We start from the raw sequence: 70987 nt of genomic DNA, 5'->3' as shown, positions 1-70987 counted from the left end.
GGGAGTCCCGTCACCCAAGGAGGCCTCTCACAACGCCACCATGTGTCCAGAAGGGTCCGTATGGAGCGCCCCGACAGCGTTTCCGTTCGGTCTCCACAACGTTGCGGCAACCGCTGGCTGCCTTCTGGCGCTACGTGTGGTTCAACCACCCACAGACATCGAGTTCGTGGGGGCGATTGAGCGGGATACGGAGACCCTCTACGAGCTCCTCAACGAGGAGCCTGTATCACTCTCCAGCTCAGATTCCAGTAGGGGGAGCCACCACCCTTCCCGGGAATGCTACATGACGCAGACCCCCGAGGGTCACGTCGAAAGCGCCTCCAGGGAAGAGGCCACCCCTACAAACAATCCTGACAGCAGATTCGAGGAAGAGGGGACAACCCCATCTCACCTGAGGATGGAGCAGCTAAGGGCTCGTCAGCAAGAGATCGATGAGGCTGGGCAAGGGCTCGCACGGGAATACGCGGACATCAATCGCGAGATTGAACGCCGCAAAGAAGGGGGGCACGCGCGCGCCACAGCCCGCACCGTACATCAAAGGATCCTCACCGACGATGGGGCCTTTCCTCACTTTGCCCGAGCCAGCCAGAACATCGTCGCAGCAACCGCCTTGCTGCATGGCCTTCCAGAGGCCGCGACGTCCGAGGATCGACGCGCTTATCGGGAGATTCGCACGTTGCTCGAGCGTGCAGCAGCGCAGCAGGCGGAAAGTTCGTTGTCTCGACGACACGAACCCGACACCAGCCAGCGCGTGCCCTCAGTGCGCCCCACCAAGGACGCATCTGTACACCAAACACCGCCAGCCGGAGGGCAGCCCTCCAGCGTCCCAGTACATCAACGCCTTGGCTGTGGCCGCGACGTACGCAGCATCATCGACGCCCGGAAACGTGCCCATGGCGACGAGGGAGAAGCAGCGCGTCACGGCTATCATCCCCGACGTGGCGGGCGCTACGATAGCAACGAGGACCGAAGCCCGAGCCCCGTCCTGCCAGGCCCTCAGGCCTTTGGCCGGCACATCCTCAACGCTGTGTTCCCCCTAAGGTATCGACCGCCTACGAACATTCCTAAATATTCTGGCGGAACAAATCCCGGGCTTTGGCTTGAAGACTATCGGCTTGCATGTCAGGCCGGTGGTGCGAGTGATGATAATTTTATTATTCGCAATCTCCCGCTGTTCTTGGCCGACTCAGCGCGAGCATGGCTGGAGCACCTACCGTCCAATGCTATTCAGAGTTGGGCGGATCTGACTGAGATCTTCGTGGGTAATTTCCAGGGCACGTACAAACGCCCTGGAAACCCATGGGACCTCAAGAACTGCCGTCAGAAGGCCGATGAAACCCTCTGCGGGTACATCCGGCGCTTCTCCCGATAGTGCAACGAGCTCCCGAACGTCGCCGACGCCGACGTAATAGGAGCCTTTCTGTCCGGAACAACCTGCGAATCCCTGGTCCACAAGCTAGGACGCAGGGGCCCGCGAACCACCAAGGAACTTCTGGACATCGCCACCAGTCACGCCTCTGGAGAGGAGGCGGTCAGAGCCATCTTTGATCGCTCCGACGGAAAGACAAGGCGGGACGAGGACGCCAGCGAAGGTGCCTCCAACCGCCCCGCCAAAGGGAAAAATAAGAAGCAACGGCGCGACAACTCGCTAGTGGCCGCTGCTGACCGCAAAGGTGGCCGGAAGCCCACGGAGGGCACTCCGAACCACTTCGAGAAAATGCTCGAGGGGCCATGCCCAAACCACGCCTTCCCGGCCAAGCACCTATACAAGGAATGCGGCCTTATGCGCAAATACTTGGCCGGGGGCCTGAACAAGGGGGAGCAGGGGAAGGAGCCTATTCCCACCACTGACGACATGGAGGAGAAGGATAACGCCTTCCCAATGCCGATCGGTGCCCTCATGATCTTCGGAGGATCAGCGGCCTACGACTCCAGGCGCCGCCAGAAGGTCGCACGTCGAGAAGTCTATACCGCTGGACCAGTCACGCCAGCTTTTCTCCGGTGGTCGGAATCCACCATAACCTTCGACCGGACCGACCATCCGGATGCCATCCCACACCCGGGAAGGTATCCGCTTGTCGTCGACCCGATCGTCGGTCCAAAGCGGCTCACCAAGGTACTGATGGATGGGGGCAGCGGCCTCAACATCATGTACGCCAAGACGCTCGACGAGATGGGCGTCGACCGAACGCACCTCCGTCCTGTCTGAGCACCTTTCCATGGCGTCGTACCTGGAAGGCAAGCCATGCCACTAGGGCAGATTGACCTGCCCATCACTTTTGGGGATCGATCCAATTACCGGACTGAGACCCTCACCTTCGATGTAGTGGGGTTCCTGGGGACTTTCCACGCCATTCTAGGGCGACCATGTTATGCGAAGTTCATGGCCGTACCCAATTACACATACCTGAAGCTGAAGATGCCGGGCCCCCGTGGGATCATCACCGTCGGCACCTCCTTCCAGCGCGCTTACGAGTGCGAGGTCAAATGCTGCGGACACGCATCCGCGGTCATCGCATCCGAAGAGCTCGCCACTCTCAGGGAGGAGGTCATCGAAGGGACACCTGACGCAAAGAAGTCGTCTGGATCGTTTGAATCGGCAGAGGGCTCCAGGGACGTCCTCTTGGATCCCAGTAGCTCTGAGGGCAAAAAAGTCCGAATCGGGACCGCGCTCTCCTCCGTATAGGAAAGCACGCTCGTCGACTTCCTCCGCGCCAACAAGGACATCTTTGCGTGAAAACCCTCGGATATGCCGAGCATCCCGAGGGAGGTCGCCGAGCATACCCTCCAGATCCTCCCGGGCTCCAAGCCAGTGAAACAACGCCTGCGCCGCTTCGACGAGGAGAAACACAGGGCCATCGGCGAGGAGATAGCCAAACTACTGGCCGCAGGATTCATTAAGGAAGTATACCACCCAGAGTGGTTAGCAAATCCTGTTCTTGTCCGGAAAAAGAGCGGGAAATGGAGAATGTGTGTTGATTATACTGGCCACAACAAAGCGTGTCCAAAGGATCCATTTCCTTTGCCACGAATAGACCAAATAGTCGATTCCACCTCGGGGTGTGAAACCCTCTGTTTCCTAGATGCATACTCAGGCTACCATCAAATCACGACGTACTACCGACCGACAAGACAGAAGCCCGACGACTCGCGCGACGCGCCAAATCCTTCATTCTTGTAGAGGGCGAACTCTACAAACGAAGTCACATCGGAATCCTGCAACTTTGTATCCCTGGCGAACAGGGAAAACTCCTACTGAGCGACATCCACAGTGGGCATGCGGTCACCATGCCGCACCAAGAACCTTGGTTGGGAAGGCATTCCGACAGGGTTTCTATTGGCCCACCACAGTAGCCGATGCCGAGCAAATTGTACGCACCTGCGAAGGGTGCCAATACTACGCTCGGGAAACACACCTCCCGGCCCAGGCTCTCCAGATGATCCCCATCACGTGGCCCTTCGCGGTCTGGGGGCTTGACCTGGTTGGGCCACTTAAAAAGGCGCCCGGGGGCTTTACCCACCTGCTTGTCACCATAGACAAGTTCACAAAATGGATTGAAGCTCGGCCAATATCCACAATCAAATCCGAGCAAGCTGTGCTGTTCTTTCTCGACATCATCCATCACTTTGGAGTACCGAACTCCATCATCACAGACAACGGCACTCAGTTCACAGGTAGGAAATTCGTTCGTTTCTGTGATGAACAACACATCCGAATTGATTGGGCAGCCGTCGCGCACCCCCGGACGAACGGATAGGTCGAGCGCGCAAACGGCATGCTTCTTCAAGGCCTCAAACCCAGAATTTTCAACCGGTTGAACAAGTTCGGCGCGCGTTGGCTCGCTGAGCTCCCGGCTGTGCTCTGGAGCCTAAGGACGACTCCTAGCCGGGCCACTGGCTACACACCCTTCTTCATGATCTATGGTTCTGAGGCCGTTCTCCCGACGGACCTTGACTATGGAGCACCCAGAATCAGAGCATATGATGAACAGGGAGCCGAGGCATCTCACCAAGATGCCATGGACCAGCTGGATGAAGCCCGTGACATCACCCTCCTCCGTTCAGCTAAGTACCAACAAGTGTTACGGCGGTACCACAACTGATGGGTGCGGGGTTGAGCCTTCAACGTCGAAGACCTCGTCCTCCGTCTTGTGCAGAGCAACAAGGATCGCCACAAACTCTCCTCGCCCTAGGAAGGGCCCTACATCGTCGCGGAAATACTTCGCCCAGGCGCCTACTGGTTGAAAACCATCAAAGGCGAGGTCTTCACCAACGCCTGGAACATTGAGCAGCTACGTCGTTTCTATCCTTAAAATAAGCTTACACTTTTCCTTATCAGTTTTTGTCTTAACAGAACCCCGATCCTTAGTGACTTCCGACCCCTACAAATTGCGAGGGGTCAGACCTCACTCGGGGGCTGGCATGTGATCGTAACATATGTCATGTGTAATACAAGTATTACGCTTGTAAAAAATCCCTGTGTTATACTTACAAACATTCTCTAAGTTTTCCATTCGCCTCGTAAACGAGTCTCGAGGGCTAAGATCTTGGGAACCAATTCTGAATACAACTGGTAGGACTGCGAGACACCCACGCCCCAGCGGCTGCAACCTCTTTGCTCACCAGTTCAATCAGAATTAGTTCGCCCATGTTCCTAGCTTCCTATGACTTAGACCATGAGAAGAGTTGGAAAGCGTTAAAATGACTTGCCATAAGCAAAGGATGTAATTTTGTTCATTTTTTGCACAAATTCACCACTTACAAAGCGATGTCATTACAAAAAGGAACAATATACTCTGAGGACTGTTTACTCAGGGGCTTCCCCACAACGTTATTTCATTACAGTCTCGGCTCAGCTCTACCACAAGTACTACTGCGGTCGCCGCGCCACGCTCTCCATCGGCGACATCTTCACTGGATCCTCAAAGGCGCCACCATCTACGACGCCTCCACCGGAGCGTCCGGGGACTACGCCATCGTCGTCAGCCGCGACCCTAGCAGCGACGCCACCGCCATGACGTCTAGAGACTACGCCATCATCCCCAGCCATAACCCTGACAACGGCGTATGGGCAGGAAATGCCTCCCGCCAAGGGAGGAGCACAGCGAACGACGGCACAGTCAACGACGTACGACGCTCACCGACGCCTCCTTTCCTTCGGCAGCAGCGACTCCTCAGCAAGGGCCGCGCGCACCATCTCATCTACGTTGGATAACCTCCGGCTCGACATCACGCACCAGACTCACGAGCAAGTTTGTAAGTTCTCTATCTCTCTCTGGCATTACTCTTCCTCACTCAGGAACCACCACGACGCACGGACGCGTTTGGCGGAAAGGAAGAAGAAGGAGAGATAGCGGCTCGGAGGCAGAAGGGGAGGTGGGATGAGAGCTCCTCTCCCCCTCCCTATTTAAAGAGGAAGCGCTGTAACTAAGGAAAGGCGAAAGGTCGGACGAAAAACCCTCTCCCTTCCCTCTTTTTTAATATGCAATCAATGCTGATTGATATCTGAGGGGATGCGCCAGAAGTGACGGGACAAACCCCGGTCTACGAGGCGTCCCTCTTTGGTCAAACTGAACACTGCCTGGGTATGGCCCGCCACTGACCCGCTCCGGACACGGCGATTAAGGCACCCACATAGGCAGACAACTTTTCGCCTCCCCATGCAGGACCACGGACGACAAGACGACAGGACCTTTTAGATCTCTTGGGTCGGCCGTTTGGCCCAAAAGACACGACGAATGAACAACCAAAGAAAGATAAGCCTCTCAGCTTTCTCACTTTATGCGTTAAAATTCATTCGCAAGATTCCGACCCCGTCAAATAGCAGGGACGCGAACATCACTCGGGGGCTGCCGAGGATGACTACCAGTCTAGGCATCCTCTCCACCCAACCCCTCCGTACGCTTGAAACTAAGGGCGCGACATACAGGCACAAAGCTTTGAGTAAAACTGGACGAACTAGCAAACCCTACGCCCCGATAGCTATGGTGTTTCTATTCACCAGAAAAATCATGCTCAACGTCCCTCGCATCTCTAGTTTCGATGTCTGCCTTCCCAAAGAAGGGATTGGAGGGGTCCGCCTACAGAATCTCCCCCAAAGGAGAAGCTGTCAGGTTGCCCAAGTTAATCGAATAGCTCGGATTGTCACCGAGACACGAAAACAAAGAATAGCAATTCTTACGTAGGTTTTTCCAACCTCGTCACAAACGTCAGGGCCCGAACCCATCTGGTAGGAGCTTTTCCGCCACTTATACCACCAAGGTAACATCACCGCCTTTACTTTCAATTAAATCTTGCATTCAAAATATTTCATATGCAAAAAATTGCATCCCAACGATTCGTGTCGCACCACGAAACGGCTGTCGCCTCATTTCGATATAGGCAACCACAGGCTGAGGTTCGAAGGTCGGCCCGCAAAGGGCTCGAGGCCGCCTCACGCTGAATAGAGCCAGGGAGAGATAACCGAGACGAGCCCCAGTGGCCCTACCCGACCCCGCTCAGAAGCGAACCGGGACGTCTCGACCTTCTCTCGTTCGATTCTAACCTCGAGCCAAACCCACAGAATCTCCATCGAGGAGAGGCCATCGGGCCCCCTGAGCTTATCGAACGACTCAGGCATCTGCCGGGAGGCGGGTTAAGAAGTTGTGGAGTGCCACCAGAGGGCTCTGCCGACCCCATCAGCAAATGATGGACCCGGATTCCGCACGAACGTACCCGTTAGCGAGCTCGTTGAGTGCGGTACTCAAGCCATCGAGGCAAGTGTCGTTCACTCAGCCCCTCCGATTGCGAAAACCGAGGATGGGGTAACACGCAAATAACGGCCGACCCCTATCAGACCCTAACAAGGCTCGGGGGCTCGGGCCAAACAATGCAGGGACAAAGGCCCCACCTTGCCAAGCCCATAGAGTCCCCAGTTGGGATTTCTGTTGGAAGACAGGGCGGGGATTATTGCGATGACATCCATTGTCACCAAAACCACGATTCCGGTCTCCAGTAACAGCTGACCCCAGCAGGTGCGGGGGTCGGACCTTACTCGGGGGCTGTTAAGGTACGGCTACCTCCTCAATCTCCTCGCATTATAATCAGCGGCATAATCAATCTCCTTGCATTATAATCAGCGGCATAATTCAGGGGAACATATTGGTAAGACCGTAAAAAATTCAAATCGCAAAAAATCAAACAAAACGAAATTAAGACGCAAAAGCACGAAAGGCGTCCAGACTCGAAAAGTACCGACACTTGTCCACATATTACATATAAGCTGTTCTCAAAATTATTCGATTAATTACTCCCACAGAGGGAGAACCATTTCTTTCAGACTGTTTGCCCGGTTCTTCACAAGGGGAGCGACCATCTTCTCCATTTCCTCCAGCTCTTCATCCTCGTAGGTGGACGGAAAGCCTTCGCTCATCACCTTCAGGTTTATTTCCTTCTCATAATGGGCGTGGGCGACGGTGAAGGCCTGGGTAATCCCAGCGTGAAAGGCACTCTCCTCAAGTTGGCCCACCCGAGCCGTGATACCTCCGACACGAGCCGTGAGTGGGCTGGTCTCCACCGGCTCCGTCACATTCAGGGCGTTAAGGACCACCCCAACCATAGCTTGTAGAAGATCGTGCTCATCGCTCTCAGCCTGAAGGGCCCTTCGCGTATAAGCAGCCTCTTTCTCCAGCTTGGTGGCGACGTTCTCAGCACTCAACCTTCCTTCCACCGTGTCACCAAGCTCTGCCCAGAGAGAGCGGACCACCTCGACGTCCTCATCCACCTTCTACTAGAGGGCTATGGCCCTACTCTCGGCCTTCCGCCGGAGGTCCCGCTCCATCTCCAGCTCCTTCAGGACTTCGCCGGCCTTCTCATTGGCCGCGGCATTCCTCTGCAGCAGCTCGTCTCGCTCTTTTTGGAGTCTGGCAATCTCCTCTCCATCTAGCTTAGACCTCGCCGACAGGTCCTCAAACATCCCGTGCGCCTCCTCCGCATCCTGACACGCCTGGGCCTCCCGCTCCTGGACGATAGCAAGCTGGGCGGCCATGTTTGCTCGCAGCTGGGCCTCCTCGGAGAGGCGATCCCGCTCCGCCTTCTGCTCACGGAGGAATTGGGATTTTTTCCGGCTACGAGCAACAAGAATCTAAAGAAGAAGAAGACTGATATCAGAAATGCGAGAACACACAAACACACGAAGAAAGAAGAAAGAAAGTCCAGAAAATACCTGAGAGGTAGGGATAACGATCTCACGGAGGGCTCCTCTGGCCTAGTCTAGGGCGTTCAGCATGGTTGAGATCCCGATGTCAAGACCTTCTCGCTCCATACTCTTAGAATGATCATCGAGCGAGAAAAGAGCCGACGTCGGGTCCTGAGCAGCCATCCACTGGAGCGGTGGCTCCCCCCGCGCAGGGGAGCGGCTTCCTCCCGATAAAGGGGCCGGTGGTGGCTCCCTCCTGACCCTATGCGGCACCACTGCCACACTCAAGGACCCTCTGGCTAGACCCTCCTCCGTCTGGACCGCTTCGGGCGCCATGGGCGGATCCACATGGGCGCCTGGCGGCGCGGATTGCACCATGCCCTCGGGTGCCACCACGACCGTGCCCGGCTGATCCTGGCTTAGCGCAGTCACGGTCACCTTCACCGGCGGTATGCGGTCCTCGGCCAGCTGTTCCACGCCCGCCACGGAAGAAACCGCTCGCTCAGTAACCTCCACGGGCGTGGGAGCCACCATGGACGTCGTCGGTTCGGCCAACGCGGCCCCAACGTCGGCACCACTCCTGCCCGAAACAGGGGTGACTCCAGGCGACGCCGTCTGTCCTGCTTGAAGGGCGAGACTCTTCTTAGGCGCCAGCCCCAGGGGGTGACCCGTCCGCAAGAACCTACACAAAGGTAATAACCGTTAAGTCAAAATAAAAATGAAAAAAGGATGAAAACAGAGGAATCAAGAGCTTACGTTGACGTCCTCGGCCGGCGGAAGCGTTGTAGGGACGGATCCCCAGATCCCTGCCCTGACTCGTTCGGACGGGACCGTTTCGTGCCTGCCCCCTGCTCCGGGGCAGGGGGGTTCATCTCGTCGGGCACGGCGCCGGGGTCGCTCCCCTCCATCATCTCGTCGGGCGCGGCACCGAAGCCGTCCCCCTCCATTATCTCGCGGGGCACAGCACCGGAGCTGCTCCCCTCCATCACCTCACAGGGCGCGGCATCAGAGCCGGGCGTGGCTCCGGTGCCACCCTCCTCCACGATCGCCTCAGGGCCGGCGGCAGCAAGCCTGGCGTCCCCCGTCCACCGATCCTCGGCCGGCACGCCGTGCGAAGCGGCGGACTCGCCGGCCTCCACTGACCTCATTGATTCACTTCCCTCTGCGTGAAAAGTGAAGGGCCCCTGCACGGGTGGGTGGCCACTTGTCAGCGTTTCCTCATCCTCCAGGACGCCCCAATCCACGTCGACGGCTACCTCGTCGTCGTCATCGTCATCATCATCATCATCGTCATCCTCACTGCTCACGTCCTCTCCCCGATCCTATGCCTCCTGCTTCAGGCGTTTCGCCTTCTTCATCTCCTCCTTTGCTTTCTTGTCCCGCTCGGCCACGAGTCGATTCACCGCTGCCACAACCTTGTCCTTCGGCAGCGGAGCCGGACTATCCTTGAAGACTAGCCCCCCCGGCTAGCCCCAACATCACAAAAGCAAGTATTAAAAAAGAGATTCAGGAGAAAGAAAAGAGTGCGGGAGAAGAGGGCTTACGAATTTGAAGAACCCAGGCTCCGGCCGCATTGGAGGATGCCCGGGCACCGGATACATGATGTCGAGGACCCTGCCGGCAGAATCCTTCGTCGGCTCCGTCGCCTCCTTGATACGCTACGCCACTTCCGAATAAGGGAGCGCCTCGTCAATGAGCACCGTCCCCTCGAACGATATCCCGGGCATCATCCGATGCAGGGGAAGCACACGCGCCATCAGTGGTGCCACCCTCCTCGCGTGGTAGGCGCCGATAATCCCCGACCCCTTTACACCCCGACCCTTCAGGGCATGGAGGGCGGAGAGAAGGTCGGAGATATGTTTCTTCTCTTTAGACTGGACGCCCCAGCCCCACGACTCCGGAGCATCCACAATAAGACGTCCGGTGTACTTCGGTAGGGTGGCACTCACATCATCCCTAACATAAAACCACTACGAATGCCATCCCTTGTTGGATGTAGCCAGACGTATGTACGGGTAACCCTTCGACCGGGTATGGCGCAGATGAATGCTGGCACACCCCATCAGCGCGTTCACTTCTTTCCCCCTAATCTTCCTCTTCGACAGACTAATGCTAAAGAAATACCACCACAGATCAAAATGGGGATCGATCCCTAGGAAACCCTCGCACAGGGCAACGAACGCCGCCATATGCTAAATCCCATTGGGAGTGAGATGCTGCAGCTCTACCTCATAGTAATCTAATAGCCCCTGAAGGAATCTATGCGCGGGTACCCCGAATCCCCGCTCATGGAAGATGGCAAAGGAGACGATATACCCTTCAGGCAGCACCGGCTCACCCTAGTCGCCAGGGAGTAACCACTCCTGGACGGCAGATAGTGGGCGGAGAAGGCCACGGCGGACGAGGCCCTCCAGACACCGGGAAGTGATGCTTGATCTGCCCCACAACTCCATTGAAGCAGTAGGGGGGAAGGGCAGGCGCGAGCTTAACGGCGGCTGGAACACGAACGCAGGCCGGTCGACGGTGGCGATGCGGGCGCGAGAGGCTGGGAAGATTGGCGGTGGATGTTTCAGAACGCAAAGGAAGGGGAGCGAAATACGGGACCCTGGGGGCAAACCCCACAGTTTTATAGGGGGCGACGGACACGAGAAGGGCAACCGTTCGCCTCGATCTCCGGGCCTGCCGCGCGTGCCACCGCGTCACGTCACGGGACATGCGCCCGCAGTCCCTATCCTCTCATCCCAAAAATCTTGGCGGACGGTTCGCCTTCCCCAAGCGAATCCGGACTCTCTACCCACCGGGGAAGCGCAAGCCACAAAGGCCTGTTCTTTTCTCTTTGGCCCACCTAGGGCCTAGCAACTCGCCGGCCGGCCCAACTAAGAAGGAATCCACGAACAATCCGCCACCAAGGGCAGAAGCACCAGTTAGGACGGCCCCGAATCAGTCCCCAGCGAACAGGATGCCACGACCCACTCGGAAAACACCCAGTTGATGAAAAACTAAGTCCTTCAGCCTTACCCGCGAAGGGGCCGATACAACCCCCCGGGCGACTCTACTCGAGTCACCCGGGGGCTCGGGGGCTACACCCATCGGGTGCGCTCGCGCGCACCCTCCGGCAAATTAGCTTCGATGAAGTCAAAAACACCCTCCAGGCGGTTCTACCCGAATCACCTAGAGTCTCGGGGGCTACTGTCGGGGACCTAATACCAGGGTACCCCAGAAGGTGGAACCGATAACCATCGAATGTGAAAAACTTCTGGACGCATAAAGGCTCCATGTCATCCCTTGTTCGAGTGACAGGAGTTCGGTTCCGCCTCGCCCGACACCTTTGGGACGGGCTCGGTCTCGCCCGAGGGCCGAGGGATAAACTTCGTCTCGCCCGATGCCTTGAGGGCGGGCTCGGTCTCGCCCGAGGGCTGAGGGATGAATTCCGTCTCGCCCAACCCCGGAGGGATAGGGTCAGCCTCACCCGACGCCTTTATGGGATAACCCTGCCTCACCCCAAAAGCTCAAGGCTAATCTCTGTCTCGCCCGACGCCTATAGGGCGGGCTCGGTCTCGCCCGAAGGCAAAGGGATGGATTCCGCCTCGCCCGATCCCAGAGGGATAGGGTTAGTCTCGCCCAAGAGATAGGGATTGGTCTCCGCCTCACCCGACGGCCCAGAACGAGCCTCGCCCTGATCGATATCTATCCCTCATAATGATGGGTACAGGACGAGACAAGACGTTCGGGTCAACCATGGCTCCAACGACCATACCCTGCGCCCTAGCAGGAAAAGGACTGCCAGGGAACGACAGGACTGATGCTTTAGACCCTTCCGGGCACCGTAGAGCCCAAAAGGTATTATAGGTGCATGCATCTCACCCTGTAGAGTTGTAGGCGCCGTCTTCAGCTCTGGGACACGGAACCCAACGAAGATATACGACAACCGCTATGCTCCAAGAATGGATTTGCTATCTCCACGAATGACGGATATTCCGTCACCACGCTGTGGACCCGAGGGAGCGGCGCCCTATTCTCGATCCCTCAGGTCCTCCCAGTCAGAAGGCCTTGGCCACGGCGCTACACCGGACCCCGACCTCGAATTCTCCCAACAAGGAATCATGGGAACCAGAAGGCGTGCGGAGCAAGGCTGGAGGGAGGCTCATAAGTCAAAACCACTGTACTATAGCCCATACCCTACGGGCAGCATTCTGTGATTAATCTGACATCCTACAGAGACATCGACAACATGGTAAGCACTTATCTTTCTTCGCACTCATCAGAATGGAGGACCTGACCAGGTAAACGTGAGCCACATGACTAAGTAGAGTACACATCCTAGAGCCCTCACCCTTATAAAGCCAGCCCTTTCATCTATAAAAGGGGATGCGCTTCCTCCATCAGGGAGGACGGAAAAAAATAGGATCGAACAATAGAACGCACTCACACACACATTCAAGCAGCTACGAAGCTCTTGACCACCTTTCAATCCTTCGATCAGAGACTTGGGACCAGTCCCTCTCTCGCCAGTTTGTATCCCTTACTATAGACCGTTCACGGTGCTAATAACACAAGCAGCAATAAACTGGACGTAGGGACGTTCCGCCCGAACCAGTATAAATCCTATGTCCTTTAGCGCACCATCCGAGCCTAATGCGCATTACTATAAATTTACTTGCCGGTGCTTATACAAAACACCGACAGCGTGCCTCGCCAGCCCAGCCTAGCCCAGCGCCATGCCTGGCCTGCCTCCGCGCTTGCCTGCCCGCTGACGCACCGCGCCGCGTCCCGACCATGGCAGAGCAAGCCCGCCGCATGGCAGCCATGCGCTGTCGACGCCGCCGCGCATCGTAGCCGGCCTGCGCCCGCTCCCACGCGCCTGCCTACTTCTGCTGGAGCCGCTGCGCTCGCCTTCACTCTCCCGCGCTGCCTTTCTTCCCCGCCCGTGATGAGCTCGCTCACTCTCCCCCTCGCCGCGCCACTGCACCCGCTGGTCAAATTTGCCGCCTCTCCTCCACCTCGGCCAGCAATCGTGCGCCCGCAGCTCTGCCTCGCTCTCCGGCACGTGGTGCTCGTGCTTGTGCCGACTGTTGAGCCCAGGTAGCGCCTTCTAGCGCCTCGCCACCATTGGCATGGCGCCGCCATGCTCGGCCGCCGTGGAAGGAACCCTTCCTCCTCTTCTCCACCCTGCCTAGCTACCTGCCCGCATTCGCCAGCTTCTCGCGAACCGCATGCACTCGCTCGCTTGCCCTGGCACGGCCGACAATGGCCGTCGGCCCCGTTGGCCGAGCCACACCGCCGCGACGTCACGGCACCGGCATGGCTTCGCCTCGGCCGAGCTGGGCCAAAGAGGCCATGGGCCGAAGCCCCTGCCGGGCCGCCTCCCCTTCCCTTCGCTCGGGCCATGCAGGCCAAGTGTGGCAGTGGGCTGGCTGATTCCCGCGGGCCGGCCCAGTAGCAATAGGAGGATTCATTTTCAATTTTTCTTTATTATTTGAAAATAGAAATGATTTAGAAAATATTTGGATACTCAAATTTACTCCAAATCTGTTGAAATAAATTTTGCTAGGTTCCTTATCATCAGATCTACTTGAGAAAATTATTGCATGTCATTTTTGGATACTTCTCTGTAGAACTTTATTTAATCATGGATATTGCTGATAACTTAAAAAATATGTAGAAAAATCTATAGGCTTCAGAAAAATATGATTCCAAGTTTCTTGATCTTCTTATGTAATGTACTTCCTACGAAAAATATGTTTCATGCATGTGCTGTGGGAAAATTTTGAGGTGTAGTTCAAGTACCTTTAATGGCTGATTTTTGTTATTTTGCTAGAGAGCAAACTTTGTATAAAGCATGCATGTGATAATTTTTGTACAGTAATTGTATGCTATGAAGAACATAGGAAAAATGCTAACTCCATTGTTTGACACTTTTCACAGTACAAAGTATTTTCATGTTCATAATTATGCCATAGCTTATTATTTTTGTGTAGACTAATCCACTCATTCAAATACCATGAAAATCTGATGGTAGACTACTTAGGGTAGTACTGTGCTATGGTAATTTTCAAAGATTTTTCTAAGGAATAAAAATAGAGGTTGCTATTTAAACCTATTATTAATTAGGGTTTAATTAAGTGTTGTTTTATGTGTGATTAAGAAATTAGTAAAGCTTTGGTATATCTTTGAAGCATTTAATAAGATGTATTGATTTAGCATATTAGTAGTAGAAGAGAATATAGTAGATGACATGTGCTTGTAGTATATTTTCTTGGATTTAGCATATCAGAGCATGGTTTAGCGTGTTACTGTTCACAAGTGTATTTAAAACAAAAAGGCATTTGGAAAACATGATTTTCAAACTATAAAGTGTGCCAGTGATCATATCCTTTATGCCCAGTTAAGGACTTTAGGTGGCTTAATTAAGTACTGACTTGGGGTTCTTGCATTATATTTCTCTTTCGTCGCTCATACGGCGTGCTATTGTATGAGTGCCACTTGTTTCAGTGGTAATGTATGAATCAATTGCCTCTACGCCTCGGTAAGTGTGAGTTGTGAGAGCAGGATCGGATACACTGCCGATCTAGGGTGAATGCTTATATGATGCTGGAGTAATTACATGTTCTACGCATGTTTTATAAAGGTATCTCATGTATGGGTCTTCCGTCTGTTGAGGCGATGCCGTCAATAGGATGATGGTTCGAGTAGTTACTACCGTTGTATACGTATCTGGGGATTCATGTAGAGCGTGTAGATAAAATTTACTGCTTTTCTGCATTCATTAGGAATTGGGCTAAAATGAATCTTCTGCACGTACATAACAACGCTATCATGTAGAACGTGTTAGCTATGTATTTGAGAGATCGTTTGTATGCCACCGAATTCGTCGCTAGACTTATTTATTTCATAAGTTTATGAGAACGTACGACATGTACATACATCATCTTACTTGTGCATTTCATTCATGTCATGCATTCCTCCCCTTATAAATTGATTATCTCATTTTGATAAAAGTTGTATCACCTAAAATATGTTTCCCCGGGGTAATAAAAGAACTTTTGCTACAGATGGCCTGCACGAAGCAGACCGCCCGTAAGTCCACCGGAGGAAGAGCACCTCGACGTCTGTTGGCCCTAAGGGAGCACCGCACCATGGACACCTTCTTGAGCAAGTTTGGCATGCTGACTTTGCTTTGGAGAGTGCTCCATGATGTGGGGTACCCAAAGGGTCAAGAGCCGGTGTACTCCTGGAATGAGAGCCAGTTAGCAGAGGATGGACTCGTAGTGGTAGAGATCATGGTTCTTGCTCTCGGTGATGCTCCAGATTAGGATGGTTGGTACTTGGAGTTTGAGGGTCGCACTCCTGCTGAGGGTGCAGAGGGAGTAGCTTTCCGTGTCATCAGGGATATTATGAGCAGATTTTCTAGTGAGCTTGCAGCAGCTCTAGCTAGCATTTTTCCTAGGGATGATCCTCATGATGCCATTTGGATTCAGCCTTAGGGAAGTGCCTTGGTCAGAGGTCCAGCTAAGGGACAGGCTAGCGACAACCATTCTATGAGTGCTATGTTCGCCGCCATCAGAGCGTATGAGGGTCTCGAGAGTACCTACTGGACTTTAACTGGCTTATGTGGTAAGGATAAGCTCAAGGGGAGAAAGCAGAAGAAGAGACAGGCACATGCTATAGCTAGTTTGCAGGAGCAGTTGGCTGATATGAATTTACAGTGAGACTAGGCAGTTGAGAGAGGTGATAGAGCTATGCAGCGGGTGCATATGTTGACTCAAGCCAATAACAATGCAGACCGCATGATTGGACAGTTGGTTCAGGAAAGGAATGAAGCCTGAGACGAGAGGGACCTTCTACTACAGAGGGTCGATGAGCTAGAGGAATACAACGGCAACCTACACGAGGAGTTTCATGCGCTCTACAATGGGGTTGGCCCATATGCTCCACCAAACGCCGCTGGCATGGACATCGACGACGACAACGAGGACAAGCCTATAGTTTCACCTGGGGGCGATGGTGACGTCTCCGATCCCGACGATGGCCCCGAGGAGTAGGCTAGTTGCCTTGTGCTAGTATCTAGGTCCTGTCGTGATGACCTTTCTTTTGTTGGCATGTAACCTAATGTGTTTTGCTTCGAACTTATGGGACTTGGCATGTGGTTGCAACTTGATTAAGAATGCGATATCTGAACGCATAAAAGTCCAGTGTATGTATGCTGGCAATTTAGTTGTATGGACACGATGTTTGCTATTGAAGTAATTTGATTAAGTGATGTTGTTTTAATTGGGATGCGATCGTTGTGCCTCTGTTTTATTGTATGAATTTATTCTCTTCGGTAAATTTAGTACGGCATAATTTTTCCTTCACTCACAATTATTATAGCTTCACTCAATCATTACTTGTTGCTGAAATATGCAGATGATAAACACTCGCCGAACCACATATGAGGCTGCTGAGACCGGTGCTAACGGTGCGGGGACCGGTGGTGGTGGTGGAAACCACGGCAACAACAATGAACCTCCCCATGAACCGCATTTGCCACCTCCTCCCCCGTTTACCCCCAAGATGTTCCTCGCATAGTTGCTCGGGAGTCAGCGCAACGCGGAACAATCCCAGAAGAACATGGAGGATTTTCTGCGCACCATCGCCAACAACGTTCAACGCGCTAACAATCAGGGTGGTGGCATGGGAGTGAACTAATATAGCAGCTTCAAAGATTTTATGGACACTAGGTCACCAGTATTCAAGGAAGCAACAGAGCCACTCGATGCTGAGGAATGGATCAACACTATGAAAGATAAATTCCGTGTGTTGAGGATGACTGAGGTGTTGAAATGGAGTATGCTGCACTTCAGTTGCAAGGACCAGTGGGAATGTGGTGGAAGCACCATCGCACCACCTTCCCTCCAAATGCTCAGATTTCGTGGAAAGACTTTGCTGAGGCCTTCCGTGGAGTTTATATTCCACCCGGGCTAACCGAGATGAAGTTGGGAGAGTTCTTAGCGTTAAATCAGGGCACCAAGACCATAACGCAATATCTGTATGCCTTCAACAACTTATGTCGCTATGCTCCCAACATGGTTGACACAGATGCTAAGAGGATAGCCAGTTTCAAGAGGGAACTCAATCCAAAAATGATGAAGCATGTTGGTACCAACAACCGCGTCAGATTCAATGACTTCATCAGCAACTGTCTAAAGTAGGAGAAGAATAACAATGCCAGCACCGCAGCCAAGACACACAAGAGAGCCCTTGAAGGTGGTCCGTCCCAAACTAGAGCACCTATGTGAGGTTGTCCTCCATATCGCCCATCGGCACCTGGCGCTAGGTTCAGGCCACCTCAGCAGAGAAGTCAGAATTTCTGTGGACCCCAGAAGCCTTACAAGATGGCAGTACAACCCAACAAGGCAGCCGCAACTGTGGTACAAGGCAGTTCTAAGGGAGCTGTGGGATCTGCCGAGATAGTGAGGGGACCCTGCTATAACTGTGATCAACCCGGCCATTTCTCGAGGTTTTGTCCGTATCCGCCCAAGAAGAAGAAGCAGACTTATAATGCTAGAGTGCATAGTACGACTATGGATGAAATTCCTGAGGGAGAGCCCGTCACTGCTGGTAAGTTTCCTATCAACGAAAACCCTATAGTTGTTCTATTTGATTATGGATTATTGCATTCTTTTATGAGTCAAGTATTTGCACAGAAACATGAACAACTATGCACAAAATTGGGTTATGGTTACCGTATAAGTTCAGCCAGGGGCTGATGTTTTGACCAACCAGATGGTTTGAGGGGCAACACTTGAATTAGGTAGTAAGAAGTTCTGAGTGAACTTGATAGTTATGCCTGGACTAGTTTTGGATGTCATTATAGGGATGAATTGGATAAAGGATTGGGGAGTAGTCATAGATACTAGAAGTCGAGTACTTACCTTTAAGGATCCCTTGGGTGATGGTACTTTCCAAGTACCATTGCCTCGGAGAACAGACCTTATAAGTGTGACATGTGCTACGGTAGTCATTCCTATTCATCAGATTCCGGTAGTGTATAAATTTCCGGATGTATTCCCGGATGAGCTACCTGGTCTTCTGCCGGATAGGGAGATTGAGTTTGGAATTGAGTTAATTCCCAGAACAGCTCTGATTTCAAGGAGACCCTATCAGATGCCTCTAGATGAACTAGCCGAGCTAAAGAAGCAATTAGAAGATTTATCAAAAAAGGGGTTTATTCGGCCAAGCAAGTCTGAATGGGGATGTCCCTCCTTATTTGTGAAGAAGAAGAAAGAGGGCACATTGAGAATGTGCGTAGATTATAGGCCATTCAACGCTGTAACCATAAAGAATAAGTATCCTTTGCCTCATATTGATGTTTTGTTTAACCAGTTGGCCAAGGCCAAGGTGTTCTCAAAAATAGATTTGAGATCCGGTTATCATCAGATCAAGATTAGGCCACAAGATATATCAAAAACTGCATTTTCCACCAGATATGGGTTGTATGAGTATCTTGTCATGTCCTTTGGCTTGACAAATGCTCCTGCATACTTTATGTTTTTGATGAATATAGTTTTCATGCTAGAATTGGATAAGTTTGTGCTGGTGTTCATCGATGACATTTTGGTGTACTCCGAGAACGAGAAGGATCATGAAGAGCATCTGAGAATTGTCTTGACCAGACTTAGGGATCATCAACTGTATGCTAAGTTTAGCAAATGTGAATTCTGGTTGAAGAAACTTCCTTTCCTTGGTCACATTCTGTCAGAAAATGGAGTTTTAGTCGATCCAAGTAAGGTGCAAGAAGTTATGAATTGAAAAGCACTGACCACAGTTCCTGAGATTAGAAGTTTCTTAGGACTAGCCGGTTATTACCGTCACTTTATACCAGACTTTTCAAAGATTGCCAAACCAATGACAAGTCTGCTACAGAAGGATCACAAGTTTGTGTGGACTGAGGAGTGTGAAGCAGCTTTCCACACTTTGCGGAAACTGTTAACCACTACTCCTATTCTAGCACAACCAGATATCGAGAAACCATTTAATGTGTTTTGCGACGCATCGATGACTAGATTGGGCTATGTTCTTATACAAGAAAGAAGAGTCATTGCTTATGCTTCACGTCAATTGAGAAAGCACGAGGTCAACTATCCAACACATGATCTTGAACTTGCTGCAGTGGTGCATGCCCTAAAAATTTAGAGACATTATCTACTTGGTAATGTGTGCAATATTTTCATGGATCACAAGAGTCTTAAGTACATCTTTACCCAACAAGAGCTGAACATGAGACAGCGCAGATGGTTGGAATTGATCAAGGATTACAACTTAAATGTGCAATATCATCCTAGAAAAGCCAATGTAGTGGCAGATACTTTGAGCAGAAAGTCACATTACTTGAATGTGCAGCCATTACTTGAAGATGGGTTCGATCTGATGCATCCTGCTGTGTTACATAGTATTCAAATTAGTTGCTCTTTGGAGAGTAAGATAATAGAAGGATAGAAAACCGACAAGGAAATATTCCACATCAAAGAGAAAATCAAAGAAAAGCCGTCTCAGCACTTTAAAGTGGATGAACAGGGCATGTTGTGGTTTGACGACCGTCTTGTGGTTCCCAAGGATCGAGAGCTTAGGAATAAACTCATGGATGAAGCTCACCTTTCTAAGCTATCTATCCATCCCGGAAGTAGTAAGATGTATCAAGAACTAAGATCTCGTTATTGGTGGACCAAAATAAAGAAAGAAATTACAGCATATGTTGTCAGATGTGACACATGTTGTCGAGCGAAAGCCATTCATATGAAACCTGTCGGTATGTTGCAACCCTTGTCAGTCCCTAGTTGGAAGTGGGACGATATAAGTATGGATTTTATCTTGGATTTGCCCACTACTCAAAAAGGACATGATTCAATTTGGGTAATTGTGGACCGTCTTACCAAGACCGCTCATTTCTTGTCTGTCAAAACAGAATATCGACCACCTCAATATGTTGAGAAGTATATTGCAGAAATTGTGAGGTTGCATGGTATACCAAAGACCATAGTATCTGATAGAGGCTCATAGTTCACGGCTCACTTTTGGGAACATTTACACAAAGGCTTAGGAACTAGTTTGATTCGTAGTACCGCTTATCATCCTCAGACAGATGGTTAGACTGAACGAGTGAATGCTGTTTTGGAGGATATGTTAAGAGCCTGTGTATTGTCTTCTAAGGGATCATGTGAGTCATGGTTACCGTTAGCTGAGTTTTCTTATAATAATAGTTATCAAGAAAGCATCAAGATGGCCCCATTCGAAGCTTTATATGGCAGAAAGTGTAGAACACCATTGAATTGGGTCGAGCCTAGAGATAGAAGGTATTATGGCATTGACTTTGTAGAAGAAGCCAAGAAGAAAGTTCATATTATTTAGCAGAATATGAAGGTGGCTCAATCACGATAGAAAAGTTATGCAGACAGAAGAAGGAGACCCCTTGTGTTTAAAGTTGGTGACTATGTTTATCTAAAGGTCACGCCAATGAAGAAGAAAAGGTTCGGAGTCCGAAGAAAGCTTGCCGCGAGATTCATAGGACCCTACAAGATCTTAGAACAAAGAGGTCCGGTAGCCTACAAGTTAGAGTTACCTGAGACAATGAGTACCGTTTTCCCAGTTTTCTATGTATCACATCTCAAGAAATATTTGCGTGTTCCGGAGGAAAGAATAAAACCTCGAGGTATCCAACTCAAATTAGATTTGGTGTATCGTGAGCAACCAGTCCGTGTGTTAGACACTAAAGAACGTGCTACTCAGAATAGTGTGGTAAAAACATACAAGATACAGTGGGATCATTATGATGAAGGAGATGCAACTTGGGAAACGGGAGAGTATTTACAAAAAGCTTATGAAGATTTTTATAACAAATGGTTCATAACCCAAATTTCGGGACAGGATTTTTATAAGGGGGGAGGGCTATAACACCCCAGTGTTATGCCAGTATTTAGGCACTGCAAATCATGCATATTATGCATCATCAAGCATCCTAATCATACATGCCTAATCATGTAAATAATAACTGAAACACTGCTTCGAAACATATGAAACATGTTGTGTAACCTGAATGTTGAATACACCTGTTTAAGAGTTGTTTTGCCCTGATTTTGCTTGCTAGTTTAGTAGAACTTATTTGGTTATGATTGTAAATCATCTAGAATTGTTTAGCACAATTTTTGGAGCAAGGTTTGTATTCAAATTATTGCCAAATTTTGCTTTAAAAATAATTCCCCAAAAATTAGGGTTTTGAGTTAAAATTAAACTTTGATTTTATAATTCAAAATCTAGATAGAATTGGATTTTGGTCATAAAAGCAAAGTTGTAGAGAATTACATTCTAATCAATTTTCATTTTTGGTATATTTTCAAAAGATGTCATTTTCTTGCTCAAAATAATATTTGAAGGCTAGTATTTAAAAATTTCTTGAAAATATAAATTGAAAAAGGCTTTTTCATTTCGCGGGCCGCCGCCTCGTTTTCGGCCCACGGCCGAAGCTGGCCCGACCTACAGCAGCGAGCCTCCCGTGTCGTGCCGCGTGCCTCGCCAGCCCAGCCCAGCCCAGCGCCGCGCCTGGCCTGCCTCCGCGCTCGCCCGCCCGCTGACGCGCCACGCCTCGTCCCGACCATGGCAGAGCAAGCCCGTCGTGTGGCGGCCATGCGCCGTCGACGCCGCCACGCGTTGCAGCCGGCCTGCGCCCGCTCCCATGCCCCCGCCTACTTCTGCTGGAGCCGCTGCGCTCACCTTCACTCTCCCGCGTTGCCTTTCTTCCCCGCCCGCGACGAGCTCGCTCACTCTCCCCCTCGCCGTGCCACCGCACCCGCCGGTCAAATTTGCCGCCTCTCCTCCACCTCGGGCAGCAATCATGCGCCCGCAGCTCCACCTCGCTCTCCGGCACGTGGTGCTCACGCTTGTGCCGACTGTTGAGCCCAGGTAGTGCCTTCTAGCGCCTCGCCACGGTCGGCCATGGCGCCGCCATGCTCGGCCGCCGTGGAAGGCACCCTTCCTCCTCTTCTCCACCCTGCCTAGCTACCTGCCCACATTCGCTAGCTTCTAGTGAACCGCATGCACTCGCTCGCTTGCCCTAGCACGGCTGGCAATGGCCGCCGGCCCCGTTGGCCGAGCCGCGCCGCCGCGACGTCATGGCGCTGACATGGCTTCGCCTCGGCCGAGCTGGGCCAAAGTGGCCATGGGCTGAAGCCCCTACCGGGCCGCCTCCCCTTCCCTTCGCTCAGGCCGCGCAGGCCAAGTGTGGCAGTGGGCCGGCTGATTCCCGCGGGCCGACCCAGTAGCAATAGGAGGATTCGTTTTCAATTTTTCTTTATTATTTGAAAATAGAAATAGTTTGGAAAATGTTTGGATAGTCAAATTTGCTCCAAATCTATTGAAATAAATTTTGCTAGGTTCCTTATCATCAGATCTACTTGGGAAAATTATTGCATGTCATTTTTGGATACTTCTCTGTAGAACTTTATTTAATCATGGATATTGCTGATAACTTGAAAAATATGTAGAAAAACCTATAGGCTTTAGAAAAATATGATTCCAAGTTTGTTGATCTTCTTATGTAATGTACTTCCTAGGAAAAATATGTTTCATGCATGTGCTGTGGGAAAATTTTGAGGTGTAGTTCAAGTACCTTTAATGGCTGATTTTTGTTATTTTGCTAGAGAGCAAACTTTGTATAAAGCATGCATGTGATAATTTTTGTACAGTAATTGTATGCTATGAAGAATATAGGAAAAATGCTAACTCTATTGTTTGACACTTTTCACAGTACAAAGTATTTTCATGTTCATAATGATGCCATAGCTTGTTATTTTTGTGTAGACTAATCCACTCATTCAAATACCATGAAAATCTGATGGTAGACTACTTAGGGTAGTACTGTGCTATGGTAATTTTCAAAGATTTTTCTAAGGAATAAAAATAGAGGTTGCTATTTAAACCTATTATTAATTAGGGTTTAATTAAGTGTTGTTTTATGTGTGATTAAGAAATTAGTAAAGCTTTGGTAAATCTTTGAAGCATTTAATAAGATGTGTTGATTTAGCATATTAGTAGTAGAAGAGAATACAGTAGATGACATGTGCTTGTAGTATATTTTCTTGGATGATGTTGACTACCTTGCATTCAAGCATATCCCTTGTATTCATCTCATCCGATGCACCGATTGCATAAGCACTTACGCACATTGCATCATACAGGATCGCAAACCGAGAACCCAGTCGTCATACCTGAGGAGCCCGAGGAGCAGCTCGAGGTGCAGCCGCAGGAAGTGCCCGAAGCCGACGAGGAGGACAATGAGGAACTTCCGGAGTGCCCGATCACCGCCCGAGCTCCTTCGAGAGAGGTAAGCCCCAGAGCATTTTCTCCCGGTTTGCAATTATTAATTCAATGCTTTACTTTAATTGATGCATTACGCTCAGGAGTTGTTTGCAACCGTTGCTACATTATACATTGTTTACCTTTGTTATACTATATCCTTGTTACCCTGGTATCCGCAGTCGAGTCAATGCTTAGCTGGCTTAGACTGGTAGAAGTCGCGTGGTTTCCTGTCACCTGCGAGCTATAGGTGGTTACCTAGATCTGCTTGGATGACTATGAAGTCATGGTATAACTAAGTGTTAAATGAAGTTGAGACCGGACGGAGACTTGCAGAGTTTTGGACTGTAGTGCTTTCCGTCTGTGTCGATTAAGGACCGACCGTTGTTGGGCCTCAAGTCATATTGAACGCATGCCTTACATTTAGCTGGCCGGATAAAGTACCTTCCAACCGTGAAGCTGGGAGATTATTCGGGCCGAGTAGATTGCCCGCAGCGCACTGTACCGGAGCAGGTGTGGTAGGACACGGAGGCGAGATGATAAGACCAAAGTGCAGTCGGTCGGCCCCTGGGTACATGTGGTTCCTAGCAAACTCGAGATTCCTGGATAGTTGACTCGGTGATCTATATCTCACTTTAGCGGGTGAGTGAGGTTTGTGTAAGGAATAAATCACCAGCTGATTAGGAATCGATTTGAATCGCCATCGCTCCTGGATAGTGAGCACTTGACTTGAGTTACTTCATCGTAGTAATGTTGATGGAACACTTGGACAGTTATAATGAATATGACATTATGGAAGTTGTTTAATGATCATTGGTTATCATTATCTGTTTAATCACATATTTGCTCTAGTATAGGTGCAAATCTAGTCGACAGGTTAATAACAATTAACTTGACAATAATGCTTTTGAAAAGGGTCTTGAAATGCTAAAAATGCTTCTTTTTGCAAATGAGTCAGCTACCCTACTATAAAGCCCTTCATAATCCTTGGTGTTACTTATTTTCGGTTATGTCGGGTAAGTCTAGCTGAGTACCTTCTCGTACTCAGGGTTTTATTCCCACTTGTTGCAGATGGGCAGATGTATTATGGCTACTGTATCAACTGCCTTTATCCTGCGATGGGTGATGCTTAGGACCATGGGCATGGTCATTCCTTACGTCTCGTCTGATGCTTTTTGTTGGAGATGATCATTCGCTGGCACTATATTTGAACTCCGTGTGAGTGTGTGTGGTTTGAACAAATAGCTTCCGCTACTTTTATTCGAACTTGTTTTATAATAACTATGTTTAAACTCTGATGTATCTGAGATGCAACTTTTTATGTAATATGTGATGGTGACCGCTAATCTTATTACGATCTTGGCTGGAATGGAAATTAGTTTGAAATCCTTCGTGATTTCATGGACTACCGGGTTATACGGGCTTAAGTTTGCTAAATCGTCTGCTCTGGCGGATGATTTTCTTACTTAATTTCGTATAATTGGTCGGTTCTGTTACACTCGTACACAGGCACATAGCTGCAAACCGGCCCTACCACATTGCTAAATATGGGGTGTCAGGCACTAGTTAACGGGCATGTTCGGCAGGACTGAAAATACTGTTCCGACTGATTGTTGTGAGAGAAAAATACTATTCTAGCAAGACGTAAACAGTGCCCCGCTGAGTGGCCCAACCAGCCCCAGACAGCCGAATAAACCAGCCGAACACACCTGTCTGCTCACACATGCGAATCTGTTACGTGTTGGGCTATCGCATAGATGGCCTCCTTGATCAACTTAAGGTCCCGTCTGCTTTAAAAAAACTTAAAATTAGCACCTGCTCTACTACTAATTTTAGCAACTCTCAAAGATCAAACTTGAGATGCTTGACTCTTAATAAAATTTAAAATGACTTGTAATTTAGAACGAATCGAGTATTAATGTATGTTATAGGATGCTAAAGTTAGCAAGATCCAAATAGATCGTAGTACCTAGTACTCCTTTTCATCACGAAATACGAGATACCTGAGCAATTGTAGGATCAAATAATAGTCGCTAAAAAACTAACTCACTCCTCACTAGTTAGTTTGGTTGTCAAGTTGTTTAATTTCGTAATAACACATAGTTTTTAATTAAAACACATTCATACTTGTTATTGATTTCAGCTATCAATTATAGAAGTAATTTTGTTCAAGATGGACCTAAAAGTCATACATGGATGTGGTTTAAAAAAGCAAACAGGCATAGTTAATGTTGAACGATCAAAATACCTTATTTTTTTAAACATTTGATACTTTGTATTTCGACCGGGAGCGAGGGAGTATTTATTTTTGTCTTTATTTACCGATAATCATCCTTTAAAAGTTGGCCAACCATAAAACTCGCACCCATGATCACGCATACACAATGAAAGACATGCTCAAAAGACGAATATCTAGTCCATTCCTCCCCTCTGGGTTTCAGCTGGTCCATCGTCGTCGGGCTGTTCTCCGCCTGACGCTAAACCTCAACCATGCTTGTACGATGGTGTTGTCAAATGCCAACGTCTCATCCACTTCAATCGGTGTCATTTCCACTGCCAAATTGTTCAACCTTTGCATCCGTTGTTGCATTGCATCCAGGAAAGTTCAAAGCAGGGGCAAACAAAAGTTAGGCACGGAGAGAAAAAGAAAACACACACGCACACGCACACGCACACGCACACGCACACGCACACCGTTCCGCGCGCGCAAGATCGAGTCCATACACGGTGTACTACTAGTCTACTACTATCCCAGACACCAACAGGCAACAGCTGCGAACCATGCATCCAGTGAATCCGTGATCGATCCGTCTGCTGGATCCAGGCAACCAGTGATAGCTTATCACTTTTGGCTGGTTCTGCTCCTTGAGTTGTCCTTTTCCAGCTCGATGTCAGTCTAAAGCGCACTGTCACACGACTCCGAGGCCTGTCCGTAGCGCGTGCGCGCGAGCTCTAAGGACAGTTCCGATGGTACATTAATAATAGTTTCTATCCTCATTAAATGATTTAGGGCACTTCCAATGAAAGAAACTAGTAGTTTCTATAACATAGGATACCGCACCAAAAAAGTACTCCTTTCCAACCCATGGTTTCTATGAGTAATAACTATTTTATCTTTCTCTCTCCTAACTCTATCTTTTCCTCCAATGGGAGTGCGACACGAGCTCTTTAGAAACTGGTGGTTTCTCCCCAATGGCGATTTCATGGTTTCTTAGTGCATTGGGTCAAGAGTAGACCTGGTTTCTTCATGAAGAAACCATTTCTATGATTTTTGCTCTCTTTTTTCATTAATTACGTTGCCACATCAGCGTTTTGCCTACGTGGCAAGTCATTTAATGATGATAGAAACCATCATCAATGCACCATTGGGACTGCCCTTACTACATAGGTAAAACGTTGATGTGACAACGTAATTAATGAAGAAAGAGAGCAAAAATCATAGAAATTGTTTCTTCATGAAGAAACCAGGTCTACTCTTGACCCAATGCACTAAGAAACCATGAAATCGCCATTGGGGAGAAACCACCAGTTTTTAGAGAGCTCGTGTCGCACTTCCATTGGAGGAAAAGATAGAGTTGGGAGAGAGAAAGAGAAAATAGTTATTACTCATAGAAACCATGGGTTGGAAAGGAGTACTTTTTTGGTGTGGTATCCTATGTTATAGAAACTACTAGTTTCTTTCATTGGGACTGCCCTAAGGCCCCCGTGTGTTTGGTTTTCTGGACTAAATTTTAGTCCATGTCACATCGGACGTTCGGATATTATTTAGGAGAACTAAATATGAGTTAATTATAAAACTAATTACACAAATGGAGACTAATTTACGAGACGAATTTATTAAGCCTAATTAATCCGCCATTAGCTCATATTTGCTGTAGCATCACATTGTCAAATCATGGACTAATTAGGCTTAAAAAATTCGTCTCGCAAATTAGCCACAATCTATGCAATTAGTTATTTTTTTTGTCTATATTTAATACTTCATGTATGTGTCCAAACATTCAATGGGACAGGGACTAAAATTTTCCTGTAGAAACCAAACACCCCCTTAGATCTAAATTTTTTTAAATTTTAGCTATTGTAATACTTTTATTTTTATTTAACAATTAATATCTAATTATAAATTAATTAGATTTAAAAGTATCGTGTCGTGATTTCTCGCCCAAGCGTCGCACGGCTCATCCCAAGACGACCAACCGATGGGTCACCTCACCTGCTGCTTGGACTTTGCACGAGATTCCTTGTACCACCACGATGGCTACGGGCTTTTAGTTGGAGGAATTTAGATTTTGGGGTTACTATAGCATGTTCGTTTTTATTTGCTAAATAGTGTTTAAATATAGACTAATTAGGCTCAAAACGTTCGTCTCGCAATTTCTCACCAAACTGTGCAATTAGTTTTTCTTTTCGTCTACATTTAATGCTTCATGCACGGACCGTAAACATTCAATGTGACAGGTACTATAGCAACTTTTTGGAAGTTAGGGTAAAACTAAACCAGGCCTACGTTGTAGTGTGGGTACCTCCGCTTAGGCTGTGTCCGGTTCACGAAATAAAGCCCTTGTTTAGTTGGCCAGAGTTGGCGCGCGCCGGATTCCTGTAGCGGACTGTTGTGTACTGTAGCGTTTCGTTTGTATTTGGTAATAATTGTTCAATCGTTGACTAATTAGGCTTAAAACGTTCGTCTCGTAAAGTACAACCAAACTGTGCAATTAGTTTTTGATTTCATTAAAATTTAATACTCCATCCATGTACCGCAAGTTTAATGTGACGGAGAATCTTCTTTTTACATAGTATCAAAACTGGGAGTTAGGGGTGAACTAAACACCCCCAAAAGTTTTTGAACGTCACATCGAAATATTTTGAAAATATTAAAAAGAGTTTTTGATACTAATAAAAAAAACTAATTAGATAGCTCGTCTGAAAACTGCGAGACAAATTTATTAAGCCTAATTAATTCTTCATTAGCGCATATTAGTTAGTGTAGCACTTATGCCTAATCATGGACTAATTAATCTTAAAACATTCGTCTCGTGATTTTTAACTAAATTGTGTAATTATTTTTTTCATCTATATTTAATACTCCTTACGTGTACAGTAAAATTCGATGCGATAGTTTATGATGAAAATTTTTTGTTAACTAAACCAGGCCTTACTTGCCCGGCCGGAGTTGGCAGTGAAAGGTTTCGCTTTGGGCTCTACGGCGACGACGCTTCTTTACTCTGGTACGTACTCGTACTCGCTCTCACTGTGGTACAACGTGCCCCCACAGCTGCCTGCCCTAGGCCCTAGCCTAGTCACCTAGTCTCTGTACCGTGGCAGCGACGTCGATATCGACCGGTGTGCAGATATGAGCTGTGCCGCGCAAACAGGCATTCAAGAATATCTGCTCCCTCTGTTAAAAGAAAACGTAATCGTGAATTTCAAATCTTTTATAAGAAAAAATGTAATTATAGACATAAGAATAACTTTTCTAATGAGACTCGTCTATTAAAATATCACTACTTTATCTATCTATAAGAAAAATATTCTAAAATATAATAATTATTTTTTATTTTCTATCTACAGGAAGAATGATGATAAGGATAAATATGTAATTTTACAACCTTATCTCGGAAAGCGAGATTTACCTCTGGGACGGAGGTAGCTAGGGAGGTAGTAGCTAGCTAGCGCCTGCTGCGCCGTGTGCCCGTGTATTATAGTGAAATCATGGAGTAACATGCATGCGTGCGTGCGCCTGATGAGTCCGAACTTGCACGTACGTGCGTTGTTCCGTGCCATGAATGAACTTGTTGTGTAATAATAAAATACAACAATTTCTTAATCCGGCAGCACCGTTCTTCCAAGTTTGTAGGTACATCCGAGTGTTTCTGGAATAGATGCCGTATGGCTGTCGGTGTACACGTCACAATATTCATTTCGATCGACACAGGAAACCAAACTTCGCATGAACTACTCGCCGTCATATATACCGGTAGAGCTAGCGAGCAACGAGGCCACCGATCTCCAGTACCAGAGTATATCGACGAGGACAAAACATCTGAATCCTTCTGACGTTCGATTTGCGGATCAATCCAACGACCCAACCAAAAAGTGGTTGTGGCTATCATCGGCGCAATGCTGATAAGGCGAAAACCACCAACTTTTTGTTCGTCACGTCTAAAAGCGGCAGCGCTCAGCGTGTTGGGTCATCATGGACGTATTATCATGGTTGATGGACGTATGGTCAGGTATACAGATAAAGGCATAAAGCAGCGTGAAAACTGGAAGCAACCCCTGCGTGAAACTCCACTGATCCATCAATATCACGCCGATTCGCATATATACGCCTTGGGACCTCACACAGGTCACACAAGGACCAACCAGTACTTTGACATGTACATGGATGCCCATTATTACTATTACTGTACCATCTTAGTCTGAAGACGACGTCACGAGGATGGAGAGCGGCACAAGCGCACAATGCAACGTGGTAAACCAGACGGGACAACTGCGCTCGCGTGCGTCGGCGCCGGCCGGTCAATTAGGTAGCCATGACCACTCAGTCGCGGTCGCGTATGCATCGTCACACCAAAGAGGACATCCACAGGGACGTACGCCCTTAATTAATTTTCTTGTCTGGAATCGTTTGCTACGACTAGGCTAGGGGATGCATCTACATCATCATCACCTTATTTTCACGTGTTTAGCACTTTATTAGCTGCTAGTGCTTCAGTACTGTTGTTCCAACTACTCACGAGGTCAATTTAGGAATGAAAAGTATTTTGTGGACAAATTTACAGCCCTGATAAGCATGCCAGTCATGAGCTTGGATAAAAATGAACGCCCTAGATGATTTCCAAAAGGTTTTTAACCTTGCCATACACCATGCTCTGCCCCGGCTCTGGTACAGTGTATTTCCACACTCCATTGCGGTCTTCCCTAGCCACTCCGACCACAGTGTCTCCGATGCCAACCCGTTGAGCCGGGCATCCTTCACACCACGTCCGTTGATGCTTGCCACCTCATCATCTCGGTCGTCGATCGACAGCCGTTGGAGCCAGCCGTCGCCGGCCTGGCTATCTACGGAGTACATCCAGAAGGCACCATTTTTCTCAAATCCAGAAGAAGATCGCGGGCGATACAGCAAGAGGGTGAGGAGTGCGCACCTAAATCCCTAGCTCGCGTGGCAAGGATTTCGCTAAATTAGTAGCACGATTAAAAAGAAGAAGAAAAATAAATCACTCTATGCAAGCCACCAAGGATTGCAAGGGCTCGGTCGGCAGCGACGAGCCCCCGCCGGGTCACGGGTCACAAGATCTCCGTCTTTCTGGGGGAAATGGGGCCACGAAAACAGCTGGTACGCCCCATGCACGGTGCCACATATGTCGGCGGGCTCGCTTTACCCGCAGGCCGTAGGAGAAAACGAACACCGCCACCAACACTTCGCTCCCTCACTGCCCCCCTCCGGGTCCGGGCTCCGGCTCCCGGCGTCCATAAATAAGCGGCCGTGCGCCCCCCCAAGGACCAAACCCCCGCACCTCTCCTATCCGCTCCCCATTCGCCGTCTGCTGCTGCATTGCCGCCGGTGGTGGAGAGGAACCGAGAGGAAGAGGAGATCGGTCATCGTTGGCCACGCGCGGGCGCCACCACTGCGCTGCACGCAGGGAGCGCTCATCGCCGGCCGCGGCCACTTCTACCGGGAGTTTGTCCGGTAAATGACTGGAGGCCTTGCCGGCGTCGTCGAGGTACAGGTGCTGGCTCCGGTCTCGTTCCTGACGTGCCTATCGTCCCCGTCGCCGGAGAAGTTGCTGCGTGGTCGCACCGGAGGGTTTATCAAGGAAGGTACGCGTGCACGTACATATGCTTATATATTAATTAATAATCTATCCGAGTTAGAGTATTAATCGCATCTCACAGTTGCCATCAAGTTATCTGTCCGTCCTAGGAACGAAAGTATAGTAAACTGATTTTGTAAGAGTTCGCTTCTGAAACATGCATGCGCAAGGAACTCATCATCAGTCACAGCCGCGCTACTACCTGAAGTGATTTTGTTGGCGTGCATGGTAAAAGAAACATTTGTTGCTCTGTGCACAACGTACGACATCATTGTTGTCGAGCCTAGCTATGCCTATATCACTATATGGGCGTGCATGGTTTACACGATGCTTTGGCCGGACGGACAGGTAGCTGCTTCGTTTCTGGAGTAGTGTCTCATATTGATACGTGCAGACCAGATCATGACAAAAAGAGCCAGCTGACGGCGGCACATGATGACCGTCTCTGCTTGTTTCTACGCTAGTGCACTTCGGGAGCAGAAAAAAAGACATCTTCTGCATGCTCAGCTTTTTTATCATTAGGTTAATTAATAGTTGTGGATCTAAATTAGGAAGCGTTATGCTTTTGTAACCTACTGTTACTTCATCCCTAACATGAGATATTATTGTATATATCTCAATCACAGGGTAAATCTTGCTGGCTCAAGGCTTCGTTAGGGAAAGACTGCATAAATTCCTGAAGGAGCCGCAGGGAATAAATTAAGCAACAAAAAGGTATCCTGTTAGTACTGGTATGTACGTATTTCAGAACTCAGTTACAACTAGAACATTTTAATCGGAACAGTTGCTGAGTTTCCACACCATGTATGCAGGACTGTTGTGTAACAGTTTCCTAAATGAAATAGTTCATTCAATACAGTACATAGTACAGCAACTAAAAAGACAGGCAGACAGCTGCATCTCATCTCATATGAACCCTGAGCATTTAGATAGGATAAGACTGACAAGGAGGTTGTCAAGAACCAAAAAAGTAACATTGGAATTTCTGGTGACCAAAGAGGTGTTTAGATCCAGCTACTAAAATTTAGGAGGTGTGTTGAGAGGATATTATATAGGGTGTTCGGATACTAATAAAAAACAAATTACATAATCCGTCAGTACTCCACGAGACGATTTTTTAAGCCTAATTAATCTGTCATTAGCACATGTTTACTGTAGCAAAACATTGTCAAATCATGGACTAATTAGTTTCAAAAGATTCGTCTCGCAAATTAGTCGCAAACTATGTAATTAGTTTCGTAATTAGTCTATATTTAATACTCCATACATGTGTCTAAACATTCGATAAGACAATCAAACACCCTTAAATGTTGGTTTATTTTCTGAATAATTGATGAAGCAGTCTGCAGAACTGTGTAGGTTCAGAAAACTCACTGAACAAGCTGATGGATCCTACCACTGTTGATTCGAAATGGACGTCTCCCATCACTGAAGATGGGTCCATGGACAGACGAGGAAACCCAGCTGTCAAGACAACCACTGGAAGATGGAGATCTGCCATACTGCTGTTAGGTAAAAGCTGCTTTAAAAAATAAAAAAAGGAAAGAAATGTTGTGAACATCTCACATGATGCCTGATCAGTAATGACTCCCTCTGTACATGATCGCATAGTTACTCGATTCTGATTTTGTAAAGAACTCCAGAATGGAACAGTTAATTCAACATTTCAACTGTGTAATTTATCACTGCACCCTTTTTCGTTTGCAAGCATATTCCCATGTATTGCCTGAGTTGAATGCAGTTCAGAGTCCAAACTGGACCTTCAACAAGAACCCCTTCTTCGGCTGAATAGCAACTCCAGAGTGAGGAGGGTTACTCCATCACTAATTCACTGGAAAAGCATCCTAGTACTCTTCAGGTTTTTCCACTATGTTTTGCCCTCTCATCAATTCACTCTGGCATGATCCATATAAACTCTGTTTTACATAACATACGAAACCTGACTAAGCTCAGACAGATGTCACAACATTGGTTGCGGGTCCAAAACCGCGGATCAGATATATTGAGGGCTGAAACTAAGTGGATCACGTCTCTGTTACTGATGCAGCTAACTATGGACTCGCGACGTGCGCCTTCTTCGGCGTCGGCGTGAACCTGGTGGTGTTCCTGCGACGGGTGCTCCACCAGGGCAACGCCGAGGCGGCCAACAACATCAGCAAGTGGACAGGGACCGTCTACATCGTCTCCCTCATCGGCGCCTTCCTCAGCGACTCCTACTGGGGCCGATACGTCACATGCGCCATCTTTCAGATCATCTACGTGACGGCGATCATCTTCAGACACTGCACTGACCAACCATCAGTCTCCTGTTTCTGTGATCGATCCTTTTTCTGTCGGTGCGCTGTTCTGAACTTGCCTGTGTCTGTTCTTGGTCAGGGCCTGGTGATCCTGTCGCTTGCCTCATGGTTCTTGTTGGTGAAGCCCTCCGGCTGCGGCGGCGTCAAGGCGCACTGCGACAAGCCGTCGGCGCCCGGAGTCGCGCTGTTCTACCTGTCCACCTCCATGGTCGCGTTCGGCAACGGAGGGTACCAGCCTTCCATCGCGACGTTCTTGCCGGCCCTCGAGCGACGCCCGACCCTTTGCCGTTGTTAGGGTTGGGGGCTCGATAGCGAAATAAATGTGCATAAAGTAAGGGTGACACGCTGGCACTAGAATTACCTCGATGACATGAGTGATGGGTTCAGTGAGTGCTTACCCGATATGTTCGGACAGAATCTAGGTCCGTCGTTCGTGACAGAGTCGGCATAACCCTCGTGGGGTATCCTGCTGCTCCCTACCCATCGCTTGGCAGCGGCTAAGCCGTCCAGTCGATTTGTATGACCCGCTGGGACAGAACTTACCTATGGAGACAGAGGATGAGAACATCCCGCGCAAGAATTTAGTTAGGCAGATAAGCCAGGCGGTGAACTTGTAATAAATAGACAAGCTCTTGAATTCCGTTATAGCCTAACAAATTTTTAGCCCTTCTCCCCTTTCCGTATAAAAATGTTAGCGTGTTCCGACCCTTTCCGTCGTCAATGCCGTAAAGCTCGGGGTGTGGGGAGCAAACTCTGATCACGCTGGTGAGCAAAGGCGCCGTAGCTGCCGAGGCATAGGTTTCTTGCAGTTTGACCAGTTTTACTCAGCGTTTGTTTCCGTAAACCTTGCTTCTAGGTTTTAACGTGAGAGAAGGTCGGGAGTAAAGAATGTCTACCGGATGGGTACGCTCTTATTAGCCTCCGAGTGAGGCCCGATCCCCCACCGTTGCTGGGGTCGGGTGTCACTAAAGGTTGGGGAGTTCTATAGCGAAACTGATAAGAGAAAGTGTGTGTTTATTAAGGGTAGAAGCGATGTAGCTTCTCGATATTCTAGGCATTGGCAAAGACCTTGCAGTCAATGGTCTTAAGCTTTTAGGCGCCTGGTCGGAGTACCTTCGCGATGACGTATGGTCCCTCCCACAACGGAGAAAGCTTGTGGCGGTCCTTGCTGCTCTGGACGAGACGGAGGACCAGGTCTCCGACGTTGAAGGCCCGCACTCATAGGCTGTGGTACCGGTGCAATGCTTGCTGGTACTTGGCCGAACAAAGGAGGGTGATGTCGCGCGCTTCATCCAGCTGGTCCATGGTGTCCTCGAGGGATGCCTCGGCTCCCTGCTTGTCGTACACCCTAACCCTTGGCGCTCCATAGTCGAGGTCGGTTGGGAGGACAGCCTTAGAATCGTAGACCATGAAAATGGTGTGTAGCCGGTGGCCCGGCTGGGGTCGTCCTCAGGCTCTAGAGCACCGCAAGAAGCTCGACGACCCATCGTCCGCCAAACTTGTTCAACCGGTTAAAGATTCTAGGATTGAGGTCCGGTAGGACCATGCCATTTGCGCACTCGACCTGCCCGTTCGTGCAGGGGTGCGCTACGGCTGCCGAGTCGACGCGGATGTGATATTCATCGCAGAACTAGAGAAACTTCTTTTCGGTAAACTACGTGCTATTGTCTGTAATAATGGAGTTCGGTACTCCAAAGTGATGGACGATATCAAAGAAGAACAACATGGCTTGCTTGAATTTGATCGCGGAGATCGGTCGGGCCTCTATCCACTTTGTAAATTTATCTACGATGACAAGCATGTGGGTGTAGCCCCCGGGCACCCTTTTGAGGGGTTCGACTAGATTGAGCCCCTAGACCATGAACGACCATGTGATGGGGATCATCTAGAGTGCTTGGGCCGACAGGTGGGTCTACCGAGCGTAGTACTGACATCCTTCGCGGGTGCGCATAATCTGTTCAGCGTCGGCCACTGGGTCGGCCAGTAGAAGCCTTGATGGAATGTGTTTCCGATGAGGGTTCTCGGTGTGGCATGGTGACCACAGACCCCACCGTGGATGTCGCTCAGTAGCCGCTTCCCCTGTTCAGCAGGGATGCAGCACTATAGGATCTCGGTGTAGCTTCGCTTGTAGAGTTCACCTCAACAAGGACGGAGGACTTGGCGTGATGCGCGAGTCATCGAGCCTCTATCTTGTTCGTCGATAGTGCCTCATGGAGGAGGTAGTTGAGGTAAGGTACCTTCTAGTCGATCAGAGGGTCGGGCTCTGTCGCTGGATCCTCGTCGAGCTCCATGACTTCTAGGTCAGATGGAGCTGATGGTTGGTCAGCCCCCGAGCCCAGGGCGGGCGGTCTATCACTGGCTTGTTCTAGCTCCTCATAGTTGATCGGGGGTCTATGCTGATCGCTGGCGAAGATGCCTATCGACACCGGCTCTCGGCCGAATGTCGCTTTTTGCCAGCGTGTCGCCTGCCTCGTTGAGACGCCTCAGGATGTGATTGAGCTATAGGTTGTCGAACTTGTTCTTTAGCTGGCGGACTTCTCGGTAGTATGTAGCCATCTTGGAGTAGTGGTAGCTCGATTCCTTCATGACTTGGTCGATGGCCAGCTGGGAGTTGTCCTGGACATCAAGGCGTTGGATATCGAGCTCAATGGCGATACGCAGGCCATTGACGAGCGTCTCATATTCAGCCACATTGTTGGAGGAGGAGAAATTGATACGAACCATGTACCTCATGCGTACCTCAAGGGGTGAAATGAAGATCAGCCCTGTGCTGGCACCTTTCTTCATCTGCGATCTGTCGAAGTACATCATCCAGTACTCTTGGTCGACGACCGCTGGTGACATTTGGACCTAGGTTCACTCTGCAATGAAATTAGCCAACACTTAGGACTTGATGGCCGTCCAGGAGACATACACAATGCCTTGACCCATCAGCTCTAGTGCCCACTTCGCGATTCTTCCTGTGGCATCCTGGTTTTGGATGACCTCGTTGAGGGGGAAAGACGTCACGCCCGTCACCGGATGTGATTCGAAGTTGTGGCGCAGCTTCATCTTGGCGATGAGAACAGCGTACATGAGCTTCTAGATTAGGGGATAGCGGGTCTTGGATTTGGATAGGACCTCGCTAATGAAGTACACTGGGTGTTGTACTTTGAGGGCGTGACCCTCTTCTTCTCGCTCCACCACTAAAGCGACGCTGACCACCTGCATGGTGGCCGCAATGTAGAGCATAAGCGGTTCTCTGTCGGCCGGAGGAACTAGGATCGGGGCCTTAATCAGAAGCTGCTTGACCGCGTCAAGTGCCTCCTGGGCCTTGGACATCCATTTAAAGTGGTCGGCCTTCTTCTGAAGTCGATAAAGGGGGAGACCTCATTCGTCGAGGCACGAGATGACGCGACTGAGCACGGCGAGGCACCCTATAACTCGTTGTACCCCTTTTATGTTCTAAATCAGGCCTATCCTTGTGATGGCTGAGATCTTCTCTGGGCTGGCTTTGATGCCACGCTCGGAGATGATGAAACCAAGTAGCATACCCCTCGGGACCCCAAAAACACATTTCTTAGGGTTGAGCTTAATGCCATTTGCTCAGAGTTTTGCGAAGGTCTGCTTAAGGTCGGCTATGACCTGGTCAGCCTATTTGGACTTGACCACGATGTCATCCACATAGACCTCAATGGTCCACCCGATGAGGTCCCCGAAACATTTGAGCATACATTGCTGGTACGTAGCCCCAACATTCTTCAGACCAAATGGCATTGTGATGTAGCAGAACGATCCGAATGAGGTTATGAAAGATGCCGTGAGCTGGTCAGACTCTTTCATCGTGATTCAATGGTACCTGGAGTACGCATCAAGAAAACAAAGGGTTTCACACCCTGAGGTAGAGTCGACTACTTGGTCTATGCGCGGCAAAGAAAATGGATCCTTTGGGAACACTTTGTTGAGACCCATGTAGGCAACACACATCCTCCATTTTCCACTCTTCTTTCATGCAAGAACAGGATTGGATAACCACTTGGGGTGGTACACTTCCTTGATGAATCCGGACACTAAAAGCTTTATGATCTCCTCGTCGATGGCCCTGCGTTTTCCCTCGTTGAAGCGATGTAGGTGTTGCTTCACCGGCTTAGAGCCTAGCTGGATCTTCAAGGCATGCTCGGCGACTTTCCTCAGAATGCCCGATATGTTTGAGGGTTTCCACGCAAAGATGTCTTTATTGGCGTAGAGGAAGCTGCTGCGCGCGCTTTCCTATTTGGAGGAAAGCGTGGTGCCAACGTGCACCACTTGGGCCTCAGGGCTGCTGAGGTCTATGAGGACCTCCTTGGCGCCCTCCACTAGCTCGAAAGACCCGGTCGACTGCTTGGGGTCAGGCGCTTCTTCGGTGACCTCCTTCCTGATGGTCACAAGCTCTTTGGAGGTGACGATTGCTGCGGCGTGATCGCAGCACTCGACCTCACACTCATAGACACGCTAAAAGGAGGTGCTGATGGTGATGACCCTACCTAGGCCCAGCATCTTTAGCTTCAGATAGGTGTAGTTAGGGACGGCCATGAACTTCGCATAGCATGGTCATCCTAGGATGGTGGGGTAGGTTCCGTAGAACCCAACCACTTTGAAGGTGAGAGTCTCCGTCCTATAGTTAGATGGACCCCCAAAGGTGATGGGCAGATTGATCTGCCCAAGTGTCACGGCCTGCTTTTCAGGCACGATGCCGTGGAAAGGCGCATTGGTTGGTCAGATGCGTGCTCGGTCGATGCCCATAGCGTCGAGTGTCTCGACATACATGATATTGAGGCCGCTGCCTCCATCCATCAGTACCTTGGTGAGCCGCTTCGTGCCGATGATTGGGTCAACCATGAGCGGATACCTCCCCGGTTGTGGGACACTCTCTGGATGGTTGGTCCGATCGAAGGTTATGGCAGACTCCGGCCATCGGAGAAAGGTAGGCGCGGCCGCTTCGGCCGTGTAGACCTCACGGCGCGTGAGCTTCTAACGGTGCTTGGAGTCATAGGCTATCGACCCTCCGAAGATCATGAGGCAGTCATCTAGCATTGGAAAGCCGCCGTCCTTCCCCTCGGCGTCATCTATGGTCGGGTCGAGGTCCTTCCCGTGCTCTAGTTTGTTGGAGCCTCCGAACAAGAACTGCTTCATGAGGCCATAGTCCTTATACAGATGCTTGACAGGAAGGCATGGTTCGGGCATGGCCCCTCAATTAGCTTCTCAAAGTGGTTCGGGGTGCCCTCCATGGGCTTCTAGCCTCCCCTATGATCGGCGGTGGCCACGAGCTGGCCCTCACGCCGCTGCTTGTTTTTTTTCTTGATGGGACGGTTGGAGGCACCTTTGTCAGTGTCCTCGTCCCATTTTGCCTTGCCTTTTAGATGGTCGAAGATTGCTCCGACCGCCTCCTCACCCGAGGCGTGGCTGGTGGCGATGTTGAGGAGCTCCTTGGTGGTTCATGGGCCCTTGTATCTTAGCTTGTGAACCAGGGACTTGTAGGTGGTCCTAGATAGGAAAGCTCCTATAACGTCGACACGACAACGTTAGGCAGCTCGTTGCACTGTCGAGAGAAGCGTCGGATGTACCCACAAAGGGTTTCTCTAGCCTTCTGTTGGTAGTTCTTGAGGTCTCATGGGTTCCAGGGCGCTTGTACGTGCCCTGGAAGTTCTCCACGAAGATCTATTTTAGGTCCGCCCAACTTTGGATTCTGTTGGTCGGAAGGTGTTCCAACCATGTTCGCGCCGAATCGGCCAGAAACAATGAAAGGTTGTGGATAATGAAATCGCCATTATCCGCTCCACCGGCTTGGCAGGCAAGTCGATAATCCTCGGGCCATAGTCCGAGGTTTGTTTCCCTAGAGTATTTCGGGATGTTGGTTGGTGGTCGGTATCTTGGCGAGAAGACGGCGTTGAGAATGTGTCGTCCGAAGGCCTGAGGCCCCGATAGGCTAGAGCTCGGGCTTCGGTCCTCACCACTGTCGTATCATCTGCCACGACAAGGGTGATAGCTACAGCTAGCTCCATCTCTCGGGTCATTGCGGGTATGTCTACGGGCGCCGAGGGTGTCACACGCGTCACGGGTGCGACCGAGACGCTCATGCACTAGAACCGCGGTGCACTGCCTACCACCTTGTGGTGCCTAGTGGACTGACACGTCCTTGTTGGGTCGCCCTAAGGGCGTACGCTGGATGACGTCGAGCTCGCGTTGCTAAGACAGCGAGCTCTCAGCCTGCTGCGCCGCCGCACGCTCTAGCAGCGTGCGAATCTCACGGTGGGCCCAATTATCTTTGGCCATCGCAGGCCCTGGAAAGCCCACGAAGCAAGGCCATCGCAACAGCGATGTTTTGGCTCGCTCGGGCTAAGTGTGGGAGGGCTTCATCGTCCGCGATGATCCTTCGGTTGATGTCATGGGCCATGGCGCACGCGCGCCCACCATCTCCATGGCGCTCGATCTCCCGATCGAGCTCCACGCGTTCCTACTCGAGCTGGAGTCATGCTTCCTTAAGCTCTAGGTGCCAAGCCTTTAACTGCTCCACCCGTAGGTGTGGTTGGGCCCCTGTCTCCCCTTCTATCTTGTCGTCAAGGTCGTTCATCGGGGTAGCCTCCTCTTCATGGATGCTTTCGACGTGTCCCTCGGGGGTACCTGCCATGAAACACTCATAAGAGGGGTGATGACTCCCCCTGCTGGAGTCAGAGCTGGAGGGTGACTCCGGTCTCTTGCGAGGAGGTCGTGGAAAGACTCCGCGATATATTCGGTCATCCCCATGAACTCATCGTTCACGGGGGTTGAAGGCGCTCATTGCGCCATAGGGTGGCCAACGGTCTCTACGGCGTTGCGAAGACTAGATGGGAGCACTGTCGGGGCGCTCTAGAGGAGGTATGCCAGAGAGAGCGGCTTCCCTCTAGCAAGTTGTGCCATGACATTGGTGAACGAGGAGGTGAGGTGGCATAGGTCTTCCCAGGATGGTCGAAGTTGAGGAGCTGGTTGCTTTCGGGGGCGCGGGCCTCTGGTACGTGTAGCTACAGCCCTCAAATGCCTCAGCAATTGCATCAAGGCCGGTGTAGGGGAGAGGTCGGACGGCGGCGGGAGCCGTCGCCAACTCTCCCTCTGTCGTGACGATGAAGTCCAGGTCCCTGAAGCGCACGTGCGCGTCCGGGACCCAGCTGAGGTTGCGATTAGCCATCCAAGGCCTGGTGTGGATATCGAGACGTGCAAAAGACCCCTACCTGACACGCCAACTGTCGGTGTTTCGAGTAAACACCAATGAGTAAATTTCTAATATTACGCGTCTAGCTTGGATGGTGTGCTAAGAGGACACGAGATTTATACTGGTTCGGGTGGAATATCCCTACGTCCAGTTCGTTGCTGCTGCTCGTGTTATTAGCACCGAAAAGTTCATAATAGGGGTTACAAATGGGCGAGAGATGGATAGATCCCAAGTCTCTGGTGGAAAGAACGACTGGGTACCGAGAGCTCGGTCGCTACTCGACTATGTGTTTGAGGTTTGATGCTAGTGGTTTTTGATCTGATGCCCCTTAGTGGGGTGCCATGCTTTCCTTTTTATAGGCCAAGGGAAAGCACGGGCTACAGCAGGAGAAAAGAGGAGAACGAGAGAGAGAGAGAGAGAGAGAGTCCTTCAGGGTCGACGAGCCTTTCTTTTCCTTTGCGTGGGACCTACTAACACGACAGATGGTGACAGGGACAGCTCCACGTCGGACGCCTATCCGCCTATGATGCCATGCCCTAGCGTTGTCAGTGGGTCGTGACATCCCACTCCGCCCCGATGGGCGGCGCGGCGAACCAACGTGCTGATTAGCGGCCGTATAGGGAGTAGGCAGCATAGTGACCACACGTCCGTCACTGTGGGCGATGTGAGTTTCCTGGAATGACATGTCGCGGGGACAACGTGACCGCTCACTGCACGAAGCCAGAAGTTTGACCTTAGGTTGTACTTTCTGGCCAGTAGTGGTTGGCGGTGGCGTGAGCTTCCGTTAGGAGCCGTGCCCGAGGGATCGGGCGAGGCGGAGCCAGCCCTCAGACGTCGGGCGAGGCGGAGCCAGTCCTCGGACGTCGGGCGAGGCAGAGCCTGCCCTTAGACGTCGAACGAGGCAAAGCCCGCCCTCAGACGTCGGGCAAGACGGAGCCCGCGACCTCGGTGTCGGGGGAGGCGAAGCCCGTCCCCAGAGGTCGGGCGAGGCGGATCTCACGACCTTAGGGTTGGGCAAGGCGGAGCCCGCCCTTAGAGGTCGGGCGAGGCGGATTCCGCGGCCTCGGTGTCGGGCGAGGCGGAGCCCGCCCTTGGAGGTAGGACGAGACGGAGCCCGCGGCCTCGGTGTCGGGCAAGGCGGATCGCACGACCTTAGGGTCGGGCGAGGCGGAGCCTGTGGCCTCGATGTCGGTTGGAGCTGTAGTCGCACTTTTGACTGCCTGGATGGATTAACGTATGACGACCATTAGCTCCTCCTCTTCGGATGCCCTAGTATTGGTCCCCGACAGTATCTGAGAGTTAATTGGTGATCGTAACTGTCCAATCGAAATAAGTAAAAAAAAACCATCCAATCAAAATAAATGAACGACTCGGTTGTTCGAAAGTACCGTACCAAAGCCCTTTAAATATAGATATAGATGTAAATAGATAGACAGATAGAGATAGAGAGATAGAAAGTATTCGCGGTGAGACAATCATATCTATTTACATTTGTTACATCTTGCATGATGAAAAGCCCGTTCTTAAAGTTTTTTTTTGAACGCAATCTCTTCCTTAAAGTTTACTCGTTGGGTACGTGTTTTTTTTTTAACTCGGTACGTGTTACACTACACACCCATCACACCGTACAAGATCACAGCCTGGAAGGCCGGCAGGGGTAGCACAGACGCTCTTGCTATATATTGCGCCATACCCATAGTACTTGGAAATGGCATGGTAACCGCATCTGCCATTTGCCTGTTTGTTTCGCTCTGTCGCAGTCCAATCCGTAAGTAATCCAAATCAGTGCCAACTTCCTAGGTTTTTTTTTTTTTTGTACATGACAGTTTTTGGACCGAATGATATGTAGCCATAATATTTGTTCTTCATCCACACTTGACACTTGCTTTATATTGCTGCAACATATAAGCAGCAAAATGCGTGCCGGTAGCAGGAGCAGGAGCAGGATGATCGAGAAGGAACGGGAGAAGCAGGAGCATCTTGCCCGTGCCGTCGGCAATGCGGCAATAATGCAGCGCTCACCGGTGGAGAAGCCTCCTTTCACCCTGGGTCAGATCAAGAAGGCCATCCCGCCACACTGCTTCGAGCGCTCGGTGCTCAAGTCCTTCTCCTACGTGGTCCAGGACCTCGCCATCGCCGCGGCGCTCCTGTACTTGGCGCTGGTCACCATCCCGGCGGCCCCAAGCCCGCTCCACTACGCCGCCTGGCCGCTCTACTGGATCGCACAAGGCTGCGTGTGCACCGGCCTGTGGGTCATCGGGCACGAGTGTGGCCACAATGCCTTCTCGGACTACCCGCTCCTCGACGACATCGTCGGCCTGGTGCTGCACTCGTCACTGATGGTCCCGTACTTCTCGTGGAAGTACAGCCACCGGCGCCACCACTCCAACATTGGCTCCCTGGAGCGCGACGAGGTGTTCGTGCCTAAGAAGAAGGAAGCGCTGCCGTGGTACACGCCGTACGTGTGCAACAACCCCGCCGGCCGTCTGCTGCAGATCGTCGTGCAGCTAACCCTCGGGTGGCCACTGTACCTGGCCACCAACGCGTCGGGACGCCCGTACCCGCGCTTCGCTTGCCACTACGACCCCTACGGCCCGATCTACAACGACCGGGAGCGTCTCCAGATCTTCATCTCGGACGCCGGCGTCGTGGCCGTGTCGTTCGGGCTGTACAAGCTGGCGGCGACGTTCGGGTTCTGGTGGGTGGTGCGCGTCTACGCCGTGCCGCTGCTGATCGTGAACGCGTGGCTGGTGCTCGTCACCTTCCTCCAGCACACCCACCCGGCTCTCCCGCGCTACGACTCGAGCGAGTGGGACTGGCTGCGCGGCGCGCTGGCCACCATGGACCGCGACTACGGCGTCCTCAACCGTGTGTTCCACAACATCACAGACACACACGTCGTGCACCATCTCCTCTCTACCGTGCCGCACTACCACGCCATGGAGGCTACCAAGGCGATCAAGCCCATCCTCGGCGAGTACTACCAGTTCGACCCCACTCCCATCGCCAAGGCGACCTGGCGCGAAGCCAGGGAGTGCATCTACGTCGAGCCCAAGGACGGCAGGGGCATCTTCTGGTACAACAAGTTCTAGCCGCTTGATGCGGAACTCAGGACTGAGGTGATCGCCCATAATTTCACCGGAGGATTGGGAGAAGAAATCAGGAAGAGAAGGCGGTAAAGAAGTCCTACCGAGTGTCCATCCACCTATATATGGTTATAGTCATCACTCATCAGTCTTTAGACAGCTGGAAGAAAGCATCTGGGCACAGCAAAGTCTAACTGCAGTGCCATTGCTAGAGCTGCCATCAATTACAAGTAGGCAAATAAATTTGTCAACGTAGTGTGTTTGTGCCCGTGGCTGTGAGGTTTGGGCAGTTCCGAGTTGTTTTTCTTGTCTGCGTTTTAGGGCCTCTTTGCTTGCTGCCCTTCCAGGTAGAGGGCGGCATGCATCCTGTCCCCAGGCGTTCAGAATCTGATGCTTGGGAGCAGCTGTGGATGATTACCGAGTGCCTGGAGCTAAAGGAAACAGGCCCTTAGTCAGTCGCTCAGGCTTACCGACGGCGGTCGTTTGTGTGGTTGCTTGGTCTAGCTGTCATCGCCGATGCCCACGCCCGCGTGTGTCTAATGCGTCTATCATCGCTGCGTGGGCATCAATTGCCGTCTCTCCGTCCTTTCCGTGTGTTGATGTAAAACCATATCCTGGTGTCTTTGATGGAATAACTACGGATAGGAATGGGTCGGGTGACTGAGAGTTGATCCGACTCGTAAGGCCAATAGTTTATAGGACTCAAACAAAGTTTAAAATGGATTCATGGGCTAAGGCCAAAAATCTATTGATCCTACGAGTAAGATGTGTTGCCATATCTTGTAAGCACGTCTACGGTTGGAAATACATCGAGGAATATCATATTTTGAAAGTGAAAAAAAGATAAAATGAAAATGGTGAAAACTTACGTTTTGATGAAGATGGAGGCCATTGTTTTCTGAAATGTAAAATGGTGAAAAAGTGCTGGATAGCAATGTCCATACAACACATCCGAATCCTGCTTTTGGAGTCAAACTCAGCAAAGAATTTGGTGCTGAATATTCTATCTCTAAAGCAAGGAACAATGATGAAAGTCATAGGTCTTCTCTGGGCATGGTGGGATGCACGCAAGAAAACAAATGCGGAAGAACCTTTGTGGTCGACAGAGAAGGTGGTGCATTGAGCCATGTCTATAAATGTTATTGTTTCTATGCAGGGGCAAGAGAAAAGAGATAAATCTGTGCTACAGAACGTACGTTGGTCTCTGCCTAACTCTGATTTTGTGAAGATTAATTTTGATGGGGCTTTTCTCCATAACAAGAAAAGTGGAGCTTGGGGCTTTGTAGTGAGGGACCAGGGAGGATCGGTGGTTCTGGCGGGTGCAGGGAATTTGAACAAAGTTCATGATGCTCTGTGTGCAGAAGCTCATGCCTGCTTGATAGCAATCACCGCGGCAGTAGATCAAGGAATGATGCAAATTCAACTTGAATTGGACTCCTTTGTACTGGTGAAGGCCCTCAAATCTTCTGATTACGATCTCTCAGCTGGAGGTATTCTATTTAGAGAAGCTAAATTTCTTCTAGACACACAATTTATTTCTTTCGATGTGAATTATGTACCACGTTCCTGTAATAGTTGTGCACTTGAGTTAGCTCGTTATGGTTTGTCGAGGGACTCGGATCAATCCTTCTTATGGGTTGATCCCCTCCCAAAGTTTGTAATTACTTTAGCGGATCGTGATCTTCAAGAGCCCCCTATGTCGTAATAAAGTTGTGAGCCTTTGATTTCAAAATAATAATAATAATAAAGATCTCTGCCGGCTATATTGACACTTGCAACCGATCTATATAATAGTTGACTTATCTATAATCCATTTGTCTCTCCTTTCAAAATTGTCTAAACCGACTATAAACTTATAGGTCGTTTCTCCTCTTTCTCTTCTCTTCTCCACCTCAACATAAAACCTACGTACGACCTTTTGTTGTATTTGCTCTTATGATGAAACGAGCCTTTAGAAATGCCCTAATAACCATCTTAACCAAATAGATAAGTATTGAATTTAATTTACGGTAATGCTACCTGTCGTGCGTCCGATGGACCGCACAAAGTCGGACGTCTTTTTCACTCCCGACGCTTGCTCCCGCCTTACCCCTTCCGTGCTCCTCATCCCCTGCCGCAGCTAGCACACCAACGCCCGATGTCCTCCCCACCCTGGTGTCCTCACCAGGGGCCCCCTATGCCCGCTCATCCGGTGGCCCTCTCCCCCACCCCGGCGAGATCCATGGAGCACGAACGAGATCCACTCGCCTCCAGCAAGATCCATGGAGGTGGCGCGATAGTATTGCAGGTGAGTGGGCGGCTCTCCCCTACCTCGGTGACACCCTCTCTCACCTTGACGACTGACCTCCCCCCACTCTGACGGCCATGGCGCTCCCCGCCCCCATCCCCACCATCGCCGCCGAGCGAAGCCCGGTGTCGTTGGCACCGGTGGTGGTGGTGCTCGCGCACGCCGCTGGTGCTGAGTGGTGTTCGCGCGTAGCTGCTCGTCGTCGACTGGAATCGACCGGACTAGGTCTCTCTCCCCCTATGTTGCAAATGTACATTTCAGTTGTTTCAGATGTTTCAGAGGTATGTTGCAATTGTTTGTTATGGATGTTGCAAAAGTAGATTAGGGGATGTTGCATATATTACAAGTATTTCAGAGACATATTGTAAACGTTTGTTCAAATTATTTTATCTGTTTCCATACGTGAGTTGCAAGCCAAGCGGGACACGAGCCGTCCCCCACATTCATGCACAGCACAGTAGCAGACGTGGGCGCACAGTAACATGTGTAGCAGCAGCAGGCAAGCGCGCGCAGGTGTAGCAGCATGCGTAGCAATGTAGCAAAGCAGCAGTAGGGAGGTGCACAGCAGCGGTAGGGTGTAGGGAGGGGCGCAGCCGTAGCTGGCACGGGCGATAGGCGCAACAGGCAGCAGCATGCGCAGCAGGCTGGTAGGAGCGGGTGTTCGGACGGCAGCCTTCGGACGTTCGAGCCACGCCCTTTAATTGGGTGCATAATCACACTAAGGCAACCTGGACAATCTTAAGTTCCCCCGCATCCTACACTTAATTGCCAAAACATCCGAGTACAGTGACCAATTCATACAAAGCGCAACGTTTTCTATAGCGAGTCAAACACAGAATCAGAAACCCAGAAATAATCATCGCTGGTTGAGCGTTGACACACCGCTATTAAGCCTGGGCAAAATACCTGATACCTATTACCCGTACCCGAATTATCCGAACCCGGACCCGAATTACCCGAACCCGAGTTACCCGATCCCAAATTCGGATAGCGATTTTGATTACCCGAAATTAGTTTGGGTAATTCGGGTAATATCCCCCGGTACCCAAACTACCCGAACTACCCAAAGATTTGTTTTTGTCTTGTATTTATCATGTGTTGTTAGCTGAACCATTTAACTTATCACTTTATTAGAATATAATTCTCTCTATTTGAATGAGTGACTGTAATATATTATTCTCTACAAATTGCTATTGAAATTCTATACAAATTGCTGCTGAAATTATGTATAGATCGCTACTAAAATTTAGTGTAGTTTGTTGTTTTCTGTAAATTTGGGTATATCGGGTAATACCCGAACCCGAATTATCGGGTACCCGAATTTGCGGGTAGTGTTTTTTCGGGGCAAATATCGGGTAGCAATTTTCATTACCCGAATTTTGAATTACCCGAATTACCCAACCCGAAAAAATTGGGTAACCCGAACGCCCAGGCTTAACCGCTATACATGGAACATGCACGCAGTTGGAACTTCCTACCGCTGCGTAAAAAACATTTTTTTTAGCAACGGGACGAATTTTTTTAGGGGCGGCTGGTGATAGAGCCGCCCCTACAAATGGTTGTCAAATGAGCCGCCCTTACAAATGAATTTGTAGGGGCGGTCGGTGTTATCAGCCGCCCCTACAAATGACCCGATTTGTAGAGGCGGCTAGATATCCAGCCGCTCCTACAAATTGATTTGTAGGGACGGCTCAATATCCAGCCGCCTCTATAAATTGATTTGTAGGGGCGGCTCAATATCCAGCCGCCTCTACAAATGGACGCCGAATATTAAAAAGTAAGCACTAAAATTTAAATTTTGTAAACGACCTCGGATGAAGAAACAATCAAAATAAAAGTTGTAGATCTCAAAAAGTTGTGAAACTTTGTAGTTGACAACTTTTTTGGTTGAGATCATTTACTACTTGAAAAGGCTGTTTAAAATTATTGTTCCCGTTTTGTCCTCTAATTCGGAGCAAATTCTTAAAACTGGTCTAGTTTTCGCATACGAATTCTGATTTCGACGTTCCATATATTAAAATTGATCAGAAATTTTTTTGGATCCGTCCATCCCCGTCTTTGCCGGGATTTGAAAAATTTAGATTGGTCAAAAAGTGGTCACAAGATCCTCTTTTCGTGGTCACAAGGTTTTTATCGATTTTGAGCAAGTTTTCTGAAAATTACACAGGCCACGTCTTTCACTTGTTTCAGCTCATATTTTCTGTAGTTACTTCTTTTGTGCTCCTAAGTAAAGGAAAAATATCAAAAAAATAAAATAAAAAAGTCAAAATTTCCCAAAAAAAACGACGATAAAAAAAATAGAAAAAAAGAGAGGGGGCAAAAGAGGAACAATATTTAAAGGAGCACATAGAGAAGGCCAAACGTTATTTTGGAACACTAATTGAGTTCAGATGAAAAAATCATGAACATAGAAGTTGCAGAACTTATCAAGATCTATAAGTTTTATTTTGGTCATTTCTTCATCCGATAAAGTGGTAATAACATTGTTTACAAAATTTACATATCTCTCTTATAGTTTCATAAACAATAAGAGGGATATGTAATATTTGTGAACAATATTACTACCACTATGTCGGATGAATAAATGATCAAAATAAAAGTTGTAGATCTCGAATAGTTATGTTTGAATTTCTAAAATTTGAAATTTAAATTTTGTAAACGACCTTGGATGGAGAAACAACTAAAATAAAAGTTGTAGATCTTGATAAGTTAAGAAACTTTATAGTTGACAACTTTTTGATTTGAAATCATCTTGTCAAGAAAAACTACGTTTGAATTTTCAAAAATTTGAAATTTGAATTTTTTAAATGACCTTGGATGGATAAACAGTAAAAATGAAAGTTATAGATCTTGAAAAGTTATGAAACTTTGTACTTGGTAACTTTCTCATTTGAAACCATCTTGTCGTAGAAAACTACGTTCGAATTTCTATTATTTGAAATTCAAATTTTATAAGTGACCTCGGATGGAGAAACTACCAAAATAAAAGTTGTAGATCTCGAAAAGTTATAAAACTTTGTAGTTGACAACTTTTTCATTTGAATTAGTTTAGGGCCTCAAACAATCAATTTATGCTCAATTTTGTATAATACATGGGGAATCAAAATGAATTGTGGACACAAGTGAATGTGAGGTGTAGTGGTAGAGGAGATGGCGCACGAGAGAGAGGTCGCCGATTCGAATCCCGGCCGATGCAAAGTGTGCAAAAATCATAAAAAAATGCTGCAACCATAGAGTGAGGGTGTGTGTGGCAACCGGTGGGGACCTCCTCGGTTAAAAAAAATTTGCTATTTTTTACCTCTTTTTCCGTGGTTTCTGGAAATTGATTTGTAGGGGCGGCTCAATATCCAGCCGTCCATACAAATCGGATTTTTAGGGGCGGCTGATAACACCAGCGGCCCCTACAAATCGATTTGTAGGAGTGGCCTGAGAACCGTCCCTACAAATCAGTGATTTTTTGCCACCCTTTCATAGAGTCGGCCGGCAAAACCGCCTTACATAGGGTTACCAGCCGCTCCTAAAAATTTTTTTCTACGTAGTGTACACAGTTGGTCCCAACTCCAAATCCTCTGAACAAGAATAATAGAATTGATACTAGGGTGCTGTTTGGTTATAGAATTGTAACCTAAAGGGAATGAAATTAAAGCTGTGGATGTTGCCGCAAGGGAATGGAAATGAACTAATTTTGGCAATGTTCGATTCTCTTATAATCCGTACTTTTTAACTTGTTTTTTTTAGTCAGAACAGTGTTTTTCTCTCACAACAAATCAGCCGGAACAGTATTTCGGCTTGTTTTTCAGCAAAGCGAACAGAGCCTTTATTTCCATTTGCATTACAGTTGCAAGAACCAAACAGCACCTAAATCGTACGTATCTACTACCGGATCCAGCCCAAGTTGGAGTAAATTAATTACCTGAGAATGCTGAAACATTCAGCCCATCCGTTTGATCGTATTTGAGTTATAAATCATAGCTTATCAATCAATAAACAGTATTTTTCTTTCACACTAAACCAGTCAATAGTACTTTTAGTCATGGCTTATAAATCAAATAAGCTTAAACGAACCGGACAATTATTTGTACCTACTGTTGAAGCGGCACAGGCGAGGATTGTTGACTCGCCGAACTGTGGTCGGCTTGGGCGCGGGACTCGCAACCGTCCGCACTGGTTCTCCACCGGCCATCTGCAGCCGACCACCGCTCGAACACCAGCCTGAATGCCTGATCGATGGCATGTCCAAGCATAGGCCCCGCTTGACGGAGATCAGGCCACCGCCGTTTATCCTTCGCAGACCTTGGTGGCCACGGTGCTCACTGTTCGATTTTTTTATTTTTATAATCCTTTTTAACTTTTTTTTTAAAAATAGTCCCACTTATTTTTTTATATTTATCACGTTTGGTCGTGTGACGTTACTGGCACGACCAAATCATGCTATCACGTCACATGTGTTAGCGTGGCAAGACCTGTCACGTTGGAGCGTGATTTTCACGTGAAAAACCTTGTCACGTCATGCCACTCTCTTTGGCGTGGCAGTACTGTTTTCTCGCACCAACAAGAATAGCGTGGTGAGACTCAACCTTAGAAAAATAATATTTTTTTCATACGATGTCAGATAAAGATGATTTTTATATAAAATTATAGATCTCGATGAGATCAACAACTTTCTAATTTTGAGGTTTTTTCATTTGAGATCGTTAAGATGCTACAAAAAATAATATAGAATTTCAGTAGCATAATAATAGTGTAAAAGCGTGTATAGCCTTAGAAAAACAATATCATGATGCTATTCAATTTTGGTTTTTACAAGATGCGAGCGAAGATTAAGAATCGACTAGTTCTAAGTGTCGGTGGTGTTAAGAAACACTTAGATTAGTGATAAGATCTTTGTTTTTTCTTTGATCGTACTATAAAGAGGATATGAATGGATAGCTTGACCTAGTTTAGTATAGTGAGTGGATGTGGTGCACACTTGTGAAAGCTAACGCTACATAGCTCAGTTGGAGCCCAAGATCATCAGAAGATGGAATTCATTTAAAAGGGTATTTGTTTTTGGATAAGATACAATTTGTGCACGTGCACCCGACCAGTCCGGTGTGGCACCAGACAGGGCCACCGAACCGGATATTGTGCCCATCTTTAGGTAGAAACAGGACAGCGCACCGGACCGACTGCTGTACACCGGACCAGGAGGGTCTGGACAAGTCCAGTGCTGCTCGAAGGGGACGACCTGAGGTCGGGGCACTCATTGGACGTGTTCGGTGGTGTATCGGACCAGAGCACCGCCCTATTTGAGCAGAGAGATTGTTTTGGTGCACACTTCGGTCATGTACTCTCCGGACGTGTACGGTGAGCACCAGACTCCATGTAGATAATGGTTAGTTTTCAAACTAGTCGTTGGGGCACACCGGACCTGTCCGGTGCATGAACAGTGCCTGTTCGGTGCCCTCGTGAAAGTTGAATGGAGGGACAACGACTAGTTCCTTGCCTTGGAGCTATTTAGACCCCTCCATCTCGTGCATTGAGGCTCTCTTACCCATTTGTTTAGCTAAAGAAACACATTGGAGAGAAGGGGGAGTTCATGCCTAGTGGGGTGATTGAGATTTGATAATCACAAGATTAAAGATCTCATTAGTGCATAGAGAGTAGCAAATGTGCATCCACTCTTCTTATTAGGCTTGGTTGGGTCAAGTGAGAGTTTGTGCTTGTTACTTTTGGTGATCGGCATCACCTAGACGGCTGTAGGGTCGATGTCGACAGAATATCGTCGGCAGTCCACCGAGGGGCACCCCGCGATGGTAGATTGATCGGTAGAGGAGCGTGTAATCAAGAACAAGAAGGCAACAGAGACACATGAGTTATACAGGTTCAGGCCGTCGGTACGACGTAATACCTTACTCCTGTGGTCTGTTGGTTTGCATTAGCTATCGTATGATTTGCCGTGAATTCGTAGGGGGTCCCTGCCCGCCTTATATAGTCTAGGGGGCAAGGTTACAAGTCGGTTAGATCTGACAGATAACCGAAAAGTAATAACAGATTACAAGAAACATGGGATCATACATATCCTATCAGATCTCATAACATCTTCAGGATATCCTCTCCGTGCCTTGCGGGGGTCGCCGAGCAGAATCGTGCCCCGCAAGTCTCCTTCTTGCAGGCTGGGCCGCCCCTGGAGGCATAGCCCATGTAACTTACCATGGGTATCCGGGGTCGTACCCCCCATAGTCGAGATGGCGGACTAGAGGAGGGTGAATAGTCTTTTCTAAAATTAATCATGCCGGCTAACCGAAATAAGTACGGAATTAAAATTATCGGTCTACCCATGACTACATCTCTCTATCTATGTTCTCTAGCACCTTCCAAAGATACTAATTAAGCAACAAAGGTGTGGAGCTAGCTAGAGCTCACCTAACCAATTCTAGAAGCAAGGTCACACAAACCTATGCCACTAGTACTTCAATCAATAAGGGAGCTCCTATACATGCTAGTAAGCAAAAGCACAAAGCCACCTAATGCTCACTAACAATGCTCAATAACAAGGCAACCAATGCCAAATTAGAGAGCGTAAATACTTAGCTACACAAATTAAGCAATGTGACTAACAAAGTTACACAAACCAAATTAGCCACGCAAGGGAGCTACTTCTATGCTACACAAGCAAGAAGGTAACTAATGAGCTACATAAGCTAACTAATTACAAGAGCAACTACACAAGCACAATGTATATAAAAGTAATCACAAGCTTGCTTAAAGGGATTGCAAACCAACAGGAAGAACAAGGTTGACACGGTGATTTTCTCCCAAAGTTCACGTGCTTGCCAACACGCTACATCCCTGTTGTGTCGACCGCTCACTTGGTGGTTCGGCGGTGTAAGGTCGTGATGGCGGACTAGAGGGGGTGAATAGTCCTTTCTAAAATTAATCGCGTCGGCTAACCGAAACAAGTACGGAATTAAAACTATCGGTCTAGCCAAGACTACACCCCTCTATTTATGTTCTCTAGCACCTTCCAAAAATATTAATTAAGCAACAAAGGTGCCGGGCTAGCTAGAGCTCACCTAACCAATTCTAGAAGCAAGGTCACACAAACCTATGCCACTAGTACTTTAAGAAAAAGGGAGCTCCTACACATGCTAGTAAGCAAAAGCACAAAGCCACCTAAGCTCACTAGCAATGCTCAATAACAAGGCAACCAATACCAAATTAGAGAGCGCAAATACTTAGCTACACAAACTAAGCAATGTGACTAACAGGGTTACACAAACCAAATTATCCACGCAAGGGAGCCACTTCTATGCTACACAAGCAAGAAGGTAACTAGTGAGCTACACAAGCTTAACTAAATACAAGAGCAACTACACAAGCACAATGTATATGAAAGTAATTACAAGCTTGTGTAACGAGGATGCAAACCAATGGGAAGAACAAGGTTGACACGGTGATTTTTCTCCGAGGTTCACGTGCTTGCCAACACGCTAGTCTCCGTTGTGTCGACCGCTCACTTGGTGGTTCGGTGGCTAATTGGCATCACCCGCTAAGCCCGCACGTCGGGCACCGCAAGAACCTACACCGAAAGTGAGGGTAGCTCAATGACACGCTCAACTAGAGTTGCTCTTCGCGGCACCCATGGGGCGAGCATAATGCCCCTCACAAAGCTCTTCTCTGAAGCACCACACAAGCTTCTTGCGGGCTTTGACGGAGACCACCACCTAGCCGTCTAGGAGGTGGCAACCTCCAAGAGTAACAAGCACCACCGGCTTGCAACTCGATCACCTAGTGCCACTCGATGCAACCTCATGATGCAATCGTACTAGAATCACTCTCTCACATAATCGAATGATCACTATCAAGCATATGTGAGATGGAGGGCTCCCAAGCACTCTCAAGCATGGACACAAAGTCCCCCAAGGTACTCAGCACAAGCCATGGCCGAGACCACCTTCTATTTATAGCCCCATGGGCTAAACTAGCCGTTACCCCTTCACTGGGCGTTTTTCAGGTTGACCGGACGCATCGGTCATATCGACCGGACGCTGGACCTCATCGTCCGGTCAATGGATGCTCACCACATGTCGCCTCCGTTCAACCTCAATTGCTTGATCTCAACGGTTAAGTGATGACCGGACGCAGCTGCTCAAAGTGATCGGACGCAGCAACCCTAGCGTCTGGTCGTTTCTAGTAAGGTACCAGTCGTAACCAGACACGTCCGGTCGGTCACGATCGGACGCAGCGTCAGCGTCCGGACCTTCTCCAACTTTTTTGTGTCACCTACTTCACCATACGTCAGCCTAACCGGACGCACCCTGTCATCGTCCAGTCACTTCTAGCGCTAGCATCCGGTCAAAGACCGACGCCTGCATGCTCTCTGCAGCCACTAACCGGATGCAGGACCCCAGCGTCCGATCACCACATGACCAGCGTCCGGTCCACTCTGTGAGACCCTATCTTTTCTGTATAGGGCGCTGGTGGAGTTTTGAACTCTTCTCACCTCCGTTCCATCGCTGAGTTGATCCACATCAACTCCAACTTCATCTCCTTTATAAATGTGCCAACACCACCAAGTGTACACCACTATGTGTATGTGTGTTAGCATTTTCACAATCATTTTCAAAGGATTAGCCACTCAACTTGCCACGCCACTCAATTCTAGCAACGATGCAAAGTTAGATCACTCGAGTGGCACTAGATGACCGATATGCAAACAAGTTTGCCCCTCTTGATAGTACGGTCATCTATCCTAAACCTAGTCACAAACTTCTCTACACACCTATGACTGGTGAAATAAAATGCCCTAGGTTATACCTTTGTCTTGCGCATTCCATTCCATCTCCTCCAATGTTGATGCAACACATGCACCAACACGATCAACAATGATATGATCCACTTCATATAATCACGTGATCATATTGGTTCATCGATCTTGACCTCACTTGCTTTTTACCATTGCCTTCATCCATCGGCGCCAAGTCTTGCTCAAGCTTCACCACCAAGCGGTCCATCGCTCCAAAGCCTCCGACTTGCCCTTCACGCTTGCAACTGGTCCATCAAGCCAAGTCTTGTCTTGATCTTCTCCACCTTGATCACATGACTCAATGTCATGTCTCATGTGCAATGAGCTCCTTCATCATCACATGTGTGAGCTTTGCAACATCTCCAAGCCATTTTCACCTTCATGGCATATGTTGCTCACACATATGTACCTATGGACTAATCACCTGTGTATCTCATATAAACACAATTAGTCCACCTAGGTTGTCACTCAATTACCAAAACCACAAAAGGACCTTTCAAGCGGCTAATTGGCATCACCCGCTAAGCCCGCACGTCGGGCACCGCAAGAACCTACCCAGAAAGTAAGGGTAGCTCAATGACACGCTCAACTAGAGTTGCTCTTCACGGCTCCCACGGGGCGAGCACAATGCCCCTCACAAAGCTCTTCTCCGGAGCACCGCACAAGCTTCTTGCAGGCTTCGACGAAGACCACCACCAAGCCATCTAGGAGGTGGAAATCTCTAAGAGTAACAAGCACCATCGGCTTGCAACTCGACCACCTAGTGCCACTCGATGCAACCTCATGATGCAATCACACTAGAATCGCTCTCTCATACAATCCGATGATCACTATCAAGCATATGTGAGATGGAGGGCTCCCAAGCACTCTCAAGCATGGACACAAAGTCCCCCAAGGTGCTCAGCACCAGCCATGGCTGAGACCCCCTTCTATTTATAGCCCCATGGGCTAAACTAGCCGTTAGACCTTTACATGGCAAATTTTGAGACGATTGGACGCTCCGGTCAGATCGACCGGACGCACCGGTCGTATATACCGGACGTGTTTGGTCACCATACCGGACATGTCCGATAGCAGCCTGACCGCCATGTGTCCCATTCAAACTAGCCATTGACTCCAATGGCTCTCTAACATGTTGATCGAACGCACTGTTCGGAAATGACCAAACGCTGAGCAGCAGCGTCCGGTCGAGTTCAGTAACTTCTTAGGGCTGACCGGACGTGTCTGTTAGAAAATGACTAGACGCTGAGCCTCAGCATCCGGTCGAGTCTAGTAAGCACCTAGGCCTGACCGGACATGTCCTGTCGACTGTTACACTAAACATCGACTTCGCTGATTCACACCGGACACGTCCGGTGTTGCGACCGGACACGTCCGGTCGCACTCTGCAGTTCAATCCCAAGCCACATACCAGACGCGTTCGGTCGCCATACCAGACGCGTCCGGTCACTCAATGACCAGCACAACTAACTCTTTTTCTTTACCAACTTCTTTTCTTTTGCAAATGTGCCAACACCACCAAGTGTACACCACCATGTGTATGTGTGTTAGCTTTTCATAAACATTTTCCAAAGGATTAGCCACTCAACTTGCCACGCCACTCGATCCTAGCGACGATGTAAAGTTAGATCACTCAAGTGGCACTTGATGACTGATATGTAAACAAGTTTGCCCCTCTTCATAGTATGGTCATCTATCCTAAACCCGGTCATAAACTTCTCTACACACCTATGACCGGTGAAATAAAATGCCCTAGGTTATACCTTTGCCTTGCGCATTCCATTCCATCTCCTCCAATGTCGATGCAACACATGCACCAACATGATCAACAATGATATGATCCACTTCATATCATCACGTGATCATATTGGTTCATCGATCTTGACTTCACTTGCTTTTCACTGTTGCCTCCATCCATCGGCGCTAAGTCTTGCTTATGCTTCACCGCCACGCAGTCCATCGCTCCAAAGCCTCCAACTTGCCTTCACGCTTGCAACCGGTCCATCAAGCCAAGTCATGTCTTGATCTTCTCCACCTTGATCACATGACTCAATGCCATGTCTCATTTGCAATGAGCTCCTTCATCATCACATGTGTGAGCTTTGCAACATCTCCAAGCCATTTTAACCTTCATGACATATGTTGCTCACACACATGTACCTGTGGACTAATCACCTGTGTATCTCACATAAACACAATTTGTCCACCTAGGTTGTCACTCAATTACCAAAACCACACAAGGACCTTTTAATCTCCCCCTTTTTGGTAATTGATGACAACTTTACAAAGATATGGAAATTAAGCTCTTTTGGATTCATGTTGCTTGCCCAAGCAATTTTTACCATGTGAAAATGATTTTGGACAAGTAACATAAACCAAAAACGGTAGTATTAGCTCCCCCCTACATATGTGTTAGAGTGTTTAGTTTGAAGCTCACACATATGCATAGATTGGAATTGTGGAAGAGTAATTACTACCAAATGATGCTAAGGTGTATAGAGTAAACCTTTGAAGTGTGATACCAATCGAAGTTGCATCTTTAAGTTCATCCTTAGCACCATGGTTAGCTAGATAACACTTGAAAATAAAAAAGCACTAGATACCTCGTGAGATCAACATTAAAAGCAAGATACTAGCATTACTTAAAAAGCATACCAAGTGTCTAGCTATCATCCTATGCATGCTAGTTTTCATTTCATCAATCAAATTCTACAACTAGCATACATCACACAAGCATGCATATTGAATTTAAGAACTTATGCAATGCAAGCAAGCACATGAATATGCACATTTCAAATGCAATTTATCAAAGTTCATGAGCTTGCTCCCTCTACTTGTGTGCTTCTCTTGTCCAAGAATTTTGATCCATCTCTTTTCTTTAATGTTGCTCCCTCTTTGTCTATGTCCATGTCCAACCTCTACTTCTTTATCACAATCTCTCCTAAAGCTTTCATATCTTATCTTATCTCTCTTATACAATCTTAATCTCAAGGCTTTCATATCTTTGTACAAACTCTCCCTCTTTGTCATCAATTTTCATAAAAGGTGTGCTTCTCATTGATGCAAAGGTATGCATTTGGGGTAGATGGTTGAGGCTTGAATCTTGCATTTTTGATGGACATCACTTGATTATTGGAATGGCGCCACTTGTAACTTATACCACTTATATCTTGTGTAGGGCTTCTTGAGATACCACAAATAGGATCTTTGATCTTGATATCAATTTGTGGTACACCTCCCCCTATGTGATAGCATGGGTCATCCATTTGATATACTTGAGCACTTGTAGGTGAGGGATGCATTCTTCATTTGATGATCACTTAAAATTGAGGATCACTTGTGGAACCATCGTCTTGCATGATTGATACCATGTGTAGATGTGATACCATTTGAAAGAATCTTCTAGTATGGAACCACTTGTTGGATTTATCAATAAAGACCATTTCTTGAACATTTGCTATCTTCATGAGTACCACTTATAGGATATCACTTGTGAGTTGATCTAGACATCACTTGTAGATTCTTGATGAAATACTTGAGTCTAGATACCACTTATAGATTCTTGATGAGATACTTGAGTCTAGATACCTCTTGAAATAAACAAACTAGATATCCATTTGCATTGTTGTCTTGTGCTTGTACTCTTATCACTATCATGAGCTTCTATGGTTGACTTGAACTAAATTGATTTGCCTAAGCTTCCAAGTCCGGTTTGAACCAATGACAAGCTTCTTCACACCTCTTGCAAGGGTTATCTTGCCAATGTTGTACTTGTCTCTTGTTAGCAATCCAAATTAAATCAAGTACTTAGGTTTACTAGCTCATAAATAAATTCATATACTAACCACTAGATCAAGTAATCAATCAAGCAATAGTGGTAGGCTATGAATGTAAACATTTCACTTGTTATGCATGATCCTATGAAGTATGTACTATATGCACTAACCGCATACTAGTAAGGGATGAAATGATCATGCATATTACAATAATACCTTTGCTATGTTGGAGTAGAGGATAGTCACATAGATTCCAATTCATTACTCCAACTGCAATGTGAAGTCCAATTATAAGCTTGGTGAGGACTAATAGATACCATTTTGAATTCCATTCTTCACCCATATGAAATGAATACCACTTATGATCAAGTGCACTTTCTTGTTGTGGTTGGCTTGCTTCATCTTTTAATCAATGCTTGCATAAGAGCATCAATATGAGAATACCACTTGAAATATCATGATTAGCTCTCTTTTTGGGTGTTGCTTGCTTTTCTTGATCAATCATTTTGATTGCTTCAACTAAGCATCTCAAATGTCCCTCGGATCACCACTTCCATGTTAGCCTTCCAAGTACCACACTTGGTTTACCTACTCATAGGCGGCAAGCCCCTACACTAGGGAGAAGTGACCTCTCTCTAAAGAACCATTCTTGATACTCACTTGAAATAACTTGATTGATTGATCCAAGTGATGGACTTAACTTTGATGAGTAACCTTGATTCCTTCTTTAAGTCCTTTTCTTTCTACTTGTTTAAGTCCTTTTCTTTCTACCAAATGATCTCCAATTATATCTAGAACTTAAATTTCATCTTCAACTTGAGTTTGATCTTAATCTTCATCTTGAGTACCAAAAGTGTGCAAAGTACACTCTACAATCAAATGGTCTTGTACTCTTTTCTTGCCATGCTTCTAGATCATCTCAAAACCAAACTTAGGTACCTCAAACACTTGTAACCATGTTTTCAACTTAAGAACCTTTCAATCAAAGTGACTCTAGATCAATCCAATATTTGTCAATTTTCTAGCTGATTCTGTACCCTTCAAAGAAATAAGCATATTTCCCATAGTACAAATCCAAATACCACAAAATTTGGTGGAGGTGTGCATTACTAAGTTATATAGCAGCTGTAAAAATTTAAAATTCATTTGAGTTCTAGATTACTACCAGATTTCAATTCTTCCACCACTGGTACATACTGAAAACTGCTGCACTATAGCTGACAAGAACCACTCCAAAACCGAAGCATTTCTTATCCAATTTTCATGAAATTTCTACAGAATATCATACCATAAGTCTAGAGAATGTACACCAATTTTTATGCCAATCCAATAAGTTTTGATCACTCAAACATGGCTAAGATCATAGCTCACTTCAGATTTTTAATATAGGACAGATTTCAATCACTTGAGCTATACTTCATCAAATATGAATCACACTTGAAACTAACTTGTTTGAATACTTCCATAAGACATATATCCATTCAATCCATTTACTAAATGTCATCTTATGAATTTATCCAACACAAATCAATCCAGACTTGACTACTAATCAATTTTCCATTCAATCATCTCATAGCAAGCAACATTGCATATTTATCCAATTCAATCAACTCATATGCACCCAAATGGAATAATCAATAAGAGATATACCTTGGTTAGCTCATGATCATTCAACTAGCAAGCTTCAACTCAATTATTTGCAAGTCATCAAATATATCCAATGAATTACTAACAACTTAAATTATAGCAATTGTATGTTAATAGCACTTGGACTTCACTCTATTTTCTCTTGGCATTGGGTTTGGATGTGCACTAAGTTTCATAACTTGATTCAACATATGATGAACAATGTGAGATCAATTGAATCAAGTCTTCAATGCCGATGGTACCTACAAACAATCATCCACTTTTTGATGATACCCAAACAAGTTTGGGTCCTCTCAAGTTAGGAGCAACATACTTAGGCAACACCTTAGTATGAGTAGCGGGATGTTTGCAATAGCAACCATAGAGGTAGCATTAATATCTTTTCTAAGCACATTATTATCAACAATTGAAATAGTCTTAGAAATGTCATATAGGGGACATGAATGCACCATGTGTCCCCTTTCCCGGCATGAGTAGCACTTTCTCTTTGCTTGAGCCTTCTCTTCTTTGCTCATGTGATGCTTCTCATTGTCTTGCCTCTCATGAATTGCTTGAGCCTTCTTCTCAAGTTTGGTAGAACACTTAGAGGCAAAGTGTCCCATACTTCCACACTTGAAACACTTGATGTGAGCATAATCTTTCTTCTCATCTTCATTCTTGCTCATCATCTTGGCATCTTGAGTTTGTACTTAGGGTGTCTTCTCTTGCTCAACTTATGGCTTTAGTTGAGGCTCTTCTAGTTGCTTCACCAATTGCTTGGTTGGGCACATTGAGGTGAGATGACCCCATGTACGACACTTGAAGCACTTAACATGCCTTAGCCTCTCTTCTTCTTTCTTCAACTTGAGCTTTTCTTCATTGGGGGCAACCATTTGCAAGATGTCTCACTTCATGGCACTTGAAGCACATGAAATAAGAGAGCTTCTCTTGTTCTTGCTTCTTCATCTCTCTTTCATATCTTCTCTTGCTCCATTTTTTGCCCTTGATCTTGCTCTTGTTGAAGCCAATGCCACTTATGTCATTGTGGCTTTCTTGATGATTGAATTTGCTAGTCTTGAAGCCGACTCCACTCTTGTCACCAAAGTTTCTTTGAGTCTTTAACATATGCTCAAAGGTAACTTGAGAGTTGTAGCACCTCTCTAACTTGTTGCTCAATTTCTTCACTTGTTCATTGAGCTCATTGTTCTCCTTCAAAAGGTTAGTCTCACAAGACATAGAAGTAGAACAAGTATCTATATACGAAGAATATGGCATAGCTAATAAATCATCACAAGAGGAGGATACATGCTTGTTGCCTACATCACAAGGGTTAGCAACAATATGTGATTGATCAATTAACCCATGTGACGAGCTCTCACTATTTTTATGTTTTTTTGTTAACACTTTAATTAGAGAAGCATGTTATTCTAATAATTCATCATGAGATGCAAGTAGTGTCTCATGATTCAATTTTAGCTCATCATGTGAAGATTTGAAAGCATCAAGTAATTTCTTATGTTCTTCACAAGAGTTCTTTAGAAATGAGTTTTTGTTTTCCAATTTCAATGTTTTAGCTTTCTCATTTTCTAAAGACATGGTCATGCTAGCAAGTCTACTAACAAGCTCATCATATGAATCAACATGATCAACCACATTATCATTTGATACCTTGGTGTCACCTTGTGACATGAGACAATGTGGTGTAGTTGGAGAGATTGTAGTAGCATCATCATCATGGCTTGAGCATGAACCAACATCACCATCAAGTGTGCATGGGGTAGCATCATCATTTGCAACACTTGTGGCATTGTCATCACCCTTGTCAAGTGATCTTGTGGTGTGATCATCATCATCATCACTTGACCATGAGGTGGAGCAATCTTCCACAATTACCGAATTGTGGCTATGCTCAACACACTCATGCGCCTCCTTCTTGGGCTCATCCTCCTTCTTGAATTTACCATCATCCCACGTGGAGGAATCACCGTAGGTGTGCTTGATTGACTCCCATATCTCATGAGCGGTTCCCACATAGTTTATCATTTTCATTAAATCAAAGCTCAAAGCATCCGTTAGATAACAACAAGCATGTGCATCAAGTTCATAGAGAACTCTTTGAGCTTTGGTGAGATTTCTATAGTCCAAGACATGGGTGAGACCACTAGTGACAATCCATTAAAACTTAGGTCCCTTTGCACGAAAATGATCAAGCATGTGATTTTTCCAAAGTGCAAAGTTTGTGCCATAAAAAATGTGTGTCTCACAAACATCTAGCCCACTAGACGCCATCCTCTCGGGTCGGTGAAGACCACAAATAAGAGACCTAGCTTTGATACCACTTGTAAGGTCGAGATGGCAGCCTAGAGGGGGGGGGGTGAATAGTCCTTTCTAAAATTAATCGCATCGGCTAATCGAAACAAGTGCGGAATTAAAACTATCAGTCTAGCCAAGACTACACACCTCTATTTATGTTCTCTAGCACCTTCCAAAGATACTAATTAAGCAACAAAGGTGCCGGGCTAGCTAGAGTACACCTAACCAATTCTAGAAGCAAGGTCATACAAACCTATGCCACTAGTACTTTAAACAAAAAGTGAGCTCCTACACATGCTAGTAAGTAAAAGCACAAAGCCACCTAAGCTCACTAGCAATGCTTAATAACAAGGCAACCAATGCCAAATTAGAGAGCGCAAATACTTAACTACACAAACTAAGCAATGTGACTAACAAGGTTACACAAACCAAATTCTCCACACAAGGGAGCCACTTCTATGCTACACAAGCAAGAAGGTAACTAGTGAGCTACACAAGCTTAACTAAATACAAGAGCAACTACTCAAGCACAATGTATATGAAAGTAATTACAAGCTTGTGTAATGAGGATGCAAACCAATAGGAAGAACAAGGTTGACATGGTGATTTTTCTCCCGAGGTTCACGTGCTTGCCAACACGCTAGTCCCTGTTGTGTCGACCGCTCACTTGGTGGTTCGGTGGCTAATTAGCATCACCCATGAAAGGTCCTTGTATGGTTTTGGTAATTGAGTGACAACCTAGGTAGACTAATTGTGTTTATGTGAGATACACAGGTGATTAGTCCACATGTACATATGTGTGATCAACATATGCCATGAAGGTGAAAATGGCTTAGAGATGTTGCAAAGCTCACACATGTGATGATGAAGGAGCTCATTGCACATGAGATATGACATTGAGTCATATGATCAAGGTGGAGAAGATCAAGACAAGACTTGGCTTAATGGACCGGTTGCAAGCATGAAGGACAAGTCGGAGGCTTTGGAGAGATGGACCGCGTGGCGGTAAAGCTTGAGCAAGACTTGGCGCCAATGGACGAAGGCAACGGTGAAAAGCAAGTGAGGTCAAGATCGATGAACCAATATGATCATGTGATGATATGAAGTGGATCATATCATTGTTGATCGTGTTGGTGCATGTGTTGCATCGACATTGGAGGAGATGGAATGGAATGCGCAAGGCAAAGGTATAACCTAGGGCATTTCATTTCATCGGTCATAGGTGTGTAGAGAAGTTTGTGACTGGGTTTAGAATAGATGACCGTACTATCAAGAGGGGCAAACTTGTTTGCATATCAGTCATCTAGTGCCACTTGAGTGATCTAACTTTGCATCATCGCTAGGATTGAGTGGCATGGCAAGTTGAGTGGCTAATCCTTTGAAAAATGATTGTGAAAATACTAACACACATACACATAGTGGTGTACACTTGGTGGTGTTGGTACATTTATAAAGGAGATGAAGTTGGAGTTGATGTGGATCAACTCGGTGATGGAACAAAGGTGAGAAGGGTTCGAAACTCCACCAGCGCCCTATATAGAAAAGACAGGGTCTCACAGAGTGGATCGGACGCTGGTCATGTGGTGACCGGACGCTGGGGTCCTACGTCCGGTCAGTGGCTATAGAGAGCATGCAGGCGTCGGTCTTCGACCGGACGCTGGCGCTGGAAGTGACGGACGTTGATAGGGTGTGTCCGGTCAGGCTGACGTATGGTGAAGTAGGTGACACAGAAAAGTTGGAGAAGGACCGGACGCTGATGCTGTGTCCGATCGTGACCGACCGGACGCGTCCGGTCACGACTGGTACCTTACTGGAAACGACCGGACGCTGTGGTTGTTGCATCCAGTCACTTTGAGCAGCTGTGTCTGGTCATCACTTGACCGTTGAGATCAAGCAACTGAGGTTGAATGGAGGTGACACGTGGCAAGCATCCGTTGATCGGACGCTGAGGTCCAGCGTCCGGTCGATATGACCGGCGCGTCCGGTCAACCCAAAAAACGCCTAGTGAAGGGGTAACGGCTAGTTTAGCCCATTGGGTTATAAATAGAAGATGGTCTTGGCCATGGCTTATGCTAAGCACCTCGGGGGACTTTGTGTCCATGCTTGAGAGTGCTTGGGAGCCCTCCATCTCACATATGTTTGATAGTGATCATTCGATTATGTGAGAGAACGATTCTAGTGCGATTGCATCATGAGGTTGCATCGAGTGGTACTAGGTGATCGAGTTGCAAGCCAGTGGTGCTTGTTACTCTTGGAGGTTGCCACCTCCTAGACGGCTAGGTGGTGGTCTCCGTTGTAACACCCCGGGTGTTTAAATACTAAAACGGCCATGTCATCATATGCATTGCAAGGTAATTGATCATATTAAACACTTTGTATGCATTCACTAAAATAAGTTTACATTTATGTTATAAGCATTGCTTGGTATTGTTTGAATCAAGTTTGAAATCTTTGTATTGATTTGAAACTCCGAAAACCCTGATTTTCAATATTTAAATCCTACCCTAAAAATCCATTTTAAAATCTAAGCATATTTTGGGGTTGAGCCTTAAAGCAAAAGTGTAGAGCTTGACAAGTTATATAAAGTTTATTTTTGGAGTTTTTCAAGTTGTTTAGAAAAATTTGGAGTAATTCAAAAAGGCGTAATTCGCTAAATATCCCCTATTCGAATTTAAAAGATCATTTCAAAATGTAGACCGAATTAGGGGTTGGTTATAAAAGCAAAGTTCTAGAACTTTTGATTTTGAACAACTTTTGTTTTTGGAGATTTTTGAGTTGTTATAAAAATTTGGGAGTAATTTGTGAAATTTGGTGAATGGCAAATCTGTAATTTTGGTGAACAGTGTCCACCGCCGAAGCTACATTGCCGGCGTTTCCTTCTTCGGCGTTCCCAGCACGGTCGTGGCTGTTTTGGCGTCGCATTGGCGCGGTGAAGGCCACAGCGCAGCTTCCTTGAGTTTCTTGGCCCCCTTTATAGCCTGAGCCGCCGTCATCTTTGCCTTTTCTTCTTGCTCTATTTTTCCCGTCGCCTTGCTCATCTCCGACGAGCCCGCGCCATCGTTGTTGTGCTCCACCGTCACTGATAAGCTAGTTCCAGCTTCGCTTACTCCTTGCGCATCCAACCGACCCACCAATTCAGCTTGTCTTCATCGGGAACTCGAGTTGCATCGTCTTCTTCCTCGCGGCCGGCAACTCCTCCGCCGAGCATGATTCTCCGCGGCCAGAACTCCACGGTGCATCTCCGTCCTTGGTTTTGGTTGATTCCATTTCATTTCGATGCTGTGGTACTTAATCCATAGTTGGTTGCTCATTTTGACCACTGCAGTCGCCGGTTCTTCCTCACCGATGATCTTTGCTCCGTCGTGATCACCGTGATCGTCGTCACGCCTCTCCGTTGCTTCTCCGACCTCGCTCATTGCTTCAACGCGTTCGGGGTGAGCCACTGGTGCTTCCTAGATCCTTCGTTTGAGCTCTACTGGTTGCATGCCGCTGGCGTAGCGTTGTCGTGCCACCATGTCCGCCATGGCCGACGTCGAGCTAGTATAGGGCCGTAATCAGTGCTGATAGGGACGTCAATCGATGCGCCTAGTCTTGGTGATCGTTTTGGTACTTTGGCCGTCGCCGTTGGACTCACCATCGACGAGTTTACGTCGGTCAGCGCCGTCACCGTCGTGGTCAAACGCATGAGGTTAGGGATGACAGGTGGGACCCGTTGTCAGTGACTCAGCGTTCAAATGGATTTTTCTATTTTCAGATTTGAATGAATAGTGATGCAATTTGTTATTTTTGTGTAGATTTATTTAGAGCTCCAAAAATTATGAAAATTTTTGTGTGACTTCTCTGCGATGTATAGTATTTAAGAAAAATATGAAATAATGTTTTTTCAGAACTTTTTGAATGTGATAAAAATTGCTCAATTTATTAATAAATGGATTTCCATGATTTTTCTAGGCTTATTTAATTGTCCAAAAATTATGAAATTTGTTTTGCCACTTACTTATCATGTAATGAACATTTACTAAAATTTTGAGCTCAATTAGAATAAGTTGATTTATTTCATAATTTTGAATTAAATAATTAATTCATAAAAGCAAATAGTAACCCTTGATGATTTAAGTTTTGTTTGAAATTTTGGATTGAGTGATGACCTTGGGTCATTAGTTGATAATGATCCTTGGCAATTAATGTATGTGTTACAAAAAAGATTTAGTTTGTTTGACTTGCAACTGTACCGCGAAGGAAAGTTGTATTCAAATTATTAAATTTTACATCCATCATTGAGCATCATGTTTCGTATTCCACATCATGTTAAACATGGCATTGTTATTATGTGTAGTGAACGAAGGTGAACACGTGGTAGTTAATCAAGTTGTGGAAGAGGTTAATCCATCTGTTGAGGTCGGATCGAATACTTGTGAAACGTCGCAGGAACCGGAATTTTCCGTCAACGAAGGCAAGCCCCGGATGCATACAACCCTACCTTATATTTTACAAATTGATTTCGCTTTTGCTTATCTTTACTGCATTAAGTGATTAGGAGTCAAGTGAAAAACAAATTGGTGCATTACCACCCTTGTTATTCCATATTTACCATATTACCAATTTTAAACTCGTACATGCCTAGTTTTGCTTAGTTATGCGTAGAACGATGAAAGTCGGGTGATTACTTGCCACCTGTAAGTTTTAAATGGAACATTGGTTAATTATGTTAGCATGTGATATGGGAATGTGGAGTAATAAATCTAGACCGGGCGGACTCAGTGAGAGTGAGCCACTAGACATGGAGGTCTTGTGAGCGGGTTCTTTCCGCCTGTGTCGATTAAGGCATGTCCATTGTTGAATTGCATGAGGTGAGAATTTGTAGTACTAACCACATACTCCGGTAAGCCTTTACTCGGCTATTCTATTATGAGAATAGCTACTCGCGCACTAGGAGTGGAGAGATGGCAGGAATAGCGTGTACCCACGTGGCAATGGGCTGGATTGGTGGAGTACTGTATTCTCGAGTGGCGCGAACCTATTCTTGTTTTAGAGGATCCGAGGGTAGGTTGGTATATGGAGGTCAGGGACCTGCATATGTCGTGTGGTCTGAAATTCCCAGCTGGGCTTAATCGGTTCGAATCATCGTTGCTCCTCGGTCATGGAGACTCAACTCACTGTTCATCATCGTAGTATTAATAACTGGAACTCGAATAAGGCTTGTGAAGGTGTTGGATATGAAGTTTCATGATCTCAACACAGATCGTGTCAACTTTGTATATAATTTTTATGAAGTTTTCTATATAAAGAATTTTGTTAAAAGAGCTTTTACGCAAAAGAACTTTGATCATTATTAAAGCTATACCTTGAATCCCTGAGCCTGCATTCCTAAGTTTATCAGTTAATATTTCAGTTAAGTCTTGTTGAGTACTTTTGTACTCAGGGTTCGTTGACCCCTTATTTCAGGTGAGCCTCATGAGCAGATCTGTTTTGGATCATGCTGCATGACTATCATTTGTTCTAACGATGAGAAGTAAATGTGTGATCCTTGGGCAGGATGTTTATTTTGTGTGTTATGGATATGTTAATTATGCCACTCCACTACCACTATGGTTTGTAATAATTATCGAACTTAGTTTGTAAGGTTTGAAACAACTGGTTTATAAACTATGTTATCGTAAGACTTCCGCTGTTTTTACTCTGGTGTTGATATTTGAATAAATGTTGTAATACTGCAATGACCCTATAATGTGATCCTGCTCAGAAATCGTGGATGATTCGAGGTTCCCCTGAGGACACCCGACAGACTTCTTAAGTTACCTGGAATCTATGCATAGTTGTCAAAGGTCGATGGACAGTGACAAGTGCATGTGGGTCCTATAATTTAGGAGGTTCTACCACAGAATGGTATTAGAGCGATCGTTACAAGGTTTTTGTTGTATTGTTTTACAAAAACTTCAAAATGATTTGGGATGACTAAATTTAACTTGATAATTTGGTCCAAATTGCTTCTGACTTATCTTATTTCTTTCTCACCATTCCGTATTTGATTAAAAAGGTTTTGTGTGGCAGAGTAGTAATCTTACTATGCCCTATATAAAAATAAATGTTGTTTATGTACATTATAAACTTTGATGTTTTTGTTCGTAAGAACGATTCATGCATCATTATTAATTCACTCGTTACTTCCTTCACCTCTTAGTCTGGAGTTGAGTAGTGAGTCTGGTTTGAAGAATGTAATCCATCTTAGCTACTTTTTAGACTTTGATCAAATGGTCTTCCTTGGATTAAATTGGCTTCCTACATTATGGCTCGTGCCAAGATGACGCCCCGTAAATCCACTGGACCCAAAGGAGTTTCTCGTCACCAACTTGCCCCTAGAAATGATGGTGCTAGCAGTAGCAGCTCTAGGCCTGATCCCTAGGCAGAGATACAGAGGATTTCTGCAGAGTTAGCACAAGCTACTAGAGATAGGGCTTTGGATGCTATACAGGTAGGAGAATTACAAGATCAATTGAGGCGTCTCACCACCGTGCATAGGAACTGTGAAAGCATGTTAGTTCGTATGGTGGAGGGAAGGAATGAAGCATGGCATAGGGAAAATGTAGCTAGAGCTAGAACTCATGAGTTAAAATTCTATGTAGAAGATTTAGAAGAACATAATACTTATCTGCATGAGGAAGTTCATAGGCTTAGCAATCTACTAAATCCAAATCATGAGCCCCAAGCTAATGCAATGGACCCCGGTGTCATCCTTGCCGATGATAACGAATCAGAAGAGGAAGAAGAAGAAGATCCTGAAGAATTAGTAATGATCAATGAAAGTGATGACGAAGGCGGTAATAATTCCGGAATGGATACCGAGCCTGAAGTTTGAAGTAATTAAGGAGAGGAGTAGAGTTGTATAATAGTAGTTCTAGTTAAGTTATATAGTTTTGTTTTCATACTCATGGGTTTGTATTTATATTAGTAAACTCTATGTAATGTGTCTAGAGTAAACTTTGGTACAATTCAATAAAGGCTTGTGAATAAAGTTTGGTTTGTTATGAGCAGATGCATCGTACGCAGGGTTCGTATATTCCTAGAACTTCACAAGATGAGGACGGTATTCCAGATCCGCCACCAGTTCCAACAAATTTAGCTGATGCTATAACCACACTTGTTAATGTGATGGCTAAAAATTCTCATTTGCTTCATGAGATCGCTCTAAATAATCAGAATCAGATGCAAGGAAACTGTGGTCGCCACCATAATAGACAGGAGGCTACTTATGTTGATTTTACAGACACAAGACCACCGGTGTTCACCAAGGCAGATGAACCATTGGAGGCTGATGACTGGCTTCGAACCATGGAGCAAAAATTTGACCTTATTCCATGCACGGAGTATCAGAAACATGCATTTGCCACCCAGCAACTTAGAGGTGCAGCAAGTGCTCGGTGGGTGAACTTAGTGGCTATGCAACCAGCTGGCATTCCAATAACTTGGGCTGAGTTCCGTACTGCCTTTAGAGCCCATTATATCCCTGAAGGAGTGATGGCAATGAAGTTAGATGAATTCCTTGCTTTGAAGCAAGGAGATTAAACCGTGATGCAGTATGTGGGAAGATTTAATCACCTATCCCAATATGCATCAGAACATGTCAATACTGATGCCAAGAAGAAGAGGTGGTTTATGAGAGGCCTGAATACCAAGTTGCAGACTATGATGACCACTTGTACTAATGTTACTTATCATGAGGCAGTAAATATTGCAATTGCTTCAGAGTCAAAGTATCAGCAGCATAAGGAGCTCAAAAAGAAAAAGAGTATGCCATCTGGATCTTTTGGGGGAAATCAGAAGAGGCAGAGGGTGATTTATCATCTAGTATATCATAATCATCCTCCTTATCGTCCGCCGTAGTTCCAAGCCGGGCAATAGTCAAATGTCCATCCTGCTATAACTTATCCAAATTCATAGTCAACCAATGCTTCTGGTGGCAATGCTCCAACGTCCCAGGGTCACAACTATCCGTGTTACAATTGTGGAAGGACTGGTCATTTCTCTAGGGAATGTCCATATCCTAGGTAGGCTATTCAAAATTATTAGAAGTCCCCTGCCAATCAACAACAGGGTTAGGCACCAAACAAGAACCCCAATCAGAATGCTCAGAAGGGCAAAGATGAGAGGAAGACAGGACGAGTGTTCTATATTCAAGCTGGAGAAATTCTAGAAGGGGAGCCCGTGATGATGGGTATGTTTCCTATTGCCAATCACCCTGCAGTTATACTTTTTGATTCTGGCGCATCGCATTCATTCATCAATAGAACAT

At 47.3% G+C, this 70987-nt stretch overlaps 2 protein-coding genes across 7 annotated transcripts; both read left to right on the top strand.

Annotated features, from left to right (window-relative positions):
* The first annotated feature begins 30913 nt into the window (after positions 1-30913).
* Positions 30914-34285, top strand: LOC136474672 (protein NRT1/ PTR FAMILY 7.2-like). Of its 6 annotated transcripts, none has more exons than XR_010762994.1 (5): positions 30914-31327; positions 31947-32034; positions 32670-32832; positions 33067-33178; positions 33368-34285. XR_010762994.1 is itself a non-coding variant. In XM_066472236.1 (4 exons), the coding sequence occupies exons 3-4, from the start codon at positions 32706-32708 to the stop codon at positions 33910-33912; spliced, it is 672 nt and encodes a 223-aa protein (XP_066328333.1). In that variant the 5' UTR covers positions 30915-31327; positions 31947-32034; positions 32680-32705; the 3' UTR covers positions 33913-34285. The 6 variants fall into 6 exon arrangements, 3 of the variants coding, with proteins under 3 accessions (XP_066328333.1, XP_066328334.1, XP_066328332.1); XR_010762993.1 differs by having other exon boundaries at positions 33062-33178; XR_010762992.1 differs by having other exon boundaries at positions 30915-31327; positions 32670-33178.
* An 8265-nt stretch (positions 34286-42550) lies between these two features.
* LOC136474671 (fatty acid desaturase DES2-like) lies at positions 42551-44413 on the top strand. Its single transcript, XM_066472234.1, has 2 exons — positions 42551-42589; positions 42734-44413. The coding sequence occupies exon 2, from the start codon at positions 42738-42740 to the stop codon at positions 43911-43913; it is 1176 nt and encodes a 391-aa protein (XP_066328331.1). The 5' UTR covers positions 42551-42589; positions 42734-42737; the 3' UTR covers positions 43914-44413.
* The last annotated feature ends 26574 nt before the right edge of the window (positions 44414-70987 follow it).

Source organism: Miscanthus floridulus, chromosome 8 (genome assembly GCF_019320115.1).
Source record: "Miscanthus floridulus cultivar M001 chromosome 8, ASM1932011v1, whole genome shotgun sequence".
NCBI classification, from domain to species: Eukaryota; Viridiplantae; Streptophyta; class Magnoliopsida; order Poales; family Poaceae; genus Miscanthus; species Miscanthus floridulus.
Note: the sequence above shows the minus strand (reverse complement) of the source record. Positions and strands in the feature narration are given on the sequence as shown.

Coding starts and splice junctions, on each gene's coding strand:
- LOC136474672 (XM_066472236.1), top strand. CDS start 32,706: ATGGATCCTACCACTGTTGATTCGAAATGGACGTCTCCCATCACTGAA. Junction 32,833..33,367: donor ATCTGCCATACTGCTGTTAG/GTAAAAGCTGCT, acceptor TTACTGATGCAG/CTAACTATGGACTCGCGACG.
- LOC136474671 (XM_066472234.1), top strand. CDS start 42,738: ATGCGTGCCGGTAGCAGGAGCAGGAGCAGGATGATCGAGAAGGAACGG.